The sequence below is a fragment of the Elephas maximus genome, chromosome 2 (genome assembly GCF_024166365.1).
Source record: "Elephas maximus indicus isolate mEleMax1 chromosome 2, mEleMax1 primary haplotype, whole genome shotgun sequence".
NCBI lineage: Eukaryota > Metazoa > Chordata > Mammalia > Proboscidea > Elephantidae > Elephas > Elephas maximus.
The window spans coordinates 221184237-221256325 of NC_064820.1; the positions used below are offsets into that span (position 1 = coordinate 221184237).

General features: G+C 44.9%; 1 protein-coding gene across 1 annotated transcript; it reads left to right on the forward strand.

Annotated features, from left to right (window-relative positions):
- Positions 1-13920: 13920 nt before the first annotated feature.
- Positions 13921-38759, forward strand: ETS2 (ETS proto-oncogene 2, transcription factor). The gene is made up of 10 exons (XM_049874851.1): positions 13921-14138; positions 19140-19211; positions 24170-24281; positions 25476-25595; positions 26159-26359; positions 28103-28186; positions 29780-30004; positions 32624-32887; positions 35303-35421; positions 36312-38759. Exons 2-10 carry the CDS (start codon positions 19140-19142, stop codon positions 36525-36527), a joined length of 1413 nt encoding a protein of 470 aa, XP_049730808.1. The 5' UTR covers positions 13921-14138; the 3' UTR covers positions 36528-38759.
- Positions 38760-72089: the final 33330 nt, after the last annotated feature.

The window sequence follows — 72089 nt, forward strand, 5'->3', positions numbered from 1 at the left end:
TCTAGTCCAATCCCTGTCTGAAGAGTTGGCTTTGGGAATGGTTCCTGTCTTGGACTAACAGAAGGTCTGGGGATCATGACCTCCAGAGTCCTTCTAGTCTTAGTCAGACCATTAAGTCTGGTCTTTTTACGAGAATTTGAGGTCTGCATTGCACTGCTCTCCTGCACCTTCATGGATTCTCAGTTTCTTTGTTTGTAGCTGGGCACCATATAGTTCTTTTGGTCTCAGGCTGATGTAGTCTCTGATTTATGTGACCTTTTCTGTCTCTTGGGCTCATAATTACCTTGTGTCTTTGGTGTCTCCATAGGGTTTTTAATGACTGATTTTTTCAGAAGTAAATTGCTAGGCCTTTTTTCTAAGGTACTTTTTTTTTTCCGGGTGAACTTGAACTACCAACCTTGGGGTTAGCAGTTAAGCATGTTAACTGTTTGTACTCCTCAGGGGTTCCGATTAACATGTAATTGATCTTAATGTGTATGTTTTTATTCTTTTTTTAAATGATTTTTTTCTCACGAATGTTAGACAATGACTTATCTCCAGGATCATGCTTAACATTCCAACATGTCATTGCCCCCATAAAACGTGTGTCCCCCACTGGCCACAGTGTCCATGGAAGGAGTTTTAGAAACCCCTTTTTGTCATTTTTATGTAGAGAATATCACAGATCCCATTACTGCCGAATTCAATATTTTACTATTTAATTCAACCAAAACTTCCTTGCTTTCTGTTACAGATTGAATTGTGTCCCTCTAGAAACATGTGTTAGAGTCCTGACCCCTCTGCCTGGGGCTGTAATCCCATTTGGGAATAGGGTTTCCTTTGTCATGTTAATGAGGCCATATCAGTGCAGGGTGTGTCTTCAACCTAACCATTTTTGAAATATAAAAAGAGCAGATTAGACACAGAGATAAGCAAACATGAATAGAGAAGGAGAGATGCCACCTGGAGATTGCCAAGGATCCAAGGAATGCCAGGGCTAGAGAAGCTGAGACAAGCACCTTCTCCCAGAGCCAAAAAAGAGTAAGAGCCTTCCCCTAGAGCCGATGCCCTGAATTTGGACTTTCAGCCTTCTGGACTATGAGAAAATAAATTTCTGTTCTTTAAAGCCACCCACTTTTGGTGCTTCTGTTACAGCAGCACTCAGAAGCTAAGACCGTCTCACTTGGATCTCTCATTATCTTAGTCTCGCCTCTCGACTTCTATTCCTGGACTTTCCTTCAGGGTTGCTCCTCACAAGGAGGCTGCATGAATTTCCTGTGGCTTCGCTGGAGCAAAGTACCACAAACTCAGTGGCTTATAAGAGGAGACATTTATCCCCTCACAATTCTACAGGCCAGAAGTCTGAAATCAAGGTGTCAGCAGGGCCACACTCTCTCCCAAGACTCTAAGGGAGAATTCTTCCTTGCCTCATCCAGCTTCTAGTGGCTTCAGGCATTCCTTGGCTTGTGGTTGCATCAGTACAGTCTCTGCCTCCATCTTCACGTGGTCTCTTCCTTTTCTCTCCTCTCTGGCCTCTTATAAGGACCTGGATAATCCACTAGGATGACATCTTGAAATCTCTAACTTAATTACACTGGCAAAGATCTTTTTCCTCAATAAAATCACATTCACAGGTTCCAAGGTGTCTTAGACTGGGTTCTCTAGAGAAGCAATACCAGTAAAGGGTATAAATATACATATATAGAGAGATTTATATCAAGGAAATGGCTTACGTGATTTTAGAGACTGGAATGTCCCAAGTCCGTGGGTTAGGCTGGAGGCTTCTCCTGATTCTTGTAGCCACAGGAGCTGGTGAACCCAAGATCATCAGTTCAGGGAGCTGGGCTCTTGCTCACAGGCTGCAAAGACTGACGAATCCCAAGATCAGCAAGCAAGATGGCAGGTAAGCTGCTAGCTCAAGTCCCAAGCGTCAGAGGTCAGACAAAGAGGAGCCAGGTGTCACATCCAGAGCCAGCAAAAGCCACCAGCCTTGCCAGAATGTCCACTTATATTCAATGCAGGCCACACACCCAAGGAGACTCCGTTTCAACTGACTGGCCACTCACAGCAGATCCCATCATGGGGGTGATCACAACATCATATGACTGCCAAACCACTGAGAATCATGGTCTAGCCAAGTTGACACACAATCTTAAACATTACACAAGGGTTAAAAAACCAAATCCAAATCCATTGCCATTGAGTCGATTCTGACTCATAGCAACTCTATAGGACAGGATAGAACTGCTCCCTAAGCTTTCCAATGATCAGCTAGTGGATTCAAACTGGTGACCTTTTGGTTAGCAGCCAAACTCTTTAACCACTATATGGCTAGGCCTCCTCCAAGGGTTAGGGTGTGAATATATCTTGGGGGGGGGTCACCATCCAACCCACTTTAGGGACACAGCTGTATCCCCTGTGGAGAGTCACACTGCAAGCGAGACAGGAGCAGCCTATGTCAGGAGTGCAAGCCGGGCGGGGGGTGAGGATGTTCGCTGGGCACAGCTGGCTCCCACGAGAACAACTGAGACGGGCCTCAGCCAAATTTCAAAACTCTGCCCATTACCCACAGTCAGGCCTGCTCTTGGATGGCGGAACCAACAAACATTACAGCCTGAAAGGCCAAGGCTTAAGCTGTACCTCCTTCTGTAAAGAACAGGGAAGTCGTTTTATGAACTAAATCAGGTGCTATTGTTCTTTGTTGGCAGTAAAATGGGTACAAAGAACAGAGGGCTGGTCCTGGCCCTGCGCTTAGCCAACCAGGCTGGTGTGCAAGTCGTGGGGCCAGACCTAGTCATGGTCTCCTCAGTGGTTATCCAAGGATAACAGGGCCCGACCTGCTTATCACAGGGGCAAGGGCCAAGGGAGCTGACATCTGTGAAAACACTCCGTAAACTGTGAAGAGCCACACAGCAAAGTATCACTCTATTTGTCTTAGTGGGAAAACACTCTAGACAAAAATCTGAAAGATTCTAGTCCTGAGTCCTCTACCAGTTTGCCCTGTAACCTTGGGCAAGTCATGTAAGCTGGAAATAGTGATGCTATCCAAAATGAGTAATACAAGGGTAATTCTAGGAAATGTGTAATGTACTATACAAACGAAAGCTCCTGTTACTTTTTATATAATAACGGAGTCCCTGAGTGGTGAGGAAACCCTGGTGGCATAGTGGTTAAGAGTTATGGTTGCTAACCAACAGGTTAGCAGTTCGAATCCACCAGGCAGTTCTTGGAAACCCTCTGGGGAAGTTTTACTGTGTCCTCTAGGGTCTCTATGAGTTGGAATCTACTCGATGGCAACAGGTTTGGTTTGTTTTTGGCTCTGGGTGGTGCACTTAAATACTTAGCTACTATCCAAAAGGTTGGAGGTTCAACCCCAACCAGAGGTGCCTCAGAAGACAGCCTGACAGTCTGCTTCCAAAAGGTCACAGCTTTGCAAGCCTTATGGAACACTCCTACTCTGGTCATGTCACCATGAGTCAGAATCAGCTTGGTGGCAGCAGGTTATTATCACTATAGTTTTTATTATTTCCGCAAAGTACTATAAATGACACTACATAATGCATTTATATCTTTTTATTGGTAAAACTTTTAACATATATGCCCATATTTACTAACAAACGTTCTACATTTTAGCTTGAAAAGGAATACAAAAATCATCCCCAGAATTAATTGGTGCAATCAATTCAACAAACGTTTGCTGAGCACTGTGTGTCAGGGATTGTTCTCGGCACTCTGGACCCATTGTGAACAAGACTGATCAAAAGCCTTGCCCAATGGAGATGAATTCACGCTGAGGAGACAAAAAATTAATGAGGTAGAAGGTAAAATATAGACTAGGTTATATAATGATAAACGCTAAAGTAAAAAAGACATGCTGTGTAAAAAAAAAAAAGGGGTGTTGAAATTCTAGAAGGGGTTGCAGGGAAGGCCTCACTGAGGTGACTTTTTAGTAAAGAGATGAAGTGAGGGAACAGGCCATGCAGTGTCTTGGGTGGACTTTTCCTAGCTGAGGTGATGGCATAAGAGGGAAGCTGCCTGGTGTTTGGAAGAACATTCTGGAAGCCTGTGTGGCTGGTGCCCAGAAAGGAAGGAGGGTAGACAGAGTAGGAATCCCTGAGGTAGAAGGAGGCCGGTCAAGGGGCGTATGGGACCTGGGAAGGGGTTTCCCTGAGTCAGATGGAGCCTTTGGATTGAACTGCATGCTCCAGTGGGTGAATTGCACAGTATGTGAATCATATCTCAATAAGTAATCAAAAGTTGGAGGTTCAGTCCACCCAGAGGTGCCTCTGAAGAAAGGCCTGGAGGTCTACTTCCAAAACATCAGCGACTGAAAACCCTGTGGAGCACAGTTCTGCTCGGACACACATGGGGTCGCCGTGAGTTGGTGTCTACTGGATGGCAACCTTTTTTTTTTTTTTTTGGTCTTGAGGGATTTAGGTAAGGAGAGAGAGGTCTGACTTATGTTTTAATAGGGCCCTTCTGGCTGTTGTGTTGACAATAGATGTAAAATTTAGAAGACTTTGGACATTAGTATAAGTATTCTGATTCACAGGTCACAGTGAAAAAGTCACTTGAAAAATATCAAATGGTTGTTTTTTTCCTTAAACTAGAGCAGGTGGCTCTTGCAGAGAAATTGTTTGCTCACTTTCTCTACAAACACCAAAGCGTAGGATGAAGATAAAGAAATGAGAAGGCTCGACTCCCTAACTTGAGTCAAACGTCCTTCTAGGTACTAAGAAACATGTGTGCTCCAGCTGAGAGAGGCCAAAGGCCTCCTTCGTCTTCTTCCTACGCTGAGAGCCTGGCCATTTCTGCAGCAGCCAACTGCCTGGAGAACCGCCCTCTCCCTGCTCAGCCGGAAGGGCATGGGGCTGCAGGAGCCCAGGAGACCAGTCAAGAGACAGGTGGGGACTGAGGGAGCCCTTTCCTCCCCAGCCCAAGTTGGCTCGGCCAAAAGAACATCAGGGCTACCCCACTCTGGCCATTGCAGTTCAACATGGTTTAGGAATCCCCTCTCCCTATAGGCCAGCTGTTTCACATGTGCTTGCAAGCAGAAATTGAATAACTGGATACAATAAAAATGCATATTGCCCACAAAAAGGAATGAAATACTGACACATGTCACAACAGGAACAAACCTCAAAAACATCATGCTTAAGTGAAAGATGCTAGACACAAAAGGCCGTGTGTTATAACGACTCCATTTGTATGAAATGTCCAGAATAGAGAAATCTATAGAGACAGAGGAGTCCCTGGGTGGAACAAAGGGTGACTGCACTTGGCTGCTAACTGAAAGGTCGGAGGTTTGAGTCTACCCAAGGGCACCTTGGAAGAAGGGCCTGATGATCACCTTCTGAAAAAATCAGCCACTGAAAACCCTGTGGATCACAGTTCTACTGGGACACACACGAGGTCGCCATGAGTCAGTCGGCTTAACAGCAACTGGCTAAAGGTTTTGTAGAGACAGAGTTAGATGAGTTGCTTAGGGAAGTGATAGCTAGTGGGTACCGGGTTTCCTCTTGGGGTGATAAAAATGCTTTAAAATTGACTGTGGTGATGACTGTGCGTATCTGTGAACATACTAAAAACCACTGAATTATATGCTTTAAATGGGTGAGTTATATGGTATGTGAATCATACCTCAATAAAGCTGTTGGAAAAAATAAATACACACACGTACATTCACACACCACATGTTCTTTTGTGATTTCTAAAAAATGTTAATAATCACAAATGCAAGTATTCGCACCCACCCAAGACAGCCTTTTAGACATGCATCTTGACTCCCGTTTTCAAACGAGAAAGTATAGTTGGAGGAAAGCAAGTGGGATTGACTCAGAGGCCCAGCCCTGCCTTCAGAGAAGGGGCTGAGCAACTAACTGTCCGCTATGTACTCCGTGTGAAGGAAGTGCCTGCTGGCTCCTGCATGCCAGGAAAGCCCTGGGTGAAATGTCCCACCCAGGGCCAGCTATGCAATTTGCAGGGCCCACTGCAAAATGAAAATGAGGCCTCTTGTTCCAAAATTATTAAGAATTTCAAGATGGCGACAGAAGAAAATTAAACTGTGTTTATGATCTGATCACAGGACCCTGGTCTCACCACCTGTCTTTTTCCCTAGCCATAGAGGGGGCCGGTGTGCCCAGCACTAAGGTGTTACTACAGTACGTACCTCTGAGTCATCCCTGCTTCGTTAAGATTCAAACTCATTGCCATCAAGTCCATACCAACTCATGGCGACCCCATGTGTTACAGAGTAAAACTGCTCCATAGGGTTTTCAATGGCTGGTGGCACAATGATTAAGTGCTTGGCTGCTAACTGAAAGGTCAGCAGTTCAAACCCACCAGCTGATCCCCAGGAGAAAAGACCTTGTGGATCTGCTCCCGGAAAGATTTCAGCCTAGGAAACCCTGTGGGGCAGCTTGCAGCTCTACTCTGTCATGTAGGGTCACTATGGAGCAATTCCGTGGGAGAAAGATGTGGCAGTCTGGCTTCCATAGGTATTTATAGCCTCGGAAACCCTGTGGGGTCGCTATAAGTCAGAATCGACTCAATAGCAGTGGGTTTTTTTTTTTTTTTTTTTTTTGGTTGATGGAGCCCTGGTGGTGCAGTGGCTGCCAAAATGTCTGTAGTTCTAATCCACCAGCCGCTCCTTGGAAACCCTATGGGGAAGTTCAGCCCGTCCTACAGGGTGGCTAGGAGTCGGAATAGCTTGACGGCAATGGGTATATGGTTGGAATGGCCACGACAACGATCTTACAGAAGTAGATCCCCAGGACTTTCTTCTGTGGTGCCACTCAATGGATTTGAACCACCAACCTTTGAGTTAGTAGTAGACAACAAACTGTGATTCAGGGGACAATTAAAGGGATGTTTCTTCGTAGGAGCACTGGGGCAACTGCTTTGGCCTTCCTAGAAGAATATTCCAGAAGATGAGAGCTGGGGGTTTTCTTTCTTGAGAGTTGAGAAGAGCCATGGGCCATCTCTTACTCCTTGCCCTGAATAGAAGGAGCATGTTCAAGGTGAGAAAGTTTGGTATTTAGAGGTAAAGGAAGCATTTGCTTGGACTGTGCCCGTGAAGAGAGCTGATTTTACATAACTGCTACAAACAAGAGGTACTGCTGGTTCACAAACCCAAATCAGACTAGTAGCCTTCGATTCTGACTCATGGCAACCCCATGTGTGTCAGAGTAGAACTTGGCTCTGTAGGATTTTCAATGGCTGCTTTTTTTCTGAAGTGGATTACCAGGACTTTCTTTCGCGGCACCTCTGGGTGGATATGACTGGCCAACGTTTCAGTTAGTGGCTGAGAGTGTTAACCATTTGCACCACCCAGGGACTGGACTAATAGTTTAAAAACCAAACCTGCTGCCGTTGAGTTGATCGTGGCTCATAGCGACCATAAATAGTTGGTTGGAAATATTCATAGGTAGTAAAAAGTCATAAACGTGAAGAAGTGGCAGGGGGGAGGGAGGGAGGGAATGGCAAGAATTGGAAAGCATTCTTCAAATGAATTCATGTAACTTAAACAGTGCAATTTCTTAATGATTTATTCACATGTCTTCTTAACTCTGTTCCATTATTTCACCTTAAACCTTTAATCCACTTTTCAATTTTGTTGCTGAAAGTGGCGTGTGACTTCACCTTACTTAATCATTTGCTAGACTGACTGACACAGTAATGACTAACTCTCAGTTTTGTGTGAAGACTGGTGGCCGAGTTCTCCAGCTTGCAAGATGAATACTCAAATCTACACTGGATGCTTTATTCAGTTCAGCGCGTACTGTGGGAATCATTTTGTGATTCAGAAAAAAACACGCAGCTACAAAATCATCTATTTGTATAGGTCTGACTCACATTTCAGACACATTTATTTAGGGATTATCAATTTTCCAGAACACGACAGGCCGCTATTACTATCTTGGTTGTTCAGACTTGCCTAAAGCATGTCATCACCCAGTTGAATATTGTGGTGGATTTTAAGGGTGGTTTATACACTCTCAGACTGCTGCCTTATTTGATATTTAAAGGTAAAGCATTTAGAGGGAAAATGATTGTGATGAGCAGGCAGTTGGGTGGACGTGTGAACAGAATGCCAGGAGTATGGCTCCAGGCCTCCAGGAAATAGCCACAGAGGTAAAGACCCTGGGTAAGTAATTGGTCCTCCTTGGGCCTCAGTTTCCTTATCTGTAAAAACAGGAGTTGGTTTCAGTTATCAACTCCCTAAGGTCTTTTCTGTTGGTATCCTTAAGTTTCCCAAGCATGTGAAAGCTGGCCGGTGAAAAAAAAAAGTCAGAACAATTGATGCATTTGAACTGTGGTGTTGGTGAAGAATACCGATGGTACCATGGACTAGCAGAGGAATGAACAAATCAGTCTTAGAAGAAATAAAACCAGAATACTCCTTAGAAGCAAAGATGGAGGAACTTCGACTTGCTAACTCTGAACATCATCAGGAAAGACCAAGCCCTAGAAAATTACATCATGTTTGTTAAAGTAGAGGGTCAGTGAAAATGAGATGCATTGACTCAATAGCCACAATGGACTCAAACATACCAATGATCATGAAGATGGTGCAAGACCAGGCAACGTTTCTGTTATACATAAGGTAGCGACTAGCAACAACCGTGAGGCTTTTTCTGGTTTTAAAATTCAGTGTTTCATTCCCTGGTTTCTTACCACCAAAGGCCAGAAAATTATAGTCAAAGAAACTATAGGCTCTACGTTTTTGTGAACCAGAACCTTACTTAGAATCTAGAGGAAGGCAGTGTTCAAGGGGTGACTTGGAAGGGATGGAGGGAGCAGGCTTTCCTGGGGTCAAGGAGTTGCTGTTTAATTATCACACACTTAGACTTCACAGTCTACCAGACATGGTTCTGAGTGCTTAGCAAATATTAACTCTTCTAATCTTCACCAGGAGCCCTGGTGGTGCAGTGGTTAAGAGCTCAGCTGCTAACCAAAAGTTTAGTAGTTCGAATCCACCAGTTGTTCCCTGGAAACCCTATGGGGCAGTTCTACCCTGTCCTATTGGATCACTAGACAGCAATGGGTTTTGGGATCCTCACCAAGGCCCTAGAAGAAAAGTATTGTTATTATATAAACTTGACAAAGATGGGGTTTGACCCTGGGCAGTCTGTCCTCAAGGCTGCCCTTCAGAGGTCAAGATCACACACTCTAGTCTCATTATCATGTCCTCATGCCCACAGGGAACCCAAGGGACAAATAGGATGCCAACAAGAGAAGAAACTTTAATGGGCATTAAAAAAGTTTCTGACCTCCAGAATAATACTGTTTTTTTTTTTTTTTTTGCTGTTTCGAGGAATCGTAAATAAGAGAATAAGACACCACCTACTTTTGGGTGGAGTCCCTGGGTGGTGCAAACAGTTAACTTGCTCGGCTACTAACCAAAAGTTTGGAGGTTCGAGTTTACCCAGAGGTGCCTCGGCAGAAAGGCGTGGCAATCTACTTCTGAAAAATCGGCCATTGAAAACCCCACAGAGTGCATTTTAATCTGATACACGTGGGATCGCCATGCGTTGGAATCGACTTGACTGCAACTGGTACACTCTTGTGTAATTTGATACAACCATCCTGCAGGGAGGATGACATGTTGCTGGATGACCCCATAACTGCCTGAGATTCCTTGTATCCATGCCAGCCTGCAAATGAGCATAAGTGGATAGTATAATTATTGTATATATATATCTGGAGGTGAGTGGGTAGAAAGCTCGCCTTTATCAGTGCCAACATGTATTAGGGGAATAAATGCTACAGCTAGACACTACCAGGAGACGCAGGGTAAATAGAAGAGTGAACAAAGGCACCCGAATATACATGAATTAAATAATTTCTATCCCTGAGGGCTTTCTTTGCTTCCTCCGCCTCCTGCCCCCAGGATGTCCAGTCTCATTTGTCTCATGAATTTTGTACGTGAAGTGCACATTTCTTTCTCAACATTTTTATTTTTTTGAGGGCGAGGGACAAGGCTTATTCATCTTTGTCTTCCTGGTCCTGGAGCCTATGTTTACTGAATGAATAAATGATACACTTCCGGCCAAATGACGTCTGTTTAACTTGCAACTTGAAACTACCTTGAATCGTGTGTTGCCTCTATTGATTTGGATCTCAAGGCAAATATGAAGGTATCTCTAAGGAAACGTGTTTCTTTTTTTAAAGAATGACTTTTTAATGATAGTGTCTGGTTTCTAAAGAACGTTTTATCTGTATTTTACTCTCTAGATAATTTAGTATTTGTGCAGACATAGGTTCTGCTATCTCTTTCCTTTTTTTCTTCTCTGAGCTTTATTCTGTCTTAAGGGAAAAGGATTAAGATGACTCTTAAACTCAGCTTGACATAAGCACATCTGATCATTTCACCCTGTGCGTCTTCTGCCTTTTCATTTCCTTCTAACACCTTCAACTTTTGATTTTAAAGTGCAGCGAGCGCAGTACTTAAATAGGCTTCATTTACTGTAAAGCCTGGTGTTCCTTGAGCATCGCGCCGTAACAGTCAATGAATAATCACAGGCTTCAACCAGGCAGGGGTTTAATAACTAGGCTGAGTAACTAGGAAACCAGCTAATAACAAGGACAAAAAAAAAAAAAAAAAAAAAAATTAGGAGCCCCGGTATCATCCCAGAACTAGCATACGTCATTTTATTAAGTTCATGTCACCATCAAACTGTGGCGGTGGAACAGTCACAGCACAGGACCCAGGGCAAGGGGGCTTTGTGGGAAGCAGGGAGCTAGAGGGGCCTGGGTGGGAGTCAGGAGACTAGGCTTGTGTGGACTCTGTGTCCCTTCCGAGTGTGACCCAGGCAAACTGACCTAGCTTCTTCTCCTAGAGGCCTCCACACCTCTTTCAGCTCTGCCATTTTGTCATCCAGGCCATGGTCATTTTGGGTAGGGTTTCACACCAGTGGGATCTGAGACAGTAGGGACAATTTCTTTTTTCATGTGTATGACAATTTTTTCCAAGTGTTTCTCATAAAATGATTCAAGGGGGGAGTTTGGAGAAAGAAACTTAGTAGCTGCCATTTTGAGCTCTCTCAGCTCAAAAGGCACTCAACACTGGTAAGTACTGGGATTTATGTCTTATGACATAGGTTCCATAGAGAGAGAGGGAGGGAGGGGTACGTGGCTGGGTGGGTGGGTGGATGGATGGTTGGATGGATGGATGGATGAACAGACAGATGCCAGTGAGCTGACTCTTTTTCATGGCAACCTGTGTCATCCTCCCAATCAATGCATGTTTGAGTCCATCATTGTGGCTATTAAGCCAATCCATCTTGCCGAGTGTCTCCCTCACCCTCACTGGTCCTCTACTTCACCAAACATGATGTCCTGCTTTGTCCATTGAGCCTTCCTGATGGCGTGTCCAAAGCAAGAGAATAGAACAAAGTTCTGTCGTAACCCATAAGGTTTTCATCGGCTGAGTTTTGGAAGTAGATCCCCAGGCCTTTCTTCATAGTCTCTCTTAGCCTAGAAGCTCCACAGAAAACTGTCCACCACGGGTGATGCTGCTTATATTTGAAATACCCATAGCATGGCTTCCAGCGTCACAGCAACACACAAGCCACCACACTATGACAAACTGACAGATGGGTGGTGGATAGGTTGGTTCCATAATTGCCCCTTTTCTGCAGAGGAGTTAAATAATAGGCTCAAGGTATTCCGAGTTAGTAAGCAGGGGAAGGCTTGGCCATTAGGAAAAGATTTTCTCCCAACTCCAGTGCTCCTTCCATTGATTTCTGTCTCTCAGCTTGTATATGCTTGAAACTGCCCAGTGAGCAAAGCGCTTCTTCCTGGCCCCCATCCTCAAAAGAAGGAAAGACGTCTTCACAAAGAATCAACGGGTCTCCATCTGTCCTCTTTAGGGAGCCCTGGGAGAAAAGTCTGGTGATCTACTTCCAAAAATCAGCCAGTGAAAACCCTGTGGATCCATGACCTATCACGGGAATGGCACAGGACAGGGCATCGTTTCATGCCATTGTGCCTGAGGTCACCATGAGTCGGGGCCAACTCAACGGCAGATTAACAACAGCACCAGGGAGCCTGTCCATCAACCTCTGGCACCAAACATGGGTGGGGAGCAGGCACAGGGGACTAGGCAGTGGCACCAAGCTTCTCAGACACCCGAAACTGGCCGTGGCACCAAGCTTCTCAGACACCATCCAGGACTGTGTGAGTAGCCTGGGGGAAAAGCCGCTGTATTACCTGGAAGGGCAGCCAGATGAGTCAGGATTTTCCGCTATGGTTTTAAGAAAAGAAAAAAAAGGAACACATTGCATCTCCATGGTAACTTACTATGGATCTGTATGCCATTTATAAAACTCCTTCTTGACCTATGTACCCTTTCTGATTCGGGCCTGAACGTACACTGAGAAGCCATCAGAATCAATTCAATCCCCCCAAAACACTGATTTCCCCTTGCACAATGTGGCCTGCCTCTGACATGTGCCATGGTGATACCTGGACACCCTCAAGTGGCAAGGCGCACTAAGGGGCTGCAGTATCTCGGTGATCCGGATAACGGCAGATCCATGGTTGCCACGGAAACCAGGAACCCTGGCTGACAGAAGCTGGACAGTTTCACTCCCTCCCGCGGCACCCTGTCTTTATGATGTAGCTGCTTTCAGTCCTAGGGTCTTGCCTAAACTAGGCTTTTTTAAAAAAATCTCGTACAAATCTAAATTTCTCTCCAAAATATTGAGAGTCTAAGTAGTTAAGTGACTGTGCTGGCAGCAGAAAGTTCAGCTGTTCGAATCCACCAGCCCCTCCCGGGGAGAAAGATGCAGCAATCTGCTTCAGTAAAGATTGCAACCTTGGAAACAATACGGGGCAGTTCTACTCTGTTCTATAGGGTCGCTACGAGTGGGAATCGACTAGACTGCTGTGGGTTTGGTTTGGGATCTAAGTCTAAATAGGAAATGCATACATTTTTAGCCATGGGCTCGGCGCCTTCTGATAAAAATGGAAACCCGCGTATAGGTGACGGTTTTGACCATGGGCTTGGGAGTCAGAAAAGGTCGGGTTGCCATCCTGAATTTCCCATGAGTACCCGCGCTTATGATCCAGTTACTTACCCTAAGATTCAGGTCTGTCATGTGCGAAGTGGCAACAATAAAACCTTGGAGAAATGTCCTGAAGATTAAATGATAATACATGTAGAGTGCTTCGCCTCGAGTGAAAGCTCAGTCGGTGTTGGTTACTACGATAGGCACCGCTCAATTCTAGGGGGCGCCCCTCACACGAGGGCTATGGAAATGGAATTACCCTGAGTAGCGCAATTCGTTGTGCACAATAAACTTGGTGGTGAGCCAGCAAAGGGCCCAGATCGTACTTGTTACCTTCATTTAGAGTCTTTTCATGACCCAATAACTAGAAATCTTGGATCCAGAGGGAGGTCCAAGAATGGGCCAGCTCAACTTTCGAGGGCACCGCCCAGGGAGATCTTATTAGCCAAGCGCCGCGACCACCCGTGTCACCAGCGCTCTTCATTATTCTCTTCATGCTGAATTCCAATGGCAGGTTTGGTGTGAAAGCCACAGGGATCAGGAGAGGAAACTGATTCTTCCCAGGAAAGGCTCTCCCGGCACACATCCTGAGTCCCTGGGACAGAGCCAGGTGACAGCGGACGCGGGAGAGAGGGCCCCGCCGGAAGGAGCTTGCTCCTCCCCTCCTCCGCTCCTCCCCTCCTCCCCTTTCTCTTCTCCCTTCTCTTCCTCTTCGCTCCGCTCTTCCTTCCAGCTTTTCCTTCCTTTCTCCTTTCTCCCTTCCTCTCCTTTGCCTCTCTACTCTTCTCCTCTCCTCCCCCTCCCTCTCTTCCTTTCCCTTGTCCCCGACCTCCTTCCTCCTCTGGTCCCCTCCCCCGTTCCCGTCCCTCCGCCTCCCCTCCTCCCCTTGTCTCCTCCCCTCTTTAGTCCCTCCTCTTCGCGCTCCTGAAGAGCTGCGCCGCGAGGGGACGGGCCGGTATTTCCTCCTGCTGCCGCGAGGAACACGGTGCACCCTAGGTCGAGAGCCCGGCTTGCCGCCCGCAACCCCCGGAGCGCCCCCGTCCGCCACCCGGTCCGCGGCCCCCGCGTCTTCAGCGTTCGCCCTCGCCCTCGCCTGGCGCGCACCCAGTTACCGCCGCCTCCGTCCGCGCCGGCCTGCCCGCAGGGGTAAGAGCGGGGTCCCTCCTGGAGCCCCCACCGCGCCGCAGACCCTGGAGGGCGCCGGCTAGGCGTCCGCTGAGAACCGCCTCCTGCGCCCGGCTCCTTTCCCTGGTAGGGGTGACCCAGAAACGGGACGGGAGACGCAGGCGACACCAAGATCTGGATCCTGGAGTGAACCAGGGGGTCAGGGTCGGGGTGGCGGTCCTCTTAGAATCCGAGGGGCGTGCGCCTGAGTTATCCTCACAGGCTTGTTTTCTCGGTACCGAGTGGCCTTGGGGGTGGCGGAGCGGCCGAGGGCCCGGCGGCAGGGTCAGTGCCGAGGTGCCCGGGCGAGGTTGCCCGGGGCCCCGAGACGTGCCGGCCCGGGCCTTGCGCACTCGGGCGGTGCCGCCGGGTCGCCGGGCGGCCTCCCGGGCGGGGTGCGGGTCTTGTTTCGCTTTGCTTGGCTTTGTTTTCTAAAAGGCATTCCGGGCCCGGTGGGGTTGTTCTTTGCCCAGGTTTCTCGTCCTGCGGGTGCCCAGGGCGCCTGAATTCACTAAGGGCGTTGAGAACGCAGAAGGGTGTCCGGGTAGCTCCCGCGCGCAGTCCACGGGCTTCCCGGCCCAGGCGCGCCCCGGCTTTGTGGGAGACTTTCTCAGGCGCCCCATTCTGGGGGGCGGTGCCGGGCCCGGCAGGGAGGTTGCCCGGATCGGGGAGGGGGGGCCCCGGCGCGTAAAGCGGAAATGCTACGGCACCCCGGAGCGCAGGGTCCCCAACTGCTCGGCCAAGTCCAGGGCCCAGCCCGGGCGGCAGGCGAGGGAGGCCCCAGGAGGGTGAACGGGTGGCGCCCTCTTGTCCTTCCGCTTGGGCGAAACCCTTACGGGTGCCCGAAAACCTCTGGATTCGGGGTCCCCTCGGCCGACATTGGTGAGGGAATGGGGGACCGGGAGGCGTAGGCTGCCTTTATTTTCTTGAAGTATTTTGAAGGAAAGAGTAATCGTGAGCGTTTGCGTATGTGTATTTGGGGGCTTTGGGTTTCTTTTTTTTTTTAAGTTCAGGAGGCTTTTAATGCTAGACGGTTCTAAATTTCAGGGTAGACTGAAATAGCAGTTGTGCTACTTTAGAAAGTAAATAGGTGAGCAGGCCCCTTTGGAGATAGGAGTAATTTATTTTATTTCACCAGCAAGAGATTACATGTGTTCCATGGGATGGAAGTGATGTGTGTTAGCTGCCTGCCCACACCGCCAGCAATCACCCATATAAATCTCTAAGTTAAGGTTTATTAAAATTCTGAGTAACATCGCAGTACAATAAATGTTAGCACCGCGTATCCCGCAGGGAAATCGATTCAAACACTCATTCCTGAGATTAGTCATTCATCTCTAAACTGATAACTTTCCAAGTGAAAAAAGCAAAAGGTACCTTCAAAAGTGTGAAAGGCTTGTTTCATTTTGTTTTTCTTAAGATTTACCTAAGTGCAAACCTGTGTTCTGATCTCACATAACTGATTATTTGTTCTAATAAGGGTACTGCCGTCTGGCAGGTTGTCCTCTTTTCGAATGTTACCACTGTCGGCCATTCTGTTCTGCCATTTCCCCCCCTTTTTTTGGTTCAAAAGCAGTGATCAGTATGGCAACACCGAAATGACCTAAACATGAAGTTGATTAATGTGGAGGAACTTGGCATGCCTGTCACTTTAACAAGCTGTGTTGAGTAAAATAAGTGAACTTAAATTTGATTAGTGATGTGTCTGCCTGAAACCATTTAGTCGAGCTCTTTGATTCTACATGGTTTTTTTACAAAACTCATTAAGAGCTGGACAACAAAAGAATTCTATTCTGTAGCTAGTAATTATACCTCTTTATGTGGGAGGGGTAGGCTGCCTTTTCTCTCGGTATTTGTACACAAAAGCTAGGCAGAGCTTTTCCGTGGCCGTCCGCAGCCTTTCTCTGTCAGTCTCTGTGAAGTTAGAACATGTAGGATAAAGCCGGCAGCCTACTAACCAAAAGGTTGGTGGTTCGAGGCCACCCAGAGAAGGAAGGCCTGCCTGGCAATTTACTTCCAAAAAATTAGCCATTGAAAACCCTGTGGAGCACAGTTCTACTCTGACACACACATGGGTTGCTATAAGTTGGAGTTGACTCGACAGCAGCTGGTTTTGCTGGGTTCTGGATAGATACTGGACAAACCCAAGATGTCTATTGTCTTGGCTCGGGCCTACTGTCATAGTATCTGTTTGCTGTCTCTGCCTTATGGTGATGTGGAGGCAGAAGGGCACGTGCCTGGCACAGTGGGTTAGGACCACATGCAACGGGGATTTGGTCCCTCGTCTGCTCCTTAGTAGCCCCGTGGTAGCTGTTGATCCAGGGCCAGTTAACACCTGGGCCTCCAGTGCCTCCCTACAAGATGGCACACTGTCTCCAGCCCTGATGTTGGGGAGGTTCAGGGAAAGGGTGCTTAGGGCTGAGTGAGTAGGCGTCTGTCAGCGCTGGCGAGCCTTAGCAGTGAGCACTGATTCTTGAGAAATGCGGACGGCAGAAGTGACAAGATGGAGATTCTGATCCAGCGTGGCCACTTTTGATCCCAGAACAACCCTCCCCTCCCACCCACCCATGGGGTGATTATCAAGGTGTTCTCTCTCCTGTCTTGGCTGCTGTGATAATTACCTTCAGGGCAAGGGACTTTACAGCCTTTCCAATGTCTCTTGCCTCCCACACTGCCATTTTAGGGGTGTGTGTGTGTGTCTCCAGTATCCAGAGCCCAGCAAAACCAGTTGCCATCGAGTTGATTGCAACTCATGGCAACCCCATGTGTGTTAGTGTTGGGTGGCAGGGTTGTTGGGAGGTGTGTTTTAGTTATAATGTTGTTCATAAAGAGAAAGTAAGAAAGCACACAGTTGAATTTAAATAGTTACATGGGAATAGGCTAATTGCTGCTTCCAGTAAGTTATATAAATTGCCGAGTATTTTAACTCCTAGAAGTTCTTGGTTGTTACAGGTGGGAGCACCCAGTAGAGTGGGGGCAGGTTAGGGGTGCCCCCATACAACTTTGTTATGGACCTTCAGTTCCGTAGCCATGGAACAGGGAGGGTGAGGGATGCCCCTCGAGGTAAAGGTTGCTGTCACCTGTGCTAGGCCAGCTGCCATCCAGTTGACTCCGGGTCATGGTGACTGCATGTGGGTCAGAGTAGAACTGTGCTCCGTAGGGTTCTCAGAGGCTGATTTTTCTGAAATAGATTGCCTGGGCTTTCTTCTGAGGTACCTGTGGGTGGACTCGAACCTCTAAACTTCTGGTTAGTAGCTGAGCGTATTAACTGTTTGCACCACTCAGAAACTCCATCATCGGTACTAACCCTGGTAATTCGAAAATGAGTTTTAGTCATTAACGTTTTGTTTAACACTCTGGTAGTATTTTTTTTTTTATTACTATGTAACTTTCCTGTCCAGACAAGCAGTTTTAGGGTCCCCAAATAACTTTTGGGAGCCCTTGTGGCACGGTGGCTAAGTGCTATGGCTGCTAATCAAAAAGTCAGCAGTTCAAATCCACCTGTCTTCCTTGGAAACCCAATGGGTCAGTTCTCCTCTGTTCTATAGGGTTGCTATGAGTCGGAATCGACTCGACAGCAATGGGTTTGGTTTTTTGGTGTTTTAAATAAGTTTTCAGCCTGTTACAGCACTGTCCAGTTGCAAGCCACGTATGTCATTTTTTATTTTCTAATAGCCATGTTAAAAATAAACAGGTAAAATTAATTTCAGTAAATTTCATCTAACCTACTATATTCAAGACATTGTATAAGCATGCAGTAAATATAAAAATTATTACTGAAACATTTTACTTTTCTCCTGCTAAGTCTTTGAAATCCAGTGTGTATTTTATACCTAGAACCAAAAAACCAAACCCTGTGGCTGTCAAGTCAGTTCTGAGTTATGGCAGCCTCAAGTGTTACAGAACAGAACTGCTCTGTAGGGTTTTCTTGGCAATAATCTTTATGGAAGCAGATTGCCAGGCCTTTCTTCAGTGGTGCTGCTGGGTGGATTGAAACCACCAGCTTTTAGGTTATAATACATCTCAGTTCACTAACGCCAAGTGTCAAGCGTCCAGGGCTGGTGGTTGCTGTACACAGCACAGGCCTAGTATAAGAAGCAAGTGAGGCTGAGCCATTGCCAGAATCGCTTCCTCTTGTACAAATGCACAGCTGAGCAGTGCACAAAGCAGAAATATTTTCAGCTTGTGTTACCAGAGCAGGAGGCTCTGGGATGATGCAAGAGGGTTTGGGCTGAAGCAGTGGGCTCTCTGTTCTATACCCTTCCTGGCTGTGTGCTTCCTCATAACTTAGGGTGGAGAGGAGGGAGGAGTCTTTCCAGCAAGCATTCCTTGATCTGGACCCCCCGGGAGCTACCAGGGGCCTGCACCCTCCACAGACGCCCTTGGGCTCACCCATTGGCGCAGGCTGTGCAGCTGTGCAGACAGGAGGTGCCCACCCAGGCCCAGTCCCCAAACTAACAGGGCAGTTCCTCCCCTTCTGTCCCTGGAAAGACAGTCCCCCTTGCACAGCAACCCTGGCAAGATTCCCTTGGGAGGCTGCCAGAAAGTGACTTTATCTGTGTATCTGGTTCCTCATATCTCAGTGGAATTCAGTGGGGAAACAGCGTTAGTGTTCAGTTATCTAAATAGCATACCCGCTAGTTGTCCTGAGAAGCGCTTTCGGCTTGAGATATTTGATGGCCTTTAAAATAAGAACTTCTGGTGTTCAATTTTGCATTACCTGCCCCAGTGGCTATGAGTTGGAATCGACTCAACAGCAGTGGGTTTGGTTTTTTTTTTTTTTTGGCCCTGGTGGGATAGTGGTTAAGAGCTCAGCTGCTAACCAAAAGTTGGCAGTTCGAATCCACCAGCTGCTCCTTGGAAACTCACAAGGCGGTTCTACTCTGTCCTGTAGGGTTGCTATGAGTCGGAATCATACACATCTTTGAAGTGTACTTCTTTAAACATGCTTGCCTTTGACCCTCTTTCTTTCTCTCTTTTAAGATGAATGATTTTGGACTCAAGAACATGGACCAGGTGGCCCCTGTGTCTAATAGTTACAGAGGGACACTCAAGGTGAGTGATCAAGTCTTTAATTAGAAAGAAAAAACTAATTGGAAAAGTCAGTCTTTAGGGGTGTGAATGATGGGCTGGGTCCCAGAGGAAAGGTTCTAGTCTTGTCTTCCTGATTTTAAATTGCTGGCTCTGTGACTCTGAATTCTTGGCTTATTCGCTCCGGGCCTCAGTTTTCTAGTCTTTCAAATGGGTTTCTCGATGGCTCTATTTGCCTTCCAAGATACGGAACCGTTTAACTTGCAGATGGTAAGGCCTTTGTGGTTTATCTCTGAGGCTCCTTCCAAGGAGAAAAGCCTGTGATTCTCAGTTGAGCAGAGCTGGAGAGGCTCTTTTTACTGTATTACTAGCCACTCAGGAGTTTCCTTGGGTGACATATAGGCTGTTTGAGAACTGAAATGAAAGAATTAGAAGGGGCACACGGACCTGCTGTTGCTGCCGCATCCATCAGAAGGAGCCAGAGGCGCCTTTCCGGGGAGCAGAGAACAAGGACGTCTGTTTACATAACCCCCACCCCCCAAAAAAATATAAAGATGAAAACGCCTTCTCTGCATAAACAGATCCCATGTAGTTTCTATCCTAATTGCTTTTAGGAACACTCTTAGCAGTGCAAACATCATTTCCCATTTGCCTTCTCCAAACGTGATGGTGAGAGCGGATTGTTTTTTGGCATTATGTAGGAAACACGCTTCTAAAGCAGTAATTTTAAGACCAGCCTCCTCAAAACTTAGTGCCTTGTATAATAATAACCTATCCCAGGCATGTTATATATTCTTCGTATATCATTATGAGGTTGTCTGTCCAGTATAACCCAAAGAGCTGGAAATTGGCACGGGAAACCCTGGTGGCGTAGTGGTTAAGAGCTATGGCTGCTAACGGAAAGTTGGCAGTTTGAATGCACCAGGCACTTGGAAACTCTATGAGGCAGTTCTACTCTGTCTTATAGGGCTCCTATGAGTCGGAATCAACTCGACAGCAGTGGGTTTGGTTTTTTTCTAGTAGTACGAAGGTCATTAATCTCAGGCTAGTGAGTTTTCTTGTTCGAGTTGGGCAGATGTTTGAAGCATGGAAGAAACGCACAAGAAATTAGATTAAGTCAAGCCCACACCCCCTAAGAAGAATTCTTCTGTAAGTGAAAAGAATTCGATGACGCGTATGCAATTTCAGTCATTGCTGAAATAGATGTGTTTAAATAATGCAGCAGAAATTTATATTGTTCTTTGGCTCCCTGGTTTAAAAAAAAAAAAAAAAAGCAGAAATTACAGTCATGAAAGGCATTTCTTAGTCACCTGGGCTGTGCTGGTGAGAATTTAAAAAATCTACTGGATATTTCACCAGAGTTAGGCCTGTTGTAAAAATAGCTTTTAAAACCAGATGAGTATTTTGCACTTGCTTGATTGGTTTCCCCTCTCAGATCTGAGATGTATTGGGCAATTGAACGTCATTGTCTTGGGGTTTTGGGGCTGGGTTCCAGCTTCTGCCTGCCTTTCTTTGCGATGCATCACTCATTGTTCTGCCTTTTCCGAAAAAGGAAGCACAGAAACTGATAATTATTTGTAAATGTGTTATACTTTTTTTTTTTTTTTGATTGATGACTCAACTGATGGGTCATTGTATCACACATAACATAGGATTTCCAGTTTATATTGGAAAATAGAACCTTTCTTCATGTTTCTTTCCTCCACAAGTGAGGCAAGTATGAGTCAAGACATTATCTGATGTGTGTAAACAAAGCTTACTTCAAAGGAAATTTCTTTAGCAAAGTTACAGGAGATTGTCGGAAATGGACACGATGTGAGCTTTTTATTTTTCCCTGTGTCTCTTCTTTCCCCTAAGCTGTAGACGTTTAACTTTACACCTATTTTCATTGATTTGGGGGATTGTCTTTTTCTTTTTGTAAATTTATAGATAACAGAATATTTGCCATTTCTACAGTCTTCACGTGTCATTAATCTTTGGTGACGTGAATTGTGTTTGTCATGTTGCTCAACCCTCACCAGTAACCTTGTTCCCGAATTTTCCATTGCCCTTAACAGAAGCTCAGTGTCCCCTAAGCATTGAGCCTTCCATTCCCCTTCCCTCCCACCTGCTAATAAACTTTGGTTTCTGTACACTAGCCTGTTCTAGATGTTTCATGTAAGTGGGATCATACGATTTTTGTCCTTTTGTGACTGACATTTCACTCAGCATGGTGTTTTCAAGGTTCAGCCATGTTGTAGCATGCATCAGGACTTTACTTCTCTTGATGGCAGAGTAATATTTCATTGCGTGGATATATCACATTGTGTTTATCCATTCATCTGTTGGCGGACATTTTGGCTGTTTCCACCTTTTGGCTATTGTGAATAGTGATGCAGTGAACATTGGGGTACAATATCTGTTTGCTTTCCTGCTTTTAATTCTTTGGGTGTATACCTAGGAGCCCCCATGAGTTTGTCGGTTTGTCAGAATTGGTTGACCTTCAACCATTTCAGGAGGTAGCATATGATCTGGAACTAATGGTACTGAAGGAAAAAGTCCAAGCTGCGCTGAAGGCACTGATGAAAAACAGGGCTCCAGGAATTGACGGAATACCAATTGAGATGTTTCTGCAAACAGATGCAGCACTGGAAGTGCACCCTTGTCTATGGCAAGAAATTTGGAAGACAGCTACCAGGCCACCAACTGGAAGAGATCCGTATTTATGCCTATTCCCAAGAAAGGTGATCCAACTGAATGCAGAAATTATCAAACAATATTAATATCACACGCAAGTAAAATTTTGCTGAAGATCATTCAAAAGTGGCTGCAGCAGTGTATCATCAGGGAACTGCCAGAAATTCAAGCCAGATTCAGAAGAGGATGTGGAACTAGGGGATATCATTGCTGATGTCAGATGGATCCTGGCTGAAAGCAGAGAATACCAGAAAGATGTTTACCTGTGTTTTATTGACTATGCAAAGGCATTCGACTACATGGATCATAACAAATCATGGATAACATTGTGAAGAACAGGAATTCCAGAACACTTAATTGTGCTCGTAAGGATCCTGTACATAGATCAAGAAAGAGGCAGTCGTTCGAATAGAGCAAAGGGTTACTGCGTGGTTTAAAGTCAGGAAAGGTATTCGTCAGGGTTGTGACTTATTCAATGTGTTGAACAAATAATCTGAGAAGCTGAACTATACGAAGAAGAACGGAGGGATCAGGATCAGAGGAAGACTTATTAACAACCTGCATTATGCAAATGACACAACCTTGCTTGGTGAAAGTGAGGAGGACTGAAGATCAAAGACCACAGCCTTCACTATGGATTACACCTCAACATAAAACAAAAATCCTCACAGCTGGACCAATAAGCAACATCGTGGTAATTGGAGAAAAGATTGAAGTTGTCAAGGATTACAGTTTACTTGTATCCACAATCAACAGCCATGGAAGCAGCAGTCAAGAAATCAAAAGACTCATTGCATTAGGCAGATCTGCTGCAAACGATCTCTTTAAAGTTTTGAAAAGCAGCGATGTCACTTTGAAGACTAAAGTGCGCCTGACCCAAGCCATGGTATTTTGTGTTGCCTCATACGCATGCGAAAGCTGGACAACGAATAAGGAAGACTGAAGAAGAACTGACACCTTTGAAATGTGGTGTTGTTGAAGAATACTGAATATACCATGGACTGCCGAAAGAATGAACAAATCTGTCTTGGAAGAAGTACAACCGGAATGCTCCTTAGAAGCAAGAATGGTGAGACTACATCTCACATACTTTGAACATGTTATCAGGAGAGACCAGTCCCTGGAGAAGGACATCATGCTTGGTGAAGCAGAGGGCCAGTGAAAAAGAGGAAGACCCTCAACGAGAGGGACTGACACAGTGGCTGCAACAGTGGGCTCAAGCATTGTGAGGACTATGAGGATGGTGCAGAAATGGGCAGTGTTTTGTTCTGTTGTACATAGGGTTTGCTATGAGTCGGAACCAGCTCCATCGAGTGGAGTGGCATTGCTGGGTCATAGGGTAATTCTGTCTTTAACCCCTTCAGTTTCCACCGAATTATTTTCCACAGCAACGATAGTATTTTACATTTTCCCATCAGCAGTAGGTGACGGTTCCGATTTCTCTACGTCCTCGCCAGCATCTGTTATTTTCTGTTTTTCTTAATCATAGTCATCTTAGTGTTTGGGGGCTTCTTTTTAATATGCTATAGTTTTATAAAATTAAACCTTAAGGGGTTTTTTCAATGTATTACAGTTTTCTGGACCATTGGAATTGAGGAAAAAATCTTTTGTTTCAGTTAAAGTGTTTCATGGTAAATATTTTAGAATAAATCCAAAGATACAGTAATTTATTTCATTTTCAGTTTTTATTTAATATTTTGCTTTTTGTTTTAGCTGCAGCATGCTAAATCTGCTCTGCCAAGGGTTATTTTTTTGAATTTCTCTGATTTAGCAGGAGGCTGCCAACTGAAAAGGTCAGCAATTTGAATCCACCAGGCGCTCCTTGGAAACTCCATGGGGCAGTTCTGATCTGTCCTATAGGGTAGCTGTGAGTCGGAATCGACTCAATGGCTACGGGTTTGGTTTTTGTTTTTTTTTAGCAGAAGGGCCAGGTGTTTGGATGAAGTGATTTCTGAGGTTCCTCCCAACACTGTCCTCCCAAGATGGTATTATTTTTAGGTTTGTTTATTTATTAATTTAAATTGATTAACCCATTAAAACAAAACCCCAGTCATTCTTACTGTGATATTGATGAAATAATCCAGAGTAAGATAGAATTATTTCAGTCACTTTGATCATTTTAAAAATCCGTTTAGAGAACTGATTGGTTGATTCTATATACAAATGCCAGTTTAACCAGGGTCTATCATTAAGGTTTTTTTTTTTTTTTTTAAATCATTAAGGTTAGCCAGGGACCCCTTTTAAAACAGGTCATTAAATGCGTGAAAATTTTGCATTTCAGTTTCCTTTTCCATCTGTTTTCACAGCGCCAGCCAGCCTTTGACACTTTTGATATGTCCCTGTTTGCTGTTTTCCCGTCACTAAATGAAGAGCAGACACTCCAAGAAGTACCAACAGGCTTGGATTCAATTTCTCATGGTAATTCATTACTCAGACTTGACAAATTATGTGTGATTTCCCTAAGTAGTTCAGTGAATAAAGAGATGACAGTTCATATTGGTGAATGTTGTTATCTTGAATCTTTGGTATGAAAAGTCAGGTAGAGGCTCTGGACCTGGGAGAAGGCAGTTTTCCTTTCATCTGAACCCCGATGATTCTGATGTCTTTATGTGTAAAAGACACCTGAAAACCCATTGTTGTCAAGTCAGTTCCAACTCAGAGACACAGCCCAGTTAGAGCCAATACGCTGCGGTTGATGAACTGCAGTGGAATTCCTGGGGTTTCCGTTATTGATGTTTCCAAGCTGGGTATTTATCTCCCTGGTCCACTCTGCAAACCAGACATAAAACAGTGGACATTAAAATGCACACTAGCATTTAGTTCTGAGTTTACATCATTATTTAAAGCATCTCTGCATGGAGTTTTGGAGTGACACATGATTTCTGCTACTCTTTGCCCATCTATTTATTTCTGTACTTCTTCTTGTCATTATGTATTCTTTTTAACATGTCAGATGACATGTCTGCAATTGCTATGGTAGAGTTATTAGTTGGAAACATTCCAGAGATTACTTTGTCATATGAAGTAGGTGCTAGAAGACACAGCCCAGAAAATTAATTAACACCCATACACTTGCATGAGCATAATGTCATATGTCAGTTTTATCGTTTTCAAATTGCTGAGGAAATCCAGAGATTTTTTGTTTTAAGAGTTGAACATGTCCCCTTTACATGTGCTAAGTGTTGTATTTTCATATTATGCTGAAAGTCTTTTCACTTGTCGCTTAGTTTAATGGAAGTAACTTTAAAATTATGCACTCACAGTCCATTAAGCCTTTTGACCAAACACCATGCAGTTTCTTTCATTGCATAAAATTTTTAAAATAGACTTGGATAGAAATTTTACCTAATGCATATCCACTTTAGGAAGCTTTGTAACATAAACTTGAGTTATATTTTAGATTTTTTTTTTTTAAATAAGTGTGGTTATGAGATGTATAATGTTTTCTCAATACCAAAGATTTCTTTTGCTAATATTTGTACTCTTCTAAGGAATTATGTTAAAGTTTAAAGTCGAAATTGTTCTTTCCTGGAATCTTAAATTTTCTTCGCTAAGCCTGCATCTGATATTACCATTTTGAAGTACTAATGACTCTGGGGGCTTTCTCTCTAGAGTCCGCCAACTGTGAATTGCCTCTCTTAACACCATGCAGCAAGGCTGTGATGAGTCAAGCCTTAAAAGCTACCTTCAGTGGCTTCAAGAAGGAGCAGCGCCGCCTCGGCATCCCAAAGAGTAAGTAGAGTCACTTGTTTGAGTCTTTGGGTGGCGCAGATGGTTAAGCGCTCAGCTAACTAGAAGGTTGGTGGTTCAAACCCTCCCACTTCAGAAGAAAGGCTGACCACCTGCTGCTTCCGGTCACAGTCTCAAAAATCCTGTGGAGCACAGTTTTACTCTGCACACGTGGGGTTGCCAGAGTCGGAATTGACTTAGTGGCAACTGGTTTGGTTTTTTTGTTTTTTTTTCTGAATCTGCATTGTAGTAGACGAATGAATTTGACAGCAGTTGCTTCATCTTGATTTATTTTTTGGATTTGCTGAGAGCGTCTTGCAAAACAGTAGCGTATATGTCGTTAACCTGAACCAGTTTTTATTTCGGCATACTCAGCTGAACGCATGATCCAGCTCTCATTAAATACACATTAGAGGGAATCATTGTTAGCATCTTAGAATTCATCTTGGGCATATTGTAATGGTGTCTTGCTCATTTTGTTGATGGTTATAAATCAGGGTGACTCTGGTCTCACTGCCTCCTTGCATTCTTTCCCTTTGTTACATCATTTCTTCCCTCCCCACTAGATCCTTGGCTGTGGAGTGAGCAGCAAGTATGCCAGTGGCTTCTCTGGGCTACCAATGAGTTCAGTCTGGTGAACGTCAACCTCCAGAGGTTTGGCATGACTGGCCAGGTCTTGTGCAACCTTGGCAAGGAGCGCTTTCTGGAGCTGGCACCTGACTTTGTGGGCGACATTCTCTGGGAACATCTGGAGCAGTTAATCAAAGGTACCAGATGAATGGCTTGTCTCCTCCTCATCTGGGTGAGCCGTGGCAGGGAAGAGTGGGGGGAGGGGCCGATGGTTTTCAGCTGTAGGTTTGGCGTTTCAAATGACTTAAAATAAATTGCCTGAAAACACCACTTGAATGAGTCGGGTATATGGCGGTGATTATAGATTTTTCTTCCACTTAAGTATGTGTGTGTGTAGTAGCATCAAGTATAGTCACAAGGCAATTGCCTTAGTCACTCATTTGTTCACGATTGCCAGACTGTATTCATCATGGGAGTATGTGTTGATTCAGGTATAAAAAGCATCAAAGATCTGTGTGTTCAGTGGGCTCACCCTGCAAAGCAGAAAGAGATAAGTCAGCCCAAAGCAAAAGGAGCCTTTATTCAGTCAGATAAACTCTCTGAATTTCGAACTAAAATTTCCTAAGTCCAGGTGGAATCTGAAGTTCTAATTTTGGAGGGGTGGGTGGGGTTTGTTATATTTTTAAACATTTGGGTAAGTAGTTGATTTGTATTTCTACATGGACATATTATACCAAAACTCACCATTGACAATAGAAATCTCACCAAATGTAGAGAAAATCTTGATTCAGTCCTTAAAAGAGTATTCGGATGAGTGTTAAAAATACATTGAGTTCAAAAAAGGTACAGTGATGGATCATTTAATTTTAAAATAAGAAAATTAGCACATCTGTGGATTCAGGGAAACATCCCTCATTGAATTGGTTTTAAGCACACCGAGATTCCATGGTTATAATAGACTCAGGGGCCTTAGGAATGCAACCACCAGTTCTTTTTAGTTATGGCCTCCAAGGCCCAGGGACATAAAATACTTTTTTCTTATTTTTAAAGACCCCCAATTTTCTCTGAAATTGGACAGGTCTTATCTGACAGGTTTCTGCTGAATCTGATTATTAGCAAATTGGGGGTATTTTGCTGTTACTCAGAGGTGCGAGTTTGTGTATGTTTGGGCTTGTGGGTATATATATGGTTAAGTGTAGCCATAGGTAAGTGAACATACACAGAGAGACCAACCTTTTCCCTTTCAAAGCTCTTGGGCAAATACGTCTCCTGTTACAGACTCTCATGGAACCCTATCTGTCTTTGTAATGCTTGTGGCACTTTTGAGAAACTTCTAGGGTTTGCAGCAGTGGGCCGTACACTTCACATGGATTCGAGCTGTGTCTTTCTTGTTGATGTACTGTTTTCTCATCTCCTTGTCCAGATAACCCAAAAAACTCCACTGCTGTTGAGTCGATTCTGACTCATAGCGACCCTATAAGAGAGAATAGAACTGCCCCACAGGGTTTCCAAGAAGCGCCTGGTGGATTCAAACTGCCAACCCCTTGGTTGGCAACCAAGCTCTTAACCACTACGCCACCAGGGTTTCCGATAATACTTTATAAAGACTTCATAAATATTCAGCTATTTTTTGAATAACTGAATGAATTATGGACATCATCTAGATCTATCATCTTCTTTTCCAATGACAGTGTTTGTTTTGGAAAACTTTTTCCTGGTTATTAGAAAAATAGATACGCTCCGTCTAGTTCTTTGCAGTAGACATCATGGTGGCCCAAAGTGGGTATACACGGAGCGGTACACCATCACATTGAACACGAAGCACTAAATGCATGCCAGCTGAAACAACCAGAGAACAGTAATTCAGAAAGTAACTTTTTTTTTCTCATCTAGTTTTTACTTAGAGTTGCAACCTTAGGTATCCTGTGTCTATTTTTCAGAAACCCAAGAAAAGACAGAAGAATCGTATGAAGAAAATTCACACCTCAACTCTGTTCCTCATTGGATTAGTAGCAATTCAATAGGTTAGTCCAATTGATTTTATTAAGTCATCCTCTTAGATTTGGACTCTGTAGTGGAATAGTCTGGACCTGCGTTGTTTCATGTTGTAGCCACACTTGGCTAGTAAGCACTTGAAATATGGCTCGGCTACTTTGAGATGTGTGGTGAGGATAGAATCATACCAAATTTTAAAGTCTTCGTATGAAACAAAGATTGTAAAGTAAAGTACCTCCTTACTAATTTTACAAAATACTGATTGGATATTAAAATGATGCTATTTGACATTTTAGGTGAAAAAAGATACGAAAATTAATTTCACCTGTATTTACTTTCTAAGTGTGGTTCACATTATCTTTCTACTGGGCAGTGCCGATCTAGGCAGCTCAGAGCGCGAGGGGCAGAATTAAGTGAGCTGATGGCTGTGGCCATGTAATAAGCCAGTATTGCAAAGAAGAGAGCTCAGGTGGCACAATGGTTAAGTGCTCGGCTGCAAGCCAAAAAGTTGGTGGTTCAAATCCACCCAGTGGCTCCATGGGAGAAAAGACCTGGCAATCTACTCCTGTGAAGACTACAGCCTTAGAAACCCTATGGAGCTGCCCTACCTTGTCCTATTAGGTTGCTTTGAGTCAGAGCTGACTCAGCGGCACACAACAACTACAACAAATAGCAAAGGAGAAGGGGCAGGCACAGCATGGAAAGGAATCCTAAGTTTACTTGGAGCTTTGGAGTTTTAAAAGGGCTCTCTTGGAATGTGGGTCCTTTGCAGCAGTGGGCCGTACACTTCACATGGATTCGAGCTGTGTCTGGTGCTGTTGAGGGTAGGTTAAGGGGTGGTCCTCCCTAGTCAGTGTGGGGAGTGGGTGACTGGAGAACTACATCATCAGAGCTTTGTGGTTTCATGGGATGGGTCCAGGTCTCTAATTCTACTCAGGTCTCAAGTTAAACTACTCAGGTCAGGTGAGGACCTCCTGGTCTGTGTCACCCTGCACTGGGGTTTACCTGTTGGCCTGCTCAGCAGGTCTTTCCCAAATGGAGCACAGTGAGAGCCTTCTGCCTGCCTGATCCAGGGTCAAAGTAAGAGAGCTTTCTTTAGTTTCCAGAAAATTAGTTATTCCCGATGAAATTAGGTGGAAGCAGGCATGATGAAAGAGAAGGAGAAGGATGCTTGGATTTGGCATCAGGAGATGTGTTTTCAAGGCTCATCTCTGCTCCTTACAAACGATATGTTTGTAAATCAATCACTTCTTCTTGAGCCTTAGTGTCCCCAGGAGCTGAAAAAGGCAGTGACCCCTGTGATCCTGAGGGTCATGTGAAAGCACCCTGTAAACTACCAAGGTGCAGAGATAGTAGCATTGTGGCTTTGAGTACCGGGTCCAGAAGCAGCTGCCATTTTAGAAAAGGGTTTCTTTGTTACAAAGATAAATGGTTTCAGAAGGAAAGGGCTTAGTCCATAGGGGGCAACCTGCCACCAAAACCCATGTCTTTGCCAAGATTTTGTGGAGGGGGAGAGCATGCAGAACTGGGCGTGTTTGGTGTTGTTCGAGGGTTTAGAAGGCCTTGATAGTTAAGTTACCATGTTAACCTTCGCTAAAAGCTGTCTGCTGGTATTGTTCCAGGTTTTGGTGTGGATCAGGCGCCCTATGGAATGCAGACACAGAACTACCCCAAACCCAGCCTGCTGGACACCCTGTGTCAGCCCTCTCCTGCACCCAGCACCCTTAGTTCAGAGCAGGAGCTCCAGCTGTACCCCAAGTCACGGCTCAACACCATCAGTGTCAGCTATTGTCCCATCAGCCAGGACTTCCCGGGAAGCAACTTGAATTTGCTTCCTAACAATTCCGGTAAGACTGATGTATCCAAGTGTTCCTGTAAACAACAGTGTCAGTTTAATTCTGGGAGCTGGCAGGTCATCACATTAGTGAAATGAGCTTTTTTTTTTTTTCTTAATAAATACATCCTGTTTTCAGCCACTGAAAGAGGAATTTGAAGTACTAGTCTATGTTCTAAGTGACTTTCAGTCGCTAACACGGATGACCGGTTCATTCAACAAACAGACACATAATGTGTCTCAGCACCGGTCCGGGCACTGAGGGTGCCAGTGGACACGATAGAGCCCCTGCTCGTGAGGTTAAATTCCTCCACCGAATCCACCAGGCGCTCCCTGGAAACTCTATGGGGCAGTTCTACCCTGTCCTATAGGGTTGCTATGAGTCGGAATCGACTCGACGGCACTCGGTTTTCTGGGTAATGGGGTGTTTGGTGGGGACAAATGTGGGAAAGTGACGGGTTTTTATAATGGAAATGCATAACATACACACAGTTGTACAACTCGGTGAATTTTTACCTGTGTTAGCGGTCGCTTTGGAGTTGATTCTGACTCATGGCAACCCCATGTGCGTCAGAGTAGAACTGTGCTCTGTAGGGTTTTCTGTGGCTGGTGTTTTTTGGAGGCAGATCCCAGGCCTGCCTTCGGAGGCACTTCTGAGTGGGTTCAAGGTACTAACCTTTGGCTAGTGGCCAGCGCTTAACTCTACCACCAAGGGCACAAACGATTTGTGCTCGACTAGGAGCCTAAAGTTTGGTGGTTGGAACCCACCTAGTGGTACCACGGAAGGAAGGCCTCGTGATCTGTTTCTGTAAAGATTACAGCCAAGAAAACCCTATGGAGCAGTTCTACTTTGTAACATCTGAGATTGCCATAAGTCGAAATCAACTCGATGGCAAGTTTGTTTTTTTTGATAATATCTATGTAACCACCACTCAGGTGAAGATGGAGAAGTTTCCAACACCCAAGAAGCCTTCTTCATGCCCCTTCTCAGCCAGTACCCCTGCTCCCACTCCTAGAGGAGACTATTATTCTGACTTTTTTCATCATAGGTTAGTTCTGGAACTTCATATAAATGGAACCATACACTGTTTACTTTTGTGCTTGTCTTTTGGTCTTGATTGAGTCTGAGATTCATCTGTGTTATGGAATATATAGCAGCAATGCCCCCTTTTTCATTGCTGTATAGTATTCCGTTTTATGAAGCTTTGTTGTTGGTAGCTGCCATTGAGTCAGCCCCCGCTTCATAGCGATCCCGTGTACAACAGAAGAAAACGCTGCCTAGTCCAGTGCCATCCCCATGACCAGTTGAGGATCGGACCATTGAGATTCACAGGGTTTTCAATGGCTGATTTTTGTAAGTAGAGCACCAGGCCTTTCTTCCTAGTTCATCATAGTGAGAAAATTCTGCTCAAACTTTTTCAGCATCATAGCAGCATGCAAGCCTCCACTGACAGATGGGTGATGGTGCAATACACATGAGGTGCATTGGCTGGGAACTGAACCCAGGTCTTCCTCATGGAAGGCAAGAATTTTACCACTGAGCCATCAGTGCCCTGTTGATTGCTGTTTAATATCCCATTATATGTAGCCACAATTTATTTCTCCATTCTACTGTTGATGGAAGGTGTGATTTGTGGGATATATTTATTATTATTTTTATTTTTGTATCTTTTTTTATTGTGCTTTAGATGAAGGTTTACAGAACAAATTAGTTTCTCATTAAACAATTAATAAACATAGTCTTTTGTGACATTGGTTGCCAGGGTTCCCCATTACCAGCTCTCCTGTCCCCTGCTGCCGTCTCTTCCATACCGTGGGTGGCTGTACGCATTTAGTCTTATTCTGTTTTATGGGCCTGTCTAATCTTTAGCTGGGAACCCCTGGAGGTGTAGTGGTTAAGAGCTACAGCTGCTAATCAAAAGGTTGGCAGTTCAGATCCACCAGGCGCTGCTTGGAAACCCTGTGCGCCATTTCTGCTCTGTCCTGTAGTGTTGCTATTAGTCGGAATCGACTTGACAGCAATGGGTTTTTTGTTTGTTTGTTTGTTTTTAATCTTTAGCTGAAGGGCGAGTCTTAGGAGTGACTTCAGTACTGAGTTAAAAAGGTGTCCAGAGGTCATACTTTTGGGGTTTCTCCATACTCTTGTTAGACCAGTAAGTTTGGTCTGTTTTTGTGAGTTATAATTTTGTTCTACATTTTTCTCCAGCTCTGACTGGGGCCTTCTGCGGTGATCCTTGTCTGAGCAGTCAGTGATGGTAGCCAGGCACCATCTAGTTCTGCTGGACCCTGTCTGGTGGAGGCTGTGATAGATGTGGTCTGCTAGTCCTTTGGACTAATCTTTCTGTTGTATCTTTGATTTTCTTCATTCTCCCTTCTCCAGACAGCGGAACCAGTGGAGTATCTTAGATGGCCACGCACAGGCTTTTAAGCACCCAGACAGGTAGAGTGTATTTACTGTAAGGATTAAGCACGGGGTGACAGGAGCATTCTGAAAGTCTGTGAAAGATTCTATATCCACAGAGTGTAGAGCTGTTGAACCTGAGACCAATCCGGAAGTGATTCCTCAGTAGACTGGCCCCTTTTATTGCACTGTAGGACTCAAAGTGTGTGCTTGGTTGTCTTTCTTTGCCAGGTAAGCCCAGAGACCAGGACTCTGCCGAGAGCGCCGCAGACAGCTTTGAGAGCTCAGACTCGCTGTTGCAGTCCTGGAACAGCCAGTCATCCCTGCTCGACGTGCAGCGAGTACCTTCCTTTGAGAGCTTCGAGGACGATTGCAGCCAGCCCCTCGGCCTCAACAAGCCAACCATGTCGTTCAAGGACTACATCCAGGAGAGAAGTGACCCCGTGGAGCAGGGCAAGCCAGTTATACCTGCAGCAGTGCTGGCCGGCTTCACAGGTGAGTGCAGCCCTTTTGGCCTGCTGCTGGCCTCGTCTGTGACACCCGCTGCCCCACCTCATGCCCTGCCAAGTGCCATGTTTATCCAGGGTGGTTCCAGTGTACACTCCACATTGCATGGCTGGCTGTATCCCTGGATTGTGAAAATCCACGAGCTGTTTCTTCCACCTGGGATGTGCTCGGCATTTTAGAGAGGAGGAACAGGGAGCATTGGCTGGGCCTGTGGAGTCCTTTGTCCTGACGCACCCCCTCCAGGAATGTCCCAGAACCAAAAAGGCTTAGGCTGGGGCCGAATCAGGGAGGGGCCACAGAGCCAGCCTCCACCAATACAGGGACTGTTGACCTTTTCTCACTTCTAAAATCTTATTTTTAAGGTTTAGGCGAGAGCTATTTTAGGCTCTTCAAGGCAGGGGACAAATATTAAAGCTGTTTTTGCAACTAGATGTTTCCAGGACTTCAGCAAAAATATAGAGACTTTTTTTCATTACCTCTTGTGTCCTTAAATGTACTTTTTTTTTTTATTTTGACCATGTGGAGCCATTGTGGGTTAAAAAAGAACCTTAAAATTTTTATTGAGTAAGATAAGAATTTGTAGGCATTTTTTTTCTCCTGTTACCTAAAATAGACACCCTATAAATGTTATTAGATACATATAAAGACAGTGTGAAAACTGATGTAGTTTTTGTAGTCAGGGCTCTGGTACTGATAATACACAGCTATAGTGTTAGTGTTACCTTTCATTTTGATAGTAATGTTAGTTACCATTTGTTGACTGCCAACTCTCAACAAAACAAAACCCAGCTTCTGGCCAGTCATTTCCTACTCATGATGACCCCATGTGTGTCAGAGTCGAACTGTGCTCCATTGAGTTTTTAGTGGCTAATTTTTTAGAAGTAGATTGCCAGGCCTTTTTTCCAAGGCACCCCAGGTAGACTCAAACCTCCAACCTTTCCATTGGCAGCCAAGCGCTTAACCATTTGCACCACCCAAGGACTCTGCCAACTCATGGGTGGTGGTATTAGCCCATTTTACAGATGGGGAAATTGGCTCAGAGGTAGACAGGTCTCCCATAGCCACATAGGTAACCCAACTCTGACTGGTTCCAGAGCGCCAGCCCTTTGTGCTGTGTAGCAGCACTCCATGGATGAGAGCCATCAGGTTTTGGGGAGTGGTGGGAAGAGGGTGGCGTTTAAGTTGGAAGACTCAGTGTCTCTTACCCCATGCTGATGGCACCTGGTCTGGAGCCGCATCTCGCTCCTCATCTTTAAAACAGCTCAGTGATGCTTCATAAAGTGGTGGCTGTCAATACTAACCAACAAAAGGCATGTGGAGAGCAGTTTGCAAACCATACTTTACCGAACAGAAGCTCTGATGCAATGGGTATTATCCCCCATGGCTGCTGAGTAAACCCTGTCTCAGGGAGGCTGAGTAACTTAGCCAGGGTCACTCAACAAGGTTAAGCAGAATGGGAACCACCATGGATGTACCTCACTTTGGGATGAAATGTCCCTCAGTTGCCCCTGCCCCATCCCACTGTGTTTCCAGAAGTAAACGGTGAAGGCTTTTATATAAGGAACAAATAGGAGTTGCTTGCCCTAAATTTTTCCTGAAAGACCAAACCCAGCAACCAAGGGGAAGATTGTCTTAGTGGAGTGACCTTCCAGAGTAGAAAGTGTCAAAGAAGCCTCTTCTGTGGTGTCCAGACTTATTCCATTAAGGCACCAACACCTTGAGTTGTACCTTCATGTTGGAATTCAGTTCAGAGAGTCAGTCTGCGGTCTTAAATCAGCTAGTTTAATTAGGATGCCTTAAGGAGCCCTGGTGCTTGGCTGGAAACCCTGGTGGCGTAGTGGTTAAGTACTACGGCTGCTAACCACAAGGGTCAGCAGTTCGAATCCGCCAGGCGCTCCTTGGAAACTCTATGGAGCAGTTTTACTGTGTCCCTTAGGGTACCTATGAGTTGGAATCGACTCGACGGCACTGGTTTTGGTGCTTGGCTACTAATCTAAAGGCTGGTGGTTTGAACCCACCCAGAATCTCTGTGGGACAAAGACCTGGTGATCTGCTCCTGTGAAGATCACATGGGGTAGTTATGAGTCGAAATTGACTCAACAGCACCCATCAGCAGCAAATTGGGATGACTAAAGCCTTGCTGTTTGGAGTCCCTGGGTGGTGAAGTTAAGCGCTCCTTGACTACTAGCCAGAAGGTTGGCGGTTTGAACTCACCTAGAGGCGCTTCGGAAGAAAGGCCTGGTGATCTTCTGAAATGTCACAACTTTGAAAACCCTACAGAGCAGTTCTCTTCTGCACACATGGGGTCATCATGAGTTGGAGCTGATAGCATGTGGTAAAACTGATAAGGGCCTTGCTGTATTTTAAATGTATAAAAATGTGTCATTTGCCTCTCTCTCCCAGGAAGTGGACCTATTCAGCTGTGGCAGTTTCTGTTGGAATTACTCTCGGACAAGTCTTGCCAGCCATTCATTAGCTGGACGGGGGATGGATGGGAGTTTAAGCTTGCAGACCCCGATGAGGTAAGGTCAGGCCTCGGAAACCTCTGGGCTCTGAACCCTGATTTCATCTTGTTGGGTTCCCACATGCAGTCCTTGGGGCACAGGAAAGGGTTAACTCTACAAATAAGAACGCTGCTGCCTGAGGCATTTAGACTATTGACAACGTGGGCGAGGAATCACATGGGCACTGGGTAAACATCACCTTCTTGCCCTGTTGTCTGATAAAAAAGTCCCTGCTGCAAGGTGAGGTTTTCGCCATCTGAAAATGCCTTGGGGAAGTCCCTTCTTCCATGTAGGGACACAAATCCCTGGCTTGGCTTCCCAGCTGAGCTTGGCAGCACTGGAACCAGCCCTGACAGGTTGGAGCCAGGAGCCCTGGAGCCTGGGGCGGAAGGCCAAGGGCAGCTCTGATGTCAGTCCCTCCAGGACAGAATTAAGGAAGGCCCTTGATCTCTGGCACCGGGAGAGCATCATTTGTCACCTCCCCAGTTCCACTGGGGAACAGGAACATTGAGGAGTGAGTCACATCACGTGACTCAGATCCCACTCGGCAGCTGCTCACTGTTCTGGTCAGGATAGGAACCCGGGAGGTGGAGAAACCTGCGGCATTTCCTTCGTCTCAGGGCTGTCCTGATTCCCAGCCCTTGGGATGGTCTGCTGCCTGAAGTGCTTGAGAGCCCAGTGCTGTCCCTCCCTCTACCCCTCGTCTCCAGGGACATAGTGCACTTGACAAGACCCAGAGCAGGGGGCCCCTGGCACGTGCATGAGAATAGGTTGAGCCTCTGTGTGCATGATAGTTGTCAGACTACTATCGTGAGCAGGCATTCGAGTCATAATCAGAAGAGCTCTCGCTAGCGTTCCCTCGACTTTAACTCTGAATCGCATTGAATGCTTTTCTGTGTCCACAAAAGGTGGCGCGCCGCTGGGGAAAGAGGAAAAACAAGCCAAAGATGAACTACGAGAAGCTGAGCCGCGGCCTGCGCTACTATTACGACAAGAACATCATCCACAAAACGTCGGGGAAGCGCTACGTGTACCGCTTTGTTTGCGACCTGCAGAACTTGCTTGGCTTCACGCCTGAGGAGCTCCATGCCATCCTGGGCGTCCAGCCTGACACAGAGGACTGAGGCCCGGGGGGGACTGCCTGAGTGGGCCCCAGCCCCATGTGACTGCGATCGGAAGCCCGTCCTGGCCGCCACTCCAGGGTCCTTGAACAGAAGGGATTTAATATGTCCAGGAACATCACCAAGGAGCAGTGGTCTTAATTGCCTCTGAAACCGCGCCTCTCCAGCCAGGCTGCCTCGCTCGGCATCGCGGAAAGGCAGTCCAGCTCCTTGCTTCAAAGGTCTGCCAGCAGGAAAATGCTATTTATGATGCTCCTAAATTAAGACAGTTGTGAAAGAAGCACTGGGAGGCCACGCGGGCTCAAAGCAGGCGTTGTGTGTGACCCCAGATTGTGCAGCTATTTTATAATTTGCAAGGAGAAGGCACGTGTGCGTGCACACACGTATGCGTGTTTGTTTTCTTTCGCCTTTTGCGACCAGAAATATCAAATGCAAAAGCTTTCTCTTTGAGAGGGGTAGGAGGCGGGGAAGGAAAGAATCATGCCATTTCAGAAGTGAGTTTGTAAATATTATTGTAATCTTCTAATTGTTTTCAAGATCCTCTACCCGTCCTATTTAACAGAAATTGTATATTGTAATTTAAAATAATTATATAACTGTATTTGAAAGAAGAACGCAGACATCCGATGTTGATTCCATTGTTTCAATAGCACATAGAGCATTTTACAAAGGGTTGTATCTGCCAGGGGCTGATTAAGAGAAATTGTAAAATGTGCACTATTGACGTTTAATATACCTATAGGAATAAGGTCTGAAGGGTTAATCCCTCTTTTTTTGTTTTGTTTTTTGTTTGCCATGGTTATTATCTGGCAAGGACTTTGTACATTTGGGACTTTTTACAAGAAACTAATGTTATTATCTGGGGGCACATCTGGCCTCCTGTGGTTTTGCCTTTAATTGTAATGTAAAAGTAAATAGTTATAAAAGCAGTATTTTTCTTGACAGATGGCATATGTTTTCCACGTCTATGCATGTCTTTAAATCCGTTTTTACACAAAACTTATTTTATTTTTTAGTTTGATTGTTTTCCCAATGCACCTCTCCCCCTGCCCAGATGTTTCCTCCCCCTGCCCCCTGTTACTCTGTGTGATTAAAATAAGAATACTATTTTTGGAAATATGTGACTCCTTTTCAGAGATCAGGAGGGATTTATGTAGCAGCTATTTTTACTGCAGAAGTAATTCACTGGAAAAAAAAATGTAATTTGTAAGAAAGCTTTATTTTTATCTCAGCTCCATGTAAAGTGAAACATATTGTAACAGAGCTGATGAGTCTGGGGTAGGGGCAGGGGACCTTTATTAAACCTCTTGAACATAAATGAAGCATGGCTGGTCCCGTCATTTTCATCGGTCATGTCTTGGACTATTTGGATAACAACAACAAAAAAAGATTGTTATCAAGTCAATTCCAACTCATGGTGACCCCACGTGTCAGGGTAGAATTGTGTTCTATAGGGTTGTCAATGGCGGATTTTTCAGAAGTAGATTGCCAGGCCTTTCTTCCAAGGCACCTCTGGGTGGACTCAAACTTCCAGCCTTTCAATTATCAGCTGAGCACATCAACCCCTCTGGATAACACACTGCTCCTTTTTTCTGAGAGTCCACGGCCACGTAGTTTTCTTATTTTCTCGGGTGCAGACTAGCTAGAGGCAGAGAAGAGGGTAAGCCAATGTGAACGAGAACGCATTGGAATAGTTCTTTTGAAGAAAATGTTTTGATTGTGGTGGAGACATTTGTATTTGTTTCAAAGGAGCTCTTGGGTCAGCCATGTGTTCTTGACCTTTCATACGTAATCGAATCTAGTTGGTTTCAACGTCGGACTGGTTTTACCAGCAATGTGGCCTTGGAGAGACAGCTTAAATCTCTTGTGCCGTGGTTTCCTCATCTCTGAAGAATTGTCCATGTAATGGGGCCATAGGGCAAGCTGGAAAGAGCAGAGCCAGGACTGGGGAGACTCCACTGAAATATGCCCACAAAAGACAGCTTCCAGCATTTTGAAGCTTAGGATGTTTTTCTCAAGTAGGACCGATTTATCACTCGAACATCTGTTTATAACCTGAACAGATGAGGAGCTAGAAACATCTTGCTGCCAAAAGAAATCTTAGCCATCAGCTCATTATATATTGGGCAGACGAAATTGTTATTAATCAACCTTTTTTTAAGCTACAAAACTGGCAGTTTTATGTAATTCGACTTAAGGTGCATTATAATGCTTTCGGTGCAGTAATAAACGTCTTGGTACAAAAATTTTGTGATTTGTTTTTATAAACTTGAAATACTTTTCATTCTCCAACGTGGAGGAGGTGGACTAAGGATATTAAATTCAGATCCAACTCAGCAACTTTGAATCATCAAGAGTCAGATCTCCATTTAACTGATTTTACACCCAGGTTCCACCACTCGTCTGTCAGCTTGCTCTGTGGTTGCTTGTCTGTTGCTGTGATGCTAGAAGCTATGCCATTGGTATTTCAAGTGCCAGCAGGGTTACCCATGGTTTCAGACTTCCAGACTTAGGCTTGTAGACTAAGTTTAGGAAGAAGGGCCTGGCAATCTACTTCTGAAAAGTAGCCGATGAAAACTGTGGATCATAATAGAATATTCAATATCATGCTGGAAAATGAGCCTCCTAGATTGGAAGGCAATCAGAATACACAGTGGCCACAACAATGGACTTGAGCACATCAATAATCATGAAGATGGCGCAGGACTGGGCAATGTTTCGTTGTACATAGAGCTGACTCTGGTAACAACACTCAAATTGCATAGTAAGCCATAACAAAGCTAGAACCAACTCTGAGCCCTTCCTGAAGGAGTTCCCCCCCGCCCCGGACCCCCTCCCCCCCCAAAAAATGCTTCTTAAAAAGAAAAATTTTTCCAAGAAGGGATTGTAATAGATCCAGGTCTCTGTCTTTGCCGGGTGGTTGACACAAAAAAAAAAGACAGTGATTTTAGGATGTTTATATTAAGTACATTAGGATTTAAAGTTAAGGTATTTTTGTAAATGAGTCCACGGTTCTCCATGACCTCTGGCTGGACCTCTGATGTTGAGATGAGATAGATGGTCCCAGGACATCTGTTCTCAAACTCCATGTTCTCAGGACTCCTTTACAGTCTTCGAAGTGAGTAACGACACCAAAGAGCTTGAGCTCACATGGGTTACATCCAGTCCTGTGCTGGAGCCAGTGAGGGCTGACTGTCCTTGTCTCTTCCCAACTCTGCAGTCAGTGACGTGTTACCAACCAAGAAATCTGCTGCCGTTGAGTCAATTCTAACTCATAGTGACCCTGTAGGACAGAGTAGAACTTCCCCATAGGGTTTCCGAGGCTGTAATCTTCATGGAGCAGACTGCCACGTCTATCTCCTATGGAGCGCCTGGTGGGTTCAAACCACCGACCTTTCGGTTAGCAGTCAAGCACCTAACCACTGAGCCACCAGGGCTCCTTAGAAACATGTCAGTATTTTGAAATAGGCCATAATGAGAGTATTAACACCATGGAAATCAGCCAATGCTACGAATCAGGGCTTCTTTTCCCCGGGAAGCTGGTTGTAAAACATTTAGCAGCACTTCATTGATTACATTGACCAATATTTACCTTATTTGAAATTAAAAGAAAATTTAAAATACTTATTTAAAAATACCATGCTAGTACATGTCCGTGTTGACATAAACAACATTTTTTCTTATGAAAAAATTATTTGACAAAAGTGTGAGTGCCATTGTTTTACATTTTTTACAATTCTCTAATGGCTGGTTTAATAGTAGAGTGCTGGAGTCTCATATCTAATGCATTCAATCCATTAGGGTATGTTCTTTTAATTATGTATATGAAGAAAATCTGACCTTAGATAGGTGTATAATTGGAACAGAGAAGAATATTTAATAGCTGCTTCACTGAGGAGCCCTGCTGGTGCAGTGGTTAAAGCAGTGGACTGCTAACTGAAAGGTCGGTGGTTCAAACCCACCGGTTGCACCAAGGGAGAAATATGTGGCTGTCTGCTTCCTTAATGAGTTATAGCCTTGGAAACCCAACGGGGCATTTCTGTGCTCTCCTACAGGGCCACTATGAGCCAAAATCAACTCGATGGCAGCGGGTTTAGTTTTTTGGTTTCGGATAATTGTGGATATCCTTTAACACTACACAAAAACTACACATGGTCGTTTCTTTTTAATTGCAATTGGAATCTGAAACCATATTAATGAACTTTCATATGGTTACGTTATATTCCATCTGTCTTGCACTTTGGACTTTTTACCCATGCATGATTTTGTAACATTATCCGTTGGTCATTTGGAAAATATTGGTTCAGAAACTTGACACATTTCAATATATAATATCAAACAATTACACTTGTTAGTATCACCAATCTCATCAGAAAACTTGGGAGGCTGGCAAGCTCACAGAGGCAGACACAAATTTTCTGAATTTCAAATTTTGACTTGAAAGCTCAAATTCTATCATTGGCAACATATACTTAAATTGAAGGTGTCAGGCTCATTTCATTAATTTTTGAGAATATATCTGCCAGATATCCAAATCTGGATCATCATTATTTGCCCATCAGCTGTTCTTTTAGGTAAAAGTGGTATTCCATGAATAAAGTGGTTAGTTTAGCTTGCAACTCAAATACACACGCAACTGCATTTCCTCATGACAGCCACCACCCTTGCGTATACAGAAGTGCTTTATGTTTACTTTCCATTTTATTACATAGAAAAGAAAAATGCATATACTCAATTCTTTACTACTTCATGACATTCTTAAGTGAAACTGCTATTTTTATCCTGCAAGTGCATATAAAATGGTGAAGAATACAATGACTGCCAGTACAGCTTGGTGCCATTGCCTTGATTTGTGCTTTTGCACCTTAGTGCAAATGATAACACAGTAAAAAAGGCAAACAATGTCTTATTATTATTGTAAATAATATTTTTGGCCTTGAGGACGCCTGAGGGACCAATAGGAATCTGTGAGCCATGCTTTGAAAACTGCACCTTTAGAAATGAGGAAGGCTCACTTAGAACAGAAGAGGTGTAACTGTGTGGAAAGGGAAAACAGAGAAGGAAAATTCTCCTTCCTCTTCTCTAATCCAGTGCCTGTGCTTCCAATCTTACTCTTTAAAGGCCAATTAAGAATGAAGCATTTTCTACTTAAAGCAGAAAGAATTTTCTCATGTTCTGTGTAACAAACATAAGGATCATTCACCCCGGGAAGATGGATACTCTCAAAGTCCTTTTTCTACCATCCTTCACCCTATCTTTCTCCTTTTTCACACTCCATTCCAAATCAAAACCTTTTTTTTTTTTTTTTTAAATTAGAAAAAAGAAGGAAGGAAAGAGAAATTAAATATTTGGAGAAATCATTTTCCTTAACCCACTGAAAACTGAGATCATGAAGAATGAGGAGCGTGGGCCTGTGTGATAGCTCACTTGGGTCATCTGGCCTGCTTCCAGCTTTACCACATGGTGGGGAAGAAGCAAAATCAAATTGCCTTCCGGCCCACCATGTGTCCTGGCTTTCTCCTTCTATAGGCCTGCTCGCCTTCTGTTTCTGACAGAAAGGGCCTGAAAATTGCAAACGGTTCACACTCATGACAGATAATGATCTAGTGTCCGGTGGGGCTGCTAGGTTGGGCGTGTTTGGCATGGGCAGCATGAGAGCCGGAGGAGGTGGAGAGAGAACTGGAGGGGAGAGACAGGGATGACAAACTGTTTCATCACCTTTTTTTTTTTTTTTTTGAAACATCTGGCAATAGGGTTTATTGTGCTTTGGAGCCAGATCTTGGATTGTCACCCTCACCCAGCTCTGTCATGCTCTGGTGTGTGGCCTTGGCAATGTGACTTAATCACTGTGTGTCTCAATTTCTCCCCTGTAAAGTGGGATCACTGCGTGGCTGTGGGTGGATGAATCTGTAGTCGGTGTAAGATTGTGCGAAGTCAGTAACCTGGTTTACCACCACTGGGGGCTGTCAAGACAATACTGACTCGTGGCGATCCCACGTGTGCATCGTTTAAGGCATGGGCAGAACACTACAGCAAACTGCTGCACCAGGGGGTCTGCAAGAAAATAGGGCTCCTTTATGTCTTGTCTCCATTTTAATAGAAGAAACCAAGGTACAGAGCTCAACAATAAAGCCAGTACTTATTAAGTGAAACAAACAAACAAAAATGCACCAAACCCATGGTCGTCAAGCCGATTCTGACTCATGGTAATAATATAGACAGAGTAGAGCTGCCCCATTAAGTTTCCAAGGAGTGGCTGGTGGATTCGAACTGCCAACCTTTTGGTTACTAGCCAATCCTTTAACTACTGGCCACCATTAAGCGAATCAGGACTCAAACCCAGTTTTATTTCCTGATGCTGTTCTCTAGCCACGATAACCACACAGCGCTTGCTTTAAGTCATTATAAATGCTACCCAAGGGATTCCTCAAGATTCCAGTTCCTCCCCCGCAAAATACAGTCCACAGTCCTTGGCTTAAATTACCCACGAACTTCCTACCCAATGAGCAACAGCACCCGTATGTAGCAGCTAGCAGCAGCTAGTTCAACTTGAACAGATTCGAGAATCCCATAACCTGGGCCAGATGTTACTCTGTCTTTTCTGTGGGAGCAAAACAAAAGGGTGAAGTAGTGATGGGGGGAAAACCCCTTATGGTGCAATTCTTTTGTAACTCTGGGCAGGGTTCAAGTTAGTAGAGTTCGATTTGAAATCTAAGATGAGGGGAAAGACCATATTTGGTCATAGGTAGCTGGATGACAGCTTCGCAATTGGAATTGTCATGGCCTTTGTCCATGTGCGTGAGTAACCACCCCCTCCGCCTCCCAAAGTCATGTTCAGATGGCAGAAGAGCCCAGAATTACCAAATCTGACCCTGCCAGCTGTTTTCGTGTCTATGGTGTCATATTTTCCAAACATGTAACCGGAGCTCAACGCACTCATGTGTGTTTGTATGGCATGCGATCAGAAATGCTGATTCACGTACTAGTCCTGGGTCCTGTGACTTGGAGGAAAGATCGGGGCAGGGGACTGGTGGAGGGGGGAAGGTGAGCTGCAGAACAGAGCAGAGAGGTGGGAGGGGAGGACAAGTGGGAAATAAAAGATGACTCTTAAGCAAAAAAGATGGTGAGCCACCTGTGGTATATCTCTATGTAAAGCCCAGAGAAACACCTAGACCACTTCCTGACAAAGTCCACCAGATGGGCTATTGGAAGAGGTTATTCTAAATCACCACACAAAGATAAATAATATTGTGAACTACGGTACCATTTGCAAAGCCCGTTTTCATCTGTTCTGTCATTTACACCTTCTTGTGACCCTGGGAGGAGCCCTGGTGGCACAGTGGTTAAAGCACTTGGCTGCTAACTGAAAGGATGGCGGTTCAAACCTACCAGGGAGAAAGATGTGGCAATCTGCTGCCATGAAGATTACAGCCTTGGAAACCCTATGGGACAGTTCTACTCTGTCCTAAACCAAAACCAAACCCATCCGTTGCCATCAAGTAGATTCCGACTCAGAGCGACCCTACAGAACAGAGTAGAACTGCCCCATAGGGTTTCCAAGGACTGGCTGGTGGACTTGAACTGCTGACCTTTCGGTTAGCAGCTGTAGCTCACCATAGTTCTTAACCACTTTGCCACCAGGACTCCTACAGTGTCTCTATGAGTCGCAATCCACTTGATTGCAATGAGTTTGGTTTTTTGGTGACCCTGGGAAGTGGGTTTATTATGCCCGTTTTACAGATGTGGAAACTGAGGGTTGGGGAGGCTAAAACTCTGTATTGAAATTGGAGGGGCTTATCCTAACCTATCAGTAGTACCTGATCCATCCATGCATGAGGTACAGACTGACTAAGGTGTCCGGAGCCCAGATCCTCAGCATTAGCTGAGTGGCCAGGTACCATCTCAATGGCTGGCACCCTTCTTTTACCTCCTTCTGTCCTGGGGTAATCATCAACAGTGCTGGAGGTGATCTTTGCCTTTCCACACCTGGGGATGAAGCTAGTTGTCCATCATTCTAAGGACTTAACAACAAGTTTAAAATTCTCAGGTCCTCAGCAATCAGACTTGGGTTTTTCATCAAATTTGCATGGCCCTGGAGCTTCCGTTTTCTCAAGTTATGTATGGATGGGCCCCAGAACAAATCATCCCAACAGTGATTCCAAAAGTTTGGTTAACTTTTGTTCTTTTGTTTTTTTCATTCATCCATCCAGTCATTCACTTGAAAGCACTTATTACCTATCAGTCATTAGGAAGATGAAGATGATTAAAACCCAGCCATGCCTTCTAGGAGCTATGCTCTAGTGAAGGAACACCAGAGGCAAGATGGTGTTCCACATGGAGCGAGAGTCCTGGATCCCAGCAATTCAACGGCATCTACAACTGGAGCCAAAATAACCAGTGTCTCCTGGTCGGCATACATTGGCAAAGGCAAGGACGCAGTTGTGCCAGATGCTGGGATAGGTACCATAGAAAACCCACAGATATGCAGAAATGTCCCTGTAAAATCAGCCCTGCAGTTGAGATTACTGGGGCCCTCAGAACACACACATGCGCGCACACACACACACACTTGCACACTCTTTACTTGGCTCACGTTGATCTTCTCCGCTCTTGTTTTGACCAACACTTCCCGTACCTTCTCACCCAACACTAAATAAGTTAATTTCAGCAAAAGTGGTTCCGGGGGCCACCAGTCACGACATGTTCACAACAACCTATTAGAGAGGCCCAGCTTAAGGAATGGCCTTTAGGCCCAGGGTGTGCCCTGTCTGCGTGCCTTTCCCAGGAATTGGTAGTGCCCAGCAATTTCCTAGACAGTTCTTGAGTGGTCACAGTGTTGCCAGCTGTCAAGACCTCTGAGGGGATTAGACAAGTGCCTGCCTGAGGCAGGAGTCCCAGGGGATTAGACAAGTGCCTGCCTGAGGTCTTTCCTTTGGGATTCTGCAGGTCATTGCAGTGCAGTGGAAAGAATAGGTTCCTCAACTTCTCTGTCCCCTCAGCTTCTTCAGTGGTAAAATTGGGGCAGATTTGTTGCCATGAGTCAGAATCAACTACATGGCAACTGCTTAGGAGTCCCTGGGTGGTGTGAACAGTTAACATGCTGAGCTGCTAGCCAAAAGGTTAGAGGTTTGAGTTTACCGAGAGGCACCTCAGAAGAAAGGCCTGACAATATACTTCCAAAAAAATCCACAATTAAAAACCCTGCAGAGCACAATTTTACTTTGACACACATGGAGTCTCCAGGAGTCAGAGCCAACTCAGTGGCAACTGGTTTTGTGGTAAAATTTGGAGATAATGCATGCCAAGAGCTTAGCACAGAGCATGTCACATGGTAGATATGCATATAAATATTTGTATTGAGGCAGACGCATATATCCTACAAAAACAAAACCATGCCTGGACCAGGAAAAAAATCCCAACCCTGGGAAGATACTTGTTGTTATAAATTCATAACTAGTAGTCAACTGGCCCCTTACTATTCTCCAATGGTCACTATGCTTCTTTAGTAGGCTCACACTCCTAGTCTTCAAAAGTCTTCCCAAAGCTAAAAGCTAACCCAATCTGATCAGACCGTCCACCCTAAACCACACACACACAAACAGCTTTCCTTTATTACTGGGAAAGGAGGATGCATCACCGGGCCTTCTGCGTCTCCCCTCAGCAATCTTCAGACTGGTCCGCACAGGCATTCTTCCATTGCACACCAAGGGAGGGATTGTCCCTCTCCCTACCTGAGAATACCGCTTCTACCCTGACCCTCAATCTCTTCTTTCTCTTCTCAGGGTCCTTGCAGCGTAGACTATCCCCTCTCTCAGTTGATGTTCAGCCCTTCTGTCTCTACTAGTTCACTCTTACCACCCCCTCAAAACTTCTCTGGTTATCTTACATCTAAAAACAAACCAAAAGGAAGACACACAAAAGTTCCACAGTCCTGACATCCCATCTAGCTCTGCCCTACCCTTCTTTTCCGTTTCTGAGTTAAGCTTCTCACAGGTGTTGTCGACACTCCCTTTTGCCATGTCATTAGTCCCATCCACTTTACAAGAAGCCCAGTGGTGCAGCAGTTAAGTGCTTGGCTGCTCAGGCCAGATTCTTGGGGACCCTTCCCGACATATCCTTGTTTCTCGTCCTCTACATTTAAGCCATCACTTTCCCCCATAGATTATACCTTCGAACTCCTTTTATTCTCTGCTCTCTATCGCAACTACCAGCACTCTAGTTCAAACCACCATCACCTCTTCCCTGAATCACTGACACAGGGGATTCTGGAGGTAAAGCAAATTATGGGAAAAGACGTTTGAGATGTCTGTGACGTAACCAAGCTGAGATGTCATAGAGTAATTAATTGGATAGTTTAACTTGTTATTGTTGTTAGTTGTCCTCAAGTCGACTACGACTCACGGCTACCTTATATATAATAAAGCAAAACGTTGCCCGATCCTGTCCCATCTTCATGATCATTGATATGCCCTAGTCCGTTGTTGCAGCTATTATGTCAATTCATCTCACTGAAGGTTCACCTCTTTTTTGATGACCTTGTTACAGTCCCTCTTAACTGGGCTTCCCGTTTCACTCTTGCCTCCCGCCATCAGTCTCCATACACAACCAGAGCAGATTCTTTATCCAAAGACCCAATCATGTTAAGTATCAAGCCAGACCTTGGCGTGAGTGTGATGGATATTCATTGGAACCCGTCTTTGATCCCCCTGTTCTTAACCCGCCTGCTTCTTTGACTTTGAGTTATGAAGAGCAAGAGTGAGCACCTGTTCTGGCGTGCCCTAGATGGGCCTGGTTGGTACTTTATTTGCTCCTGGCATGTTATTAACAGTGTCCTTTCTCACTCTTAAAATTGTTACATTTTATGGTTACAAAATGAATGGTCTACTTGAGTTAAAAAATTTCCAGAGAGAACTGCAGCATTTTTTTAAAAAAACTATGTAAGCCCATGAAAAAGATGGACAACATGAGTTAAATCTGAATCCAAATACAACCACTGATAGTCAAAGAAACACCACTGTTTTGCCAATTTAACCAAAGTGAGACATCACATTGTTGGTTAAGGTGATTGTTATGGATTGAATTGTGTCCCCCCAAATACCTGTCAACTTGACTAGTCCATGATTCCCAGAATTGTGTGATTGTTCACCATTTTGTCATCTGATGGGATTTTCCTATGTGTTGTAAATCCCACCTCTATGATGTTAATGGGGTGGGATTAGCAGCAGTTTTGTTAATGAGGCAGGACTTGATCTACAAGATACGGTATGTCTTAAGTCAATCTCTCTTGTGATACAAAAGAGAGAAGGAAGCAGAGAGACACAGGGACCTCATACCACCAAGAAAGCAGTGCTGGGAGCAGAGGGCATCCTTTGGACCTGAGGTTCCTGCGCAGAGAAGCTCCTAGACCAGGGGACTATTGATGACAAGGACTTTCCCCCAGAACTGACACAGAGAGAAAGACTTCCCCTAGATCTCGCACCCAGAATTTGGACTTCTAGCCTCCTAAACTGTGAGAGAATAAATTTCTCTTTGTTAAAGCCATCCACTTATGGTGTTTCTGTTATAGCAGTACTAGATAACTAAGACAGTGATTGTACATTCTTGATGGCCAAATATAAGCCATCTGAGTTTTGAACACATCCTAGAAAAATTGAATGATATATAAGATTTATTGTGGAACCAAAAGAGACTTAAGAGCTATTCACAAGAGGCCAATTCTAATGCAAAGTTCATGTGATGCAATGTTCCTGTGAATTATAGACAAGTGATTCATCTGTTGACTCAGATTCAAGGGCACTGTTGTGATGAAGTAAGACATTAGTCTCCAGATAGAAAGATATGAGCTGCTATGCCAGGAAAAGGACTACTGGAGAGATAGTGCAGCTAGAAAGATAAGGCAATAGTGAGTATACACTTTTTGTGGCCCCATCTAGGAGATTGCAACTCAGTTGCTCTTGGGTGGGGCCTGGGCATGTGCATTTTTCAAAGTTATCACATGATTCTGTTGCATGGCAAAGCTCAGGAACCAGTGCAATGGGGCATAAACTCTAGACTTAACGGTGAAGAGACATATGTCTTCTGATTCAACATGCAGGTCACCTCACTCCTTGTGTCTTGTGACCCCATGGTTTAAGAAATAGTCACTCTGTCCGTCCATTTCCACCCTCTGTCCTTCCCCACCCTACAGGCTGCTGCTGACCAACAAGCAGGTTCCTTACCTCAGCTTCCTTTGGGTGCAGCCAATGGGGAGGTCCAGAAGGAGACCAGAGGGAGGGAGTGTGAGACCAGGGTAATTAATCCCCTGGTCCTTCCAAACAAGGTTGCTGTGAGTTGGCTGTGTCCTTGGCATAAGGTCATGCTTCTCTTAAGAGACTGTCTCTGTATGGCTCTCTTTCTTGGTGTTCTGCTAACCATTCCTTCCCCTCCCCATTCAGACCTGGGGTGGTAACAGCTCAACTGCCACTAGCCCCAGGCTACTGCCTGTATTAGTTTCCTATTGCTGCTGTAACAAATTACCACGAACGTTATTGTTGTTAGCTGCCATTGAGTCAGCCCCAGACTTGTGTTGGTTCCATGAAAAGCGAGATCAAACCATTGTCATCCACTGGCTGAGTTTTCGAAAGTAGGTCACAAGACCTTTCTCGTGAAGTTTTGATGAAACCTGTCCAGCATCATAGCAACACACCAGCCTCCAATGACAGTCAGGTGATGGCTGCACATGAGGTGCATTGGCCAGGAATCGAACCCAGGTCTCCTCCATGGAAGGTGAGAATTTTACCACTGAACCATCACTGTCCCCCACCATAAACATAGTTGCTTAAAACAACACAAATGTATTATCCCACAATTCTGGAGATCAAAACTCCAAAATCTCTCTCACTGAGTTGAAGTCAAGGTGTGAACAGGGCTGGGTCCTTCTGGAGGCACCTTCTGCCTTTGCCAGCTTCTAGAGACCATTCACATCCCATGGCACACAGCCCTTGCCTCCTCCATCTTCAAAGCCAGTAGTATAGCATCTTCAGATCTCTCTCTGACTTTCCGACCTCTGCTTCTGTCATCACATCTCTTTCCTTGACTCTGACCCTCCTGCCTCCGTCTTATAAAGACCTTGGGATTACATTGGACCCTCTCAGGTAATCAAGGACAATCTCACCATCTCAAGGTCTTTAATCAACGTGTGTGTGGCTAACTTAATATACAATGGATATGGTAGGAAGAAGAGCCCCTCAAATATGTCCATGCCGTAATCCCTGGGACCTGTGAATATGTTCTGCTACATGGGATCATGTCATTTATAATTGTATGTTGTTTTTAGGTGCTGTCGAGTTGGTTCCAACTCATAGCGACACTGTGAACAACATAATGAAACACTGCCCAGTCCTGGGCCATGCTCATAATCGTTGTTATGCTTGAGCCCATGGTTGTAGCTGCTGTGTTAATCCATCTCGTTGAAGGTCTTTCACTTTTTCGCTGACCGTCTACTTTACCAAGCATGATGTCCTTCTCCAGTGACTGATCCCTCCTGAAAACATGTCCAACATGTGCGAGACAAAGTCTCGCCATCCTTAATTCTAAGGAGCATTTTGGCTGTACTTCTTCCAAGACAGTTTTGTTCATTCTTCTGGCAGTCCACAGTATATGCAATACTCTTTACAACTCCATAATTCAAAGGTGTCAATTCTTCGAACTTCCTTATTCGTTGTCCAGCTTTCGCATGCATGTGAGGCAATTGGGTCAGGTGCAATTTAGTCCTATGTGAAATTGTATAGCCTTTTAATACGTAATCTGATATTGTGATCATTTTTCCAAGTGAGTAAAAAGACTTCAAAAACATGCTTTTTGATGGCTACATATTACTTTTCTACAACCTATAATGGCAAGACCTTAAATTTTATCTCATTTTTTAAAAATTGAGGTTGAATTTCTATACAGTGAAGTACACAGAACTTCAGTGGTCAGTTTGACCAGCTTAGACAAATGCATACACCTGCTAACCAAAAGGTTGGCAGTTCAAATCCATCCAGCAGCTCTTTGGGAGAAAGACCTGGTGATCTGCCCCCATGAAGATTATAGCCTTGAAAACCTCATGTGGCAGTTCTACTTTGTCATATGGGGTCACTAGGAGTCAGAATAGACTCGATGGCACCTAAAAACAACAGCAATGTAACCTGCACCCCTATTAATATAGAGAACATTTTCTTCACCCTAGAAAGGCCCTTCTGTGCTCTTCTTGGTCAATTTTTGTCATCCCAGAGGCAACCCCCGTTCTCATTTCTATCTCCGTAAGTTAGTTTTGCCTATTCTAGAACTTCATACATGGAATCATACACTATGTTCCTTTTCGTGTGTCTGCTTCTTACACTCTATGCTTTTGTTCACTGTTTTTATTATTTCCAATGCCAAGTTCAGACAGGTACTAACCTGTATTTTCTTCTAGAATTTAGGTTGTTTTAATTTTACATTTAATTAGGTATCAATTATTAAGCACATTCTATGTGCCGGGCATCATGTTATTATTTCATAGACATTGAGTCTCTGAATTTTTACAATAATACTAGGAATTGATAACTTCTAATTGAATCTTCCGCTACCAGTCTGTCAGTTTGTCATACTGTGGTAGCTTCTATGTTGCTGTGATGCAGGTAGCTATGCCACCAGTATTTCAAGTACTAGCAGGGCCACCCGTGGTAGACAGTTTTCAGCAGAGCTTTCAGACTAAGACAGACTACGAAGAATGGCCTGGCAATCTACTTCTGAAAATTTGCCAGTGAAAACTCTATGGATCACAACAGAACATTGTCTGATACAGTGCTGTAAGATGAGCCCCCTGGGTTGGAAGGCACTCGAAATACAGAGTGGCCAAAATAACAGACTAGAGCATACCAGTGATTATGGAGATGGTGCAGGACCCAGCAACGTTTTATTCTGTTGTACCAGGCAACGTTTGTTCTGTTGTACATGGGGTCGTCGTGAGTCGGAGCCCACTCAATGGCAACTGCAACAGCAACAACTGAATCTGGGGAGGATAAGCAGTTTCTCTAAAATTGCACAAGGAAGTCGTAGGGCTGAGATCTGAACCTATCCACGTATTTAGTTTCTACTTTAAATATATGGCAGGAGGCAAAGCCTTCACTTGTTTTTCTCTAGTTATGGACTTGTTTCAGAAACACATTCTTTCTTAACCTTCCCATTTGTAATGTTTCCTTTATTATGTTCTAAGTTTGTTTACGAACTAGGACCTGGTTTTAAGATTCTTCTCTTCCATTAATGTTTATTTTTGAGTTTTCTACCAAAATAATATGTCATGCTATTTTAATTGCTATAAAACCCATTGCCGTGGAGTCGATTCCAACTCATAGTGACCCTATAGGACAGAGTAGAACTGCCCCATAGGGTTTCCAAGAAGCAGCTGGTGGATTCGAACTGCTGACCTTTTTGTTAGGAACAGAGGTCTTAACCACTGCACCACCAGAATAGATTTATTAAATGTTTTCACAATTGATAGTGTAAATTCTACTCATTACTCTTTTTTTTTTCCTCCTATGTGTCATGCCTATTTATTCTTCCAGATGAACCTTTTGAATCACTTTGTCAAGTTATGGGAAACATTCCTTTGGGGTTTTGATCCCTGCAGGAAAAATTGATGTGTTACCATATTAAGTCCTTTCTGGTTCCGAAGCGTTGAGTGTCTCTCCATTTTTTCAAGTCTTCTTCTGTGACTCTTTAAATAAAGTTTTGTAGTTTTCCTCAGCTTTTCTTGTTGTTGTTAGCTGCCATTAAGTTGGCCCCCCAAAAGATATCCACATTCTAATCCCTGAGACCTGTAAATATTACCTTCTACAGCCAAAAAAAAAAAAAAAAAGCCTCTAACGATGTGATTAAATTAAGGATCTTAGACTGGGAGATTATCCTGGATTATCTGGGCTGGCCCTAAATGCAGTTGGAGAACGGAAGCCTGCATTCTAGTCCAGGCTCTGGCACTAACCCGTCAGTTATTCTACCTCTTGGTGCCTCAACTTTTACAACTGTAAAGTAGATATGTCTCCCATGACCCAGTTAGCTTGGCACAGACTGAACTCACTGCCCGGGCCTACTGGGAGCACACACCCTTTCCTTGTAATGCCCACCTTCTGTTACTCATTCCACAGCCACTCACGAAGCCAAAGCAAACATTCCCTACAGCCTTGTTTTGCTGCTTGGAGAGAAAAAAACCCTTTCTTTGGGGGACCCAGGCCCATCTGAGTCAAATGACTGAGTGGCCTGAAGCTCAATGCTCTCAGCCCAAGGTTTCTGGGTGCCTGATCCTCCCTTCTTTCTCCTTGTCCTGCCCTAGCACCAGGCTGTTCCTGGCTTTCCCCTTACTACTCCCTTCATCCCACTAACCCATCCTCTTCTGCTCTTCCCAGCTTCCCATTCACTCACTCAACAAATATTTATGAATATCTCCTGAAGAGGTACCAGGATATAATATTAAGTGAAAGCAGACAGGGTTTCTACCCCGAGGTGGCCCACAGCCTTGTGTGGGAGATACACATTAGACAGTTTGTCGTGTAAGGGGGTATGTTTACACTGTAAGAGGTGGTCTGAAGGACACGACTACATTTGCATGGAAGCACAGGACAATAAGCTGACCTAGACTGGGGGCCAGGGAGGGCCTCCTGAGGAAGTGAAGCTTGAGAGAAGATAAGAAGACTGAATGGGCATTAATACATCAGAAGACACACAAGTACAAAAGCCCTGTGGCAGGAGGGAGCATGGCCTCCTTGAGGAGCTAATAAGGCCTGACTTGGTGGGTGGGGCACAGAAAGTGAGGGAGCAGAGTGGTGCAAGAAGAAGCTGGAGAGGTGAGTAGAACCATGCTAAGGAGGCTGGGCTTTAGGCAGATTTGGGACAGAGAGAAGACATTGTTTCGACTTGAAAAGATCATTCAGATTCCAAGGAGGAGACTGTATTGAAGCAGGCCATGGGCATGTAGGGAGGGAGACCAGCTATTGCAATAAAACCACCTGCAGATGATGGCAGCTGTAGCAATGAAAATGTCAAGAGCCTGATAGGTGACAGAGACATTTAGCAGAAAAAACCTACAGAGCTAGTTGCCACCCTGGATTTGGAAAATGAGAGAGAGAGAACGAGGGTGACTCCTACTCCTAGCTTGAGCAATGGGGTAGGTGGCAGTGCCAGCCACAGGAATTGGGGCCATTAGGAGGAGGCTGTATGAAGTTTAGGAGACCTCGGCCTTGAAACTGTTGAGTGCCTTCAAGAAGACTTTGAGACATCTGAATGAAAATGTTGAGTTCATTGGATTTATCGGCCTGGAAGATCATTGGGGAAGTCCAAGCTGAAGAAGTCGGTTTGAATATTTGGGCATTAAAATGATAAGCTGCTAGAAATTGCTATTGCCAGAAGCCCTCCTAACCCTGCTGACCACAGCCTCACAATGGAATCAGAACTAACTGTGGAGTTGACCTGGTAAACATACAGCCATGAACCCTGCTTAAAGAAGATCTCTTTAAGGAGTTTCATAGGAAAGCCTGGTCTTGGTCATCTTCCAGCCCCTCAGGAATGAGGGAATTCCTGCCATACCTCAGCAGGCTGTGTGAGGCCGCCTCCCAGCACAGCCATGGCTGTGGAATGTGGTCCTTCTACATCCCTCTCACCCAACAAGTCTCGAAAAGCCAAGTTCAAGGGACACAGCCATGATGTGTAAGGAATGTTCACCATCACTAAGCTCTGTTAACACCCACAATGCATAAGCCCTTTTCAAAATGCAGATTTGGATAGGCTGGTGCCCAGAATTAATTATGTACTACTATCAATAAAAATGGGATTCTTGAACACCATTCAGAAATGATTTATCAGCTAGCCTACATTCTTAGCTCCTGAAATTATTCACTTACTCATTAGTTTATTCAACAAATCGTTATTGAGCCAGATGCCACAAGAAAAAAGTCATTATCCACGATCTTAGTTATCTAGTGCTGCTGTAACAGAAATACCACAAATGGATGGCTTTAACAAACAAATTTATTCTCTCATAGTCTAGGAGGCTAGAAGTCTGAATTCAGGGTGTCAGCTCCAGGGGAAGGCTTTTTTCTCTTTGTCAGCTGTGAGGGAAGGTCCTTGTTATCAACCTTTCCCTAGTCTAGGATCTTCTCAGTGTGGGGACCCTGGGTCCAAAAGACACGCTCCCTCCTAATTCTTCATTCTTGGTGGTAGGAGGCCCCCATCTCTCTGCTCGCTCTCTTTTATACCTCAAAAGAGATTGACTAAGATACAGCCTAATCTTGTAGATTGAGTCTTGCCTTATTAACATAACTGCCGCTAATCCCACCTCACTGACATCACAGAGGTAGGATTTATAACACACAGGAAAATCACATCAGATAACAAAATGGTGGACAATCATGCATTACTGTGAATCATGGCCTGGCCAAGTTGATATACATTTTTTTTTTTGGTAATAATTTTTATTGTGCTTTAAGTGAAAGTTTACAAATCAAGTCAGTCTCTCACACAAAAACTTATACACACCTTGCTGCATACTCTACTCTCCCCCCAATGAGACAGCCTGATCCCTCCCTCCACTCTCTCTTTTCGTATCCATTTCACCAGCCTCTAACCCCCTCTACCCTCTCATCTCCTCTCCAGGCAGGAGATACCAACATAGTCTCAAGTGTCCACCTGATCCAAGAAGCTCACTCCTCACCAGCATCCCTCTCCAACCCAGTCCAATCTATGTCTGAAGAGTTGGCTTCGGTAATGGTTCCTGTCTTGGGCCAACAGAAGGTCTGGGGGCCATGACCACCGGGGTCCTTCTAGTCTCAGTCAGACCATTGAGTCTGCTCTTTTTATGAGAATTTGAGGTCTGCATCCCACTGCTCTCCTGCTCCCTCAGGGGTTCTCTGTTGTGTTTCCCGTCAGGGCAGTCATCAGTTGTAGCTGGGCACCATCTAGTTCTTCTGGTCTCAGGATGATGTAGTCTCTGGCTCATGTGGCCCTTTCTGTCTCTTGGGCTCATAATTACCTTGTGTCCTTGGTGTTCTTCATTCTCCTTTGATCCAGGTGTGTCGAGACCAATTGATGCATCTTAGATGGCTGCTTGCTAACGTTTAAGACCCCAGACACCACTCTTCAAAGTGGGATGCAGAATGTTTTCTTAATAGATTTTATTATGCCAATTGACTTAGACGTCCCCTGAAACCATGGTCCCCAAACCCCTGCCCCTGCTACACTGGCCTTCGAAGCATTCAGTTTATTCAGGAAACTGCTTTTGGTTTAGTTCCCTTATGCTGACCTCCCTGTATTATGTGTTGTCTTTCCCTTTACCTAAAGTAGTTCTTATCTACTATCTAATTAGTGAATACCTCTCTCCCACCCTCCCTCCCTCTCCTTTCTCGTAACCACAAAAGAGTGTTTTCTTCTCAGTTTAAACTATTTCTCAAGTTCTTATAATAGTGGTCTTATATAATATTTGTCCTTTTGCAACTGACTAATTTCACTCAGCATAATGCCTTCCAGGTTCCTTCATGTTATGAAATGTTTCACAGATTCATCAGTGTTCTTTATCAATGCGTAGTATTCCCTTGTGTAAATATACCATAATTTATTTATCCATTCATCCATTGATGGGCACCTTGGTTGCTTCCATCTTTTTGCTATTGTAAATAGTGCTGCAATAAACATGGGTGTGCATATATCTATTCATGTAAAGACTATTATTTCTCTAGGATATATTCTGAGGAGTGGGATTGCTGGATCGTATGGTAGTTCTATTTCTAGCTTTTTAAGGAAACACCAAATCGATTTCCAAAGTGATTGTACCATTTTATATTCCCAACAGCAGTGTATAAGTGTTCCAATCTCTCCACAGCCTCTCCAACATTTATTATTTTGTGTTTTTTGGATTAATGCAAGCCTTGTTGGAGTGAGATGGAATCTCATTGTAGTTTTGATTTGCATTTCTCTAATGGCTAGTGATTGTGAGCATTTCCTCATGTATCTGTTAGCTGCCTGAATGTCTTCTTTAGTGAAGTGTCTATTCATATCTTTTGCCCATTTTTTAATTGGGTTATTTGTCTTTTTGTAGTTGAGTTTTTGCAGTATCATGCAGATTTTAGAGATCAAGTGCTGATTGGAAATGTCATAGCTAAAAACTTTTTCCCAGTGTGTAGGTAGATACACGTTTTTTGACAGACACAATTTAATCTATAACATCTGCTAAGTTAGGAATGTGTAACCTTGGTACATGGCAATATAAAATGAGAAACAGGCATCCCCGTAGGGTGAAGAAAATGTTACAGGCCCCCAGAACCAACCTGTATCTCAGAGCTCCCCAGATATTGAATGTCATGTTGTTGTGAGTAGTTGTCAAGTCACGCCCAACTCATGGCAATCCCACGCACGACAGAACCAAATGCTGCCCAGTCCTGTGCCATCCTCATGATTGATTGTGGATAAGACCATTGTGAGCCATCGGGTTTTCACCGGCTGATTGTCAGAAGCAGATCTCCAGGGCTTTCTTTCAAGTCTGTCTTAGTCTGGAAGCTCTGCTGAAATCTGTTCAACATGGTAGCAACACACAAGTCTCTACTGACAGACAGGAGCTGTGTATGAGTTTTGTTGGCTGGGAATTGAACCCGGGTCTCCCACATACGAAGCGGGAATTCTACCACTGAACCACCACTACCCCCTGCAACGACCTTAAAAACCCACTGCCATCAAGTCGATTCTGACTCACAGTGACCCTATAGGATGGAGCTGAACTGCCCCATAGAGTTTCCAAGGAGCAGCTGGTAGATTTGAACTGCTGACCTTTTGGTTAGCAGTGATAGCAGCAGCTACTAAAGATGTTGAGTCCGGGGCTCCACCCTCAAGATGCTGATTTTTTCAGGTATGGAGTTGGATCTGACAGTGCATTTTCCCCTTTATCACAGCATTAGATGCTCAAGGTTAAAAAATCTTAGAGTTTACACAAGGCTTACACAATTAAAACTCCTGTCCCCTGGCTCTGCCTCCCGACCCTTGGCTCCAGTTTTCATGAGGCAACCACTATGCACACTTTTAGTGACTTCTGGTACTTACCTCTGTATTTCTAAATAACATGCTTATAGAGCTAGGTCCTGCTGTGTTCATTTTAGATGTTAGCTCTTGTGGACAGCAGAATAATGCCCCTCCCCAAATATGTCCACATCCTAATACCTGGAACCTATGAATACATCATCTTACATGGCAAAAGGGACTTGCAGGTGTGATTAAATTAAGGATCTTGGGAAGCGGGGAGATAATCTTGAACTATCAGGTGCACCCAATCTAATCACAAGAGTCCTCTTAAGAGGGAAGCAAGCAGGAGGGCCAGGGTCAGAGAGGAGATGTGATGATGGAAACAGAGCTTGGAGTGATGCACTTTGAAGATGGAAGAAGGAGGCATGAGCCAAGGAATATGGATGGCCTTTAGAATCTGGAAAAGGCAAGGTACGGACTCCCCCTGGAACAAAGAAATGCAGTACTGCCGACATTTGGATTTTAGCCTAGTAAGACCCAGTTTGGACTTTTATCCTCCGAAACTGTAAGATAATACATATGTGTTCTTCCAATTCACTGTGGTAATTTGTACAGCAACAATAGAAAACTAATATAGCCCTCTTAGAGTTTGCCAAACCAACACACTGTCACCTCCAACAAACATACACTTCCCTTCTCCCATTTCCCAGGGTGTCAGTTAAGTCAATATTATGGCAACATAAATATTTTTCAGTGTGTCAAAAGGAAAATAGGTCGCATTCTACAATTTTGTTTTTCTCAAGTTAATAATTATCCTTTTTTTTTTTTTTCTCCACACACCTATGGCTAATTTTCAAAAGCTACAATTCATCTGTAAAATCCCCTTTCAATTTTATTTTCCACTCAGGCAATACATTTTCCCCCTATACACACACAGACACACACACACACAGAGACACACACACATAATCTATTAGTTCCACATTTTCCAGAGAAATCCTTCCTGGCACCTTTTGTCTTCTAGCTCCCATCTAGACCAGTTGCTCTGCAGGTCTGTGGAATGGCCCTTACCCTGAGAATTCCTTTTCCACCGTATCTTTTCTGCTTTCTTGTATTGGCTCCCCTATTGCTTAGACGAGGGGCACTAGTGGTGCAGCTGTTAAGTGCCTGGCTGCTAACCAATAGTTGGCAGTTCAAACCCACCAGCCACTCTGCAGGAGAAAGATGTGGCAGTCTGCCTCTGTAAAGATTTGCAGCCTTGGAGACTCTGTGGGGCAGTTCTACTCTGGCCTACGTGGTCGCCATGAATCGGAATCGCCTTGATGGCAATGGATTTGGTTTTAGTTTATTGCTTAGTGCTATCTGCCTCTTTCTCAGTTTCCTCTCTCATTTCAGAAAAAGCAGAAGTATGCGCTCGGTAGCTGCCTGATAAAGGGTGCATGGGAGACGATTGTTTTATATCTTAAATGTTTGAAAATGATCGTATACTATTCTATTTGATTGATTATTGGTAAACAAGGAATTCCATGTTAGAAATACTTTGCCCTCAGAACTTTGAAGGCATGGCATCATTGTGTTCTAGCTCCCTGTGCTACTACTGAGAATTTTAACGACAGTTTGGCCACCAATATTTGCTATATGGCCTCTTTGTTCTCCCTAGAAGCTCAGAAGACCTTCCATTTATCTCTGGCGTGTTGTTATCTCATGATCTGCCTTGGCATGGATCTCAATCTGGAGATTTATATTCCTCAGCTGTAAGGATTTCACTTGCATTATTTCTTTGATCGTTTCTTTTTTTCTCTCTTTTTGCCTCTTCTCTCTTTTTGGAACTTCTTTCAGTCAGGTGTTGAACCTCCTGGATGGATTCTCCTACCTTCTTGTATTTCCTTTCCTATTGTCAATTCCTTGTATTTTACTTTTATTGAGGAGGGCGTTTCTCATTGTTATCTTCTAATCCTTCTGTGGAATTTTGTTTTAACTTTGTCCTCTTCCCCGTCCCCATCCAGGAATTGCGAATGTTCCTTTTTTATAACATCTTGCTCTTTTTTCACAGATCCATAGCTTCTCTGATTTCTTTAAGGGTTTTGGATTATGGATTTTCAGGAAAGTTTACTCCTGCTCCCTGAATTGAGATTTTTTTTCTGAGTTCCCTTTTTCTATTGGTTTAGGTCCCTGTTTTTCATATTGGAGGACTTCCTGTCTGGTGATCCTTGGCTGTCTTTTTATAGCTAAGAGTGGGGCGCTAAAAACTTGATCAGAAGCTCCCCACATCTATTGCTACCACAAGCCCCTCTCTTGCTTTGTATCAGCCACTCTAGCCTCCTTGTTTCTCACATGCACTGGGCACCTTTCAGCCCCAGGCCCTTTGCACTTACTGCTTGTTCCCAGAAACCACAATGGCCCATGTTTCCTCTTACTCCACTGCTTAGCTCAAATGTCACCTTTATCAGAGAGGCCTCCCCATTTTTGTGAATCCACTTGTGGCCCTAAAGTAGCCAGTGTGGTTGGGGCTCTGTATTATTTTTCCAGGGCTGCCATAACAAAGGACCACAAACCTAGGGGTTTAAAACAACAGAAATTTATTGTCTCATGATTCTGGAAACTAGAAGTCCAAATTCAGATGTCAGCAGGACCATGCTCTCTCTGAGGGCTGTAGGGAAGAACCCTTCCTTGTTTCTTCCAGCTTCTGTTATCCCCAAGAGATCCTTGGCTTATGGCCCCATAACTCCAACCTCTGCCTCTACACATGGCTGTCTTTCCTCTTTGTCTGTCTCAGTGTTTTCACATGGTGTTCTCCTCTCCGTGTATGGCTTCAGGTGTCTTTTCTCTTTTTTATAAGGACACCAGTCATACTAGATTAGATTCCACCCTACTCCAGTAGGACCTCATGCTAACTTAACTAATTACATCTTCAAACAAGGTCACATTCACAGGTACAGGGGTTAGGATTTTAACACATTTCGGGGAGGGGGGAAGATACAATTCAATCCATAACAGGCCCATTGCAATCAGAAACTCATGCAGGTTATTGGTGTTCTGACCTTTTTCCAGAAGCACACTAGGCCAGCATTTCCTGAATGTCAATGTGCATATGAACCATAAAGGCTGCTAGTCAACACTTCTCATACCATAACATGCACACAGACCACTTGGGGATCTTCTTAAATGCAGGCTCTGACTCAGCAGGTCAGAGGCAGGTCCTGAGATCCTGCATCTCTCCCTTGTGTCCATGCCATTCTGCTGCTCTGCAGCCCACACTCTGAGCAGCCAGGTCTCAACTGAGGTGAGGATACTGTCCACTCTTCCCAGACACAGGCCAGGGGCAGGGCTCCCAGCCCTTTCTCCCCACCCATGGGCAAGTGACTCCATCAGCTAACCCAGCCAAGGGCATCCAGCCCTTCCTGCCCCAGGGATCGGACAGTGTGACCAATGCAACAACTGCTCCTAGGTGCTGGGACGGTGGGTAAGGCAGAAGCTGAACCCAGATGAGAGCTCAGTGGACATGACTCCAGGGGCTGTGCTGGCAGCCTGGGCCTGGGGCCAGAACCCAAGCTGCCAGTAACTGGATGTGCCCAGAAGGCTGTTCTGGGCTCTGCAGCCTCCCACCAGCTGTCCTCTACTTTCTACAAGCTCTGCTGCCCCTCTCACTGGCTCTGAGCCCCGAACTCCAGAGGTAGTCAGGTCCAAGGGCAATCTCCTCAAGGTGGAGGAAACCTGTAAGGTACAGTGTTCTCGTCTTTATCCAGTTTAGTGTAATAAGCCTTGATGACTGACAGTGTTAACAACAGTGGCACCTGCTGTTCATTGCTACACTTCCACATGCCAAGCAGTGTTCTATGCAACTCACATCAATCGTCCGGCCTAATCCTTACAAGTGTGTTCTGGCATGCCTGTGTTACCCCCTTCCACGAGGTAGAAATTGAAATGCAGAGACACTGACGGTCTTGCTAAAGATTGCAAAGCTGGGAAGTGGTGGAGGCAGGACTCCAGGCCAGCTGTCTGGTTCTCTATGTTCCCGCTAAGCCATACTACGTCAGGCCCTGAGTAAACGGGACACGGGGAGGATGGAAAGAAGAAAGATGGAGTCCCCACTCTCCAGGATCCCAATTTCACAGCACAGAGCCAGGGACACACACACATATACATGCACACACATGCATACACAAGCACACACGTGGACACAGGTGTACATGTGCATACGCAGCCATGTACCCAGAGACAACATGCACACACATGTGTGCACACACACCCTCACACACATGCGTGCACGCACGCACACCAAACTGCTCAAAGGTGACCCTGCAACTGGGTCAATACTCCGCACAGGAAAGGAGCTGTGGAAGCCTAGTAAGCGAAGAAGAGTCCTGAGAAGATCGAGGCATGTCGCTGAGCTCTGAAGAACCCCAGTTTATCCTGGTGGAGGGAACAGGTAGACATCTCTGGCTGGGTAGCAGAGCAAGGGGGAAGGACGAGGTCCCATTCGAGGGGCAGCAAGGTGGCAGATTGGCAGGGACCCTGTGGATGATCAAACCTCAACTTGGACACATTTCAGAGTGTCTGATAAAAGTTACACAATAATATCTGCTTGTTTTAAGAAATCAAACTGAAAAAACAAACAAACGTAAAAAAACAAGACAGAAAAAAAAAGGAAAGGAAGGGAAGGGATAGGATGGTTCCTCTCCACTTCTTCAAAGTCCACTCCCCAGAGGAGGGTTGAAGAAGAGACGGCAGTGTTTCCAGACAGCAGTTCTGGAGTCCTCTCTCTAGATACTGTTTTCATCTTGCTTTTTCACTCAGCAAAATATCCTGGACTTCTTTATGGGCCACTGGTATTAATTAACTCTATTTCTCTCTTTTTTGGACTGACTTGGGTTTCCAAATAGTATTGCAATTTCTTCAATCTGTTTTTGATCCTTTTTAAAGACCAACCAGTTGCAGTTGAAGAGTTGGGTCCAGCTGTGTCGATGGGGGCGACCCTTACTGCAGGGATCACTTAAGATTAAGGTATCCATTCACTGAAGGGGTCACTGCTGCACCCTCCTGCTAGTCTAGGTCCCATGTGGTTCTTGAGTCCCCAGTGCTGTGCCATGTTCCTCCCTAGAGCCACTCCTCCAGGGGCCAGGCTGCTGTGGTCCAGCACCGCTTCAGTGCCTGGTGTCAACCTGAGAGACCCTGGATGGGCTGAAAGCTGATGCCTCTCTCACCAAAAGTTGAGCCACCAGGGGTCAGAGAATAAGCTCCTTCCCTGATGTGGTAGGGAGAATGAGCCATGAATGGAGACATGAGATTCCGTACCCTCTACATAACAGACCTTGCTCATTGCTGCTAGGGTGCCCCAGAGGGTATGCCCTGCAACTAGCAGTCATCAAATAATGGCAACGTGCCAAAGGCTGGCTAGAAAACTCATTTTGGCTTGGCATAACTTTGACCATCTGCAGCTGCTTCTCTATGTCACGAAGTTTGCTTCAGTGCCCACCGTGGGTGCCAGTGGAGTGTTTAGAAGGATTTGTGAGCTTACCTTATGGGGTAGCCTTCCTCACAGCCAGATTTTCATCCCAGCCCTTTCCACAGGCCAAGGGTCTTTTGTTCCAGACTTAACGTGTCCTGAGAGCCATGCAGCAAGTTCTCGGAACTGGCTGATTTTACCATGAAGTCATCCCTGCAGCCTGACCCCTGGCCACGCACAGCAGAGTGGGTGGGTGGGTGGAGAGGTGGGGAGTGCTTTCCCTGTTGGCTGTCCCTGCAGCCACAACTCGAATGCTTGCTGATACCTGCTTTTCCAGCTCTGGAGCAGGAGACCCCGGGCTGGTGGGCGGAGGGCCTTACTCATGACTGTGGTCATGGCATAGAGTGGTCATTGATGACCGTTGGCTAAGAGCTGGCTCCCAGGACAGGACATAGGGGCTCAGTGGTGGTACAAACCAAGAACCCGACACCCACAGATGTCTGCAATCAATCAGGACAAGCAACAAGACAACAGGAGCAGCTGGTGGAGGGAAAAATGGAAAACATTCATGCTTACAGTCATTCACCCACGTAACTGGACTACAGCCCACTGGGCTCACCCGAAACAGGAGCTCTGTCAGAGAGCCTTACCCCTTCACATTCCTGCTTCTCACACTAAGAGATAGTCCACAAGCCAAGAGGCAGAATGCATGGGCAGACACACACAGAAGTCCTCATGGAAGCTGTGGGTTAAAATACTTGAAAATGGGAGAGCGTGGGGAATCACAGGAGTCCCTGGGTGGTGAAAACGGCCAGTGGGCTTGGCTGCTAAGCCAAATGGGGAAGTTCAAGTCCACCCATTGAAAACCCTGTGGAGCACAGTTCTCTGACACACGTGGGGTCGACATGAAGACAACTGTTTGAGGGAAGCACAAAATGTAGGGCCACTGGAATTAAAGGACTCAAAGATGCTTCCCCGATCTCTCCCTGATATGTAGGTTGTCCATTATGGCTCCCTATCAAAGCAGACATCCAATGAAGTCACTGGGAAAAAATGGTTGGCAGACCCACATTCTTCAGGAAATATCAGTACTACCCCTTTGGATGCAAAGGACATGGAGTTTGCAAGCAGTACATTTCCAACCGCCATTTTATCGGGAGCAGGGCTAGCGTAGGCAACTTTATCGCATCTGCCTTCTCTGGAGCCAGCAGCTCCCCCATCTCTCTGTTGCCCATTTCTGTTTTAATAATCTCCTTCTCACTTATTCCCTCCCTTCTCGTCCTCTCCTTTTTTCCCTCCTTCGCTCTTCTTCTCTCACTAACAGGTCTGGCTCTTTTCTCATCCCACGCTCCTAGGTCCTCTTCGTCTTCTTTCAGATCATTTCATCTTTGTAGGGTCTTCCAGCCCTGAGGGTGCACCTGAACGGAGCATAACTATAGGCTGGAGACCCAACAAGACCAGGAGGAGAAGCGCCCATCAGAAATGACCACCCTGGAGCTTTGAGCAGAGAGTCTTCTTCCAGCTTCTTTTCAAATGTGCCTTGGCACCTCCCCCTGATGACATGGCCAACTCTCATAATCTGCTGGCATAGACCATCAGGCTTCCATAAAGGTGAGGTTGTTGTTGTTAGTTGCCAGCAAGTTGGCTCCGATTTATGGTGATCCCATGTACAACAGAAGAAAACATTACCCAGTCCTACACCATCTTTACCATCTGCTCAAGTTCATTGTTGCAGTGACTGTATTTTGAGTGCCTTCCAACCTAAAGGGCTCATCTTCCAGCACTGCATCAGACAATATCCTGTTGTGCTCTATAAGGTTTTCACTGGGCTATTTTTGGAAGTAGATCACCAGCCCTTTCTTCCTAATCTATCTTAGTCTGGAAGCTCCACTGAAACCAGTTCAGCATCACAGCGACACACAAGTCTACACTGACAGACAGGTGGTGGCTGTGCACGAGGTGCACTGGCCAAGAATTGACCCCTTGTCTCCCTCACGGAAAGTAAAAATTCTACCACTGAACCACCAGCGCCCTTCCAACAGTCTTGTTGTTGTTGTTAGGTGCCGCGGAGTCAATTTGGGCTCATAGCGACTCCATGTGACAGAGTAGAATTGCCCTATAGGGATTCCTAGGCAGTAATCGTTACAGGAGCAGGTCGCTAAGTCTTCTCTCTTGAGGAGCTGCTGGTGGGTTCAAACCACCAACCTTTTTGGTTAGCAACTGCGGGTTTAACCAATGACCTTACCAAAAACCAAAACCAAACCCATTGCTATTGAGTAGATTCCAATTCATAGCGACCCTATAGGACAGAGTAGAACTGCCCCATAGGGTTTCCAAGGAGCAACTAGTGGCTTAGAACTGCTGGCCTTTTGATTAGCAGCCAAGCTTTTAACCACTGTGCCACCAAGTCTCCACCAATGACCTTAGAGCCTACTAAAACTATTATTCACCGTGAGTGACCCTACTGGTATTTGAAATACTGGTGGCACAGCTTCTGGCACAGCTTCCGGCGTCATAGCAACTTGAAAATCACCACAGTAAAATTGACATACGGGTGGTGGAAAAATGAGGTAAGTGGTGGAAATTCCTTGGGCAGCATGCCTCTCTGTGTCTAGGCTCCTCCAGTATGTAGGCAACGCCTGGCACGTGGTGGATCTCTATATACATTGGTGAGCTGGGCTGCCTAGAACAGAGCTAGAAAATGTTTTTTAAAGGAAAAATATGTATCATAAGTTTGTCGTAAAAATTCATTTCAAACATCATTTCAGGGCTTTTACTCAACTTCTTTTATTCTATATTTATAACTCTTTTATCACACACTGAAACCTTGGTTCTTAATGTTAACATAGTTACTTGTTTTTATTCTAAGTAGTTTCCAAGTAACAATACTAATAATTCTTATTAACGATACAATGTCTGGGTGTTGTTTGATTTCTTTGAGCTTTTTCACTTAGAATATATCCTATTCAGGTATGTAGAGTCAAATCACTGCGCTCCTTTTTTTTTAAATTGTGCTTTAGGTGAAAGCGTACGGAACAAATTAGTTTCTCATTCAAAAATATATACACAAATTTTTTTTGCAACATTGGTTGCAATCCCCGCATTGTGTCAGCACTCTTTCCCTTTCCCTTTCTATTCTGGGTTCCCTGGTTCCGTTTGTCCAGTTTTCCTGACCCGTCCTGCCTTCTTATCTTTGTTTTTGGACAGGTGTTGCCCATTTAGCCTTGTATACTTGATTGATCTAAGAAGCACATTCCTCACGTGTGTTACCGTTTTATAGGCCTGCCTGATCTTTGGCCGAAAGGTGGACCTCAGGAGTGGCTTCAGTTCTGAGTTAGAAGGGTGTCTCGGAGCTATAGTCTCAGAGATTCCTTTAGTCTCTGTCAGACCAATAAGTGAGGTCTTTTCTGTGAATTTGACCTTTTTTCTACATTTTTCTCTTGCTCTGTCCGGGGTTCTCTGTCGTAATCCCAGCCAGACTTCCTCTCCATTTGGACGTTCTTAACCTATACCCTTTATTCCCCTTTTATGTTTTGAAGTGGTCATCAGTTACAGGTTGACATCTCTGATTCCCTGTTTTCCGTTTTTTAGCTTTATTTTATTTTTGCGTAGACCTTCTTTTTTGATGTTTAGCATTCCCAGATTATTATCTGCTTCTGTTTCACTTGTTTTTTGGGGTCTTTGGTACAGAGGGACATTATAGTGTGTGTGAATAAGCTGCCATTTTGGCTCTACCCTCTCAAATCCATTTATTTAATAAATATCTATTGAGCTTTTACAACATCTTTGGCACTGTTCTAGATGCTTGGAATACAGTGATGAGAGGAAAAACTAGACAAGGCCTTAATTAATACAGAGCCTCCATTCTAGTGAGGGCAAGAACAGATAATAAACATAGGGTAAGAAGGGTTCTGCCAACAATTACAATAGGGCGATGGGGTATCATGGGCAATGGAGTAACACCAGAAGGTGATACCTAAGCTTAGGCCTAAGAGAGAAGAAGGAGGTAGCCAGGGAAGGTCAGAGGAAGAACATTCCAGGAAGAAAGAACAGGTAGTACAAGGGCCCTGAGAACTCAGCTTCTTCAGCCAGGGGAACTCAGGCTGAGTGCACAGATGTTAAGTGTTCTATAATACCAGGGGAGGCTTTTAGGCTGTGTGAGCATGGGCATAGGGCACATGGTGTGATATGTGTTCTACATAGATCACTGGCTGAGGACAGAGTGAATTATAGGGGGTAGGGGCAGGGATTTTGGTGAGAGCCTACAGTAGTCTGTGTGAGAGCATTGGGGCTTAGGCTGGGTGCTGGTGGCAGAGATTTAAAAGCAAGAGCCAATTGGTGCTGTGTTTGTGGTAGGAGATGAGAGTGGGGGCAGAGAAGAAGAGTGAAAGATGAATCTTAGATATTTTCTAATAACCCTGTGTATTGTTTGACACTACTTTAAAAAGCCTTAGTAAAATCTCCACAGGAGAATCCTGAAGAAACCACAGCAAGACTGTAGATTTTTAACTTCCAGTGAAAGCCTGCTTTTCTATAAAGTGTGGCCTAAGCTATGTGTGTCCTGGGCTTTGAAGCAAGTGGACTTGCTTTCTACAATACCTGAAGGCCTGCAAGATCAGGTGGCCTCACCTGTCAGGTGCTCCTACAAGGGAGACATAAGTGCTGGGTGAGAATTCCCAAACATGATGCATTTACAACATGTGTTGAGCCAATATGATGCTAGAAATTGGGTATACCCAGATGGATAACACATTTAGCCCCCCAGAGTGCACAGCCAGTGGAAGAGAGTGACTCATGAGCTAGAAATGGTCATTATTGTGGTGTGGGCAGTCCTTGCTCGCACTGTGTCTGCTCTGTAACCTCCCTTGTGGGGAGGCTGGGGGTGGAATGGGAAGGAGAGGTTGGGGAGGGGGGGGCAGCTGCTTGGAGGAGGTGACCTGTTGAACTGAACATTTAAGGATGAATTTATCTATGTTTTTCAAACTTTAAGGTGCATATGAATCACTGGAGATCTTGTTACATGCAGACTCTGACTCATAGGTTGTGGGTGGAATCTGAGACCCTGTGTTGCTCTCAGGTGAGGCCTGTGCTGGGTCCACACTTTAAATAGCAACGGTGGTTATTAGGTGGGGGGTAGGGAGGTTGGGGGGTGTAAGTTAAAGAGGCAGGCTCCACACAATCAAGACCCTAGGGTATGGGCAGCCTGATCTGGGGAGTCTGGAGAGGGGGGTTTGCAATTAGTTCTAGATCCCGGGACTGAGGCAGGAGGGTGGTAACAAGAGACAGAACTGATACATAAATTATACAGGCCTGCTGTGGTCAGTCATCCTCTCAAACACTCCTATGTCTACCACTGGTCAAATCTTGCCCAGAACACCACCCGTTTTTAGAGGAGAGCAGCAAGCCGTAGACCTGAGGTTACCCTTGGAGAAGTCAACCACTGAGCACTCACTCTGCCCAGTGAACACCCGGGAGCAGCTTTGCAAGGAACGAAACTCTCTTAAAAGGACCAGCCTGATCGAGCGATTTCATTCCTACCCACAGGAATTGAAAGCAGAGATTCAAACAGATACTTGTACACCAGTGTTCACTGGAGCGCTATTTACAATGACCAAAAGGTAGAAACAACCCAAGTGTCCATCAAAATAGATGAACAGATGAACAAAATGTGGTGTATCCATACAATGGAATATTATCGTTGTTGTGAACCCTTAAGTCCAACTCATAGTGACCCTATGTGACAGAATAGAACTGCTCCAAAGGGTTTTCTTGGCTTCAGTCTTCACGGAAGCAGATCGCCAGGTCTTTCTCCCACGGAGCCACTGGGTAGGATTAAACTTCTGGTCATCAGACAAGCACTTAACCATTCATGTCGCCATGGTTCCTTAATGGACTATGACCATGTCATAAAGATAAATGAAGTTCTGATGTATTCCAGCACATGGACGAACCTTGAAAACATTATGCCAAGTGAAATAAGTCAGACACGAAAGGGCAAATATTGGCTGTCCCCACTTATATGAATTACCTAGGAGAGGCAAATGCATTTTGAGACAAAATTTTATTAGTGGTTACTAGGGGTGGGGGTGGTGTAGTGGTTAAATGCCATTGCTGCTAACCAAAGGGTCAGCAGTTCGAGTCCACCAAGTGTCCCTTGTAAACTCTATGGGGCAGTTATACTCTGTCCTGTAGGGTTGCTGTGAGTGGGGATCGACTTGACAGTAACAGGTTTGGTTTTTTGGGTTTTTTAGGGGTAGGTGGGAGGGGGAAGGGGGACTTATTGCTTAGGGAGCACTGAGTTTCTGTTAAGGGTGATAAGAAAATTTGGAGCATGGGTGGGTGATGGCTGCACAATATGGTGAACGTAATTAATGTCACCAAATCGTATGCATAAAAATGACAAAATGGCGAATATTCTGTTATGAATATTTTACCACAATAATTTTTTTTTCATGTGTCCCACAAGTAGGACATCTGACCCTTAATTTTCCATGCACCTTCACGGACACATCAAACACAAGCACACCTTATTTCTAAGTATTTAGCGACTACTGTATATTTTTACTATCTCCCCATTTCTGACTCATGGCGACCCCCTGTGTTACCCAATAGAACTGCTCCATAGGGGTTTCTTAGCTGTAATCTTTATGGAAGCAGATCGCCAGGTCTTTCTTCTGTGGTGCCACTTGGTGGATTGGAAACGTCAGCTTTCAGGTTAGTAGCCGAGAGCAGACTGCTTGGACCAGCTAGGATTTTACCCTCTAACCCAGTGCCGTCGAGTCGATTCCGACTCATAGCGACCCTACACCCCCAGGTGTTAAATAATAATATGTATTTCACTCTGTCCACCTCAGCTGATGTCTTAGAAATATATATATTTAAAATATGGTCTTACAAACTGTCACAAAATTTACATGCTTTCTCATTTCAACCTATGGAAATTCTCGGTTAAAGCCTGACCACTACCCCAAGGACCAGTTTCAAGGAAAGATGCCAATAGGACTGTACGCATTTTTTTAAGGGTTATATGCTGGTTAGACTTTTTTTTTTCATACATTTACTCAGTCAACAAATACTTATTAAGCACCTTCTATATATGCCAGGCAGATTTTGGGAATACAAGTGTGAACTGGACAGAGAGGCTGGCGGCACAGATGGTGGTGGCCATTGATCACAATTCCTCCCTGGTTCTGTTTGCCGTGAGCTGGGGTGGGAGCTCCCTTCAGTACAGCAGAGTAAGGGAAACTTGTAATTACAGCATTTATTAGGACCAATTACAGAGCCAAAAGAATCACATAGTTAAAGGAACAATGAAATAAAAAAGGGATTAAGCAAAAACCACAGACTAAAAAGCTATGCATTAGCCTGGCTATAACAAGGCCCACGAGACAGAAGTTCCATGATTGAAATCTCTGACTCAGACTCCAGACTGCCTGGCCTTTTTCTCAGGAAGAAACTGAGCAAATCTTCTCCTCTCTTGAGACTTTGGCCTCCTCTTCCTCCACTCCTGCATGGCCAAGGAGGCAGTTTGCAGAGGTGAAAGGGCACAGGGTTTGGAGCAAATCGGGCCTACCTCAGCCAAGCAGTAGCTCTATGACCTTGGACAAATCCCTTAACCCAAGGATCCTCAGTTTACTCATCTATAAAATAAGAATAATAATGCTTACCTTGCAGGGTTGCCATAAAAGAGAAAAATAATATTTGCATGAGTCTAGCTCAGGAGCCCTGGTGGTGCAGTGGTCAAGAGCTCCGCTGCTAACGAAAAGGTCAGCAGTTGGAATCCACCAGCCACTCCTTGGAAATGCTATGGGCAGCTCTACTCTGTCCTATAGGTCCACTACGAGTTAGAATCGACTCGACGGTGATGAGTTTGGTTTGTGTTTTTTGTTTAACACAGGTGGTACAGTGATAGAATTTTCTCCTTCCATTCAGGAGACCCAGTTTGATTTTTAGCCAACGCACCTTGTGTGCAGCCACCACCCATCTCTCAGTGGAGTCTTGCATGTTGCTATGATGCTGAACAGGTTTCAGTGGAGCTTCTAGACTAAGATGAACTAGGAAGAAAGGCCTGGGGATCTACTTCCAAAAATCAGCTCATGAAAACCCATAATGGTTGGATTGAATTCTGCCTGGGGTCACCATGAATCGGGCTTGATTTGGCAACAGCTGAAACAGCAACGGCACATAAATTCTCAGAGAAGCATAGCTGTTAGCCAGTGCCAGGCCAAGCTTGAGACAAAAAAAAAAAAGGAGTAATACCAATCCTGTTTTTATTTTGCTATTTTATTCATCATAGATTTTTTTTGCATTAATTTTGATTTTAAAATATTGCACGAAATTATTATTTACCTTGATTATTGAGTGTTATGGGTTGAATTGTGTTCCCCAGAAATATGTGTGAGAGTCCTAATCCCTGTTTTCTTTTTTCATGTTAATGAGTACTTACTGGAATAGGATGGGTCCTAAATGTAATCCCTTCTCAGTTAAGGCAAAAGGAAAAAGAGTAAGATAGACACAGAGACACACAGGGTGGGAAGACAGATGCACGTGAAGATACATCTACAAGAAGCCAAATAATGCCAGGGGTGGAGGCCTGGTGGTATAGTGGTTAAGAGCTACAGCTGCTAACCAAAAAGTTGGCAGTTCGAATCCACCAGCCACTCCTTGGAAACCCTACAGAGCAGTTCAACTCTGTCCTACAGGGTTGCTATAAGTTGGAATCGCCTTGACAGCAATGGGTTTGATTTTTTGGTTTAGTGACAAGGAAGGACCCTGCCCTAGAGCTGATGGCCTGATTTTGACTTCTAGCCTTAGAAACGGTGAGACAATAAATTTCTATTCTTTAAAGCACCCACTTGTGGCATTTTTGCATGGCAGCCCTAGGAGACTAAGACAGAGTTCTTTGATACTTCCTTAGATTTTGGGCCCTAGGTGATGTCTCACTTGCTTCACCCAGCTCGACATTCCACAATTCCCCATGATGGGCACAGGAAGGAGGCCCGATTCCTGCTCATGGATTAAGGGCTGTCCCTATGGAACCCCCAAAGGAGAACTTCCTGTATCCCCACGTGGACCAGCTGGCTTTGCTTAGTGCTTTGTCTGGCAGACTATCCCACATA

Bases quoted from the DNA above. Each gene is read 5' to 3' on its own strand.
- ETS2 (XM_049874851.1), top strand. From the start codon at position 19,140: ATGAATGATTTTGGACTCAAGAACATGGACCAGGTGGCCCCTGTGTCT. The intron at 19,212-24,169 runs GTGAGTGATCAA...CTGTTTTCACAG, and splicing joins GTTACAGAGGGACACTCAAG to CGCCAGCCAGCCTTTGACAC. The intron at 25,596-26,158 runs GTAAGTAGAGTC...CCTCCCCACTAG, and splicing joins CCGCCTCGGCATCCCAAAGA to ATCCTTGGCTGTGGAGTGAG.